This window comes from Rutidosis leptorrhynchoides, chromosome 7 (assembly GCF_046630445.1).
Source record: "Rutidosis leptorrhynchoides isolate AG116_Rl617_1_P2 chromosome 7, CSIRO_AGI_Rlap_v1, whole genome shotgun sequence".
Taxonomy (NCBI): Eukaryota; Viridiplantae; Streptophyta; class Magnoliopsida; order Asterales; family Asteraceae; genus Rutidosis; species Rutidosis leptorrhynchoides.
This window is the reverse complement of record NC_092339.1, coordinates 330693808-330765896: the sequence shown is the minus strand read 5'-3', so window position 1 is coordinate 330765896 and position 72089 is coordinate 330693808. Positions and strand designations below refer to the sequence as shown.

The 72089-nt window shown below is 32.5% G+C and overlaps 4 protein-coding genes and 1 long non-coding RNA gene across 5 annotated transcripts; 4 read left to right on the top strand and 1 right to left on the bottom strand.

Moving 5' to 3' along the window:
• The first annotated feature begins 6274 nt into the window (after positions 1-6274).
• LOC139857192 (uncharacterized) lies at positions 6275-6881 on the top strand. The gene is made up of 4 exons (XR_011762383.1): positions 6275-6321; positions 6426-6455; positions 6537-6595; positions 6713-6881. It is a non-coding gene; the product is annotated as an uncharacterized lncRNA (long non-coding RNA).
• A 3001-nt stretch (positions 6882-9882) lies between these two features.
• On the top strand, positions 9883-12894 carry LOC139860300 (uncharacterized). Its single transcript, XM_071849065.1, has 2 exons — positions 9883-9950; positions 11575-12894. Exon 2 carries the CDS (start codon positions 11602-11604, stop codon positions 12892-12894), a length of 1293 nt encoding a protein of 430 aa, XP_071705166.1. The 5' UTR covers positions 9883-9950; positions 11575-11601.
• A 17117-nt stretch (positions 12895-30011) lies between these two features.
• Positions 30012-33418, bottom strand: LOC139858675 (uncharacterized). The gene is made up of 10 exons (XM_071847511.1): positions 33339-33418; positions 32941-33080; positions 31497-31766; positions 31276-31372; positions 31042-31172; positions 30855-30939; positions 30616-30760; positions 30354-30529; positions 30128-30255; positions 30012-30047 (listed from the first exon to the last, which is right to left on the bottom strand). Exons 3-9 carry the CDS (start codon positions 31732-31734, stop codon positions 30183-30185), a joined length of 945 nt encoding a protein of 314 aa, XP_071703612.1. The 5' UTR covers positions 31735-31766; positions 32941-33080; positions 33339-33418; the 3' UTR covers positions 30012-30047; positions 30128-30182.
• Positions 33419-34930: 1512 nt separating this feature from the next.
• LOC139857045 (probable acyl-CoA dehydrogenase IBR3) lies at positions 34931-41325 on the top strand. Its single transcript, XM_071845754.1, has 16 exons — positions 34931-35221; positions 35731-35865; positions 35967-36107; positions 36624-36755; positions 36864-37049; positions 37159-37236; positions 37321-37443; positions 37569-37667; positions 37746-38093; positions 38396-38590; positions 38845-38987; positions 39140-39224; positions 39312-39521; positions 39838-39990; positions 40084-40188; positions 40854-41325. The coding sequence occupies exons 1-16, from the start codon at positions 35087-35089 to the stop codon at positions 41043-41045; spliced, it is 2460 nt and encodes an 819-aa protein (XP_071701855.1). The 5' UTR covers positions 34931-35086; the 3' UTR covers positions 41046-41325.
• A 931-nt stretch (positions 41326-42256) lies between these two features.
• LOC139858109 (pectinesterase-like) lies at positions 42257-44714 on the top strand. Its single transcript, XM_071846963.1, has 2 exons — positions 42257-43375; positions 43777-44714. The coding sequence occupies exons 1-2, from the start codon at positions 42391-42393 to the stop codon at positions 44472-44474; spliced, it is 1683 nt and encodes a 560-aa protein (XP_071703064.1). The 5' UTR covers positions 42257-42390; the 3' UTR covers positions 44475-44714.
• Positions 44715-72089: the final 27375 nt, after the last annotated feature.

Sequence of the window (72089 nt, the reverse complement as noted above, 5' to 3'; positions counted from 1 at the left end):
TAGGAATCATCAGATGTTATAAAACCTGGAATTTATATATTCATTTATGAAATACCTTTTCAAACGAATGCAATGTTACAAAATGTATCACATAGAGGTCAAATACCTCGCAATGAAATCAATGAATGACGTGTTCGTCCATATGGATTTGGAGCGATCATCACAGCCTGGTTCTGCGAGAGCTTATCAAATATTGTGCCCCAACAATACCCTTCGAAGCGACCCCACTTCTCTCTCACATAGATGATTCACCACAGCGTGGCTACTGATTAACCACGCATGGTTATTTCAGTTGAATCATTAAAAGCCTAGGCTTATCCTCTTACTTGTCACTTTTAGGAATGGACTAAGAAGTCTACTCTTAATTAGTAAACTCCCTTTAAAAGGTGTAGGGGTTGCTAGTTTAGTAATTAACTCCCCCACAGTGACTTCGCCAGTTCATACAAGTAGGTTGTCCTATTGAACTCAGATCTTGGGATCTCCAGTCAACTGAGTTAGGTTTTTCTTCATATAAACTTAGCCTTTCATGGGCTCCAGTCACATTCCCACGCACGACTCATATACTAACTCTCTGCTTAAGCCTTTTGTCAGCGGATTCGCAACATTATCCTTTGACTGTACATAGTCAATAATGATAATTTCTCTAGAGATTAGTTGTCGTACTTTATTATGTCCACGTCAATCTTACCATTACACATTGTAATATGAGCTCTACCAATCACCGATTGGCTATTACAACGTATACATATGGCCGACACTGGCTTAGGCCATCTTGGTATATTCTCAACGAATTGACGTAGCCATTCTCCTTTTCACCAGCTTTATCTAAAGTGATGAATTCTGATTCCATCATGGATCTAGCAATAACCGCTTGTTTAACCGATTTCCACGATATAGCAGCACCTTTAAGTGTGAATACATACGTACTTGTTGCTCTGGAATCATCTTATCAGATATCCAATTTGCCTCATAGTGTCCCTCGATCACTGAAGGATATCTGTCACTGAATTAACCTAATCATACAACTCTAATGAGATGTAGTTGGATTACTCTTGTATATACTTAGCTTGCTTACAGCATATGCTAAGTCGGATCTAGTACAACTCATTAGATACATTAGAACGCGTTATCGTGAACCTTGTTCTTGATAGAAAATGCAAGACACCCCCACATTTACAAGCTATTGTGTTCATTTTACACAACTAACTAGGGTTACTGCTTATTCTTTTAAAACTTTCCCCACATGTCTTGCAACTTGATATCATAATCATATATATCTAATATGAATTTAATCAATCAAGCGTTCAAATGCTCACACATAAGATTTGCATCTTTTGTGATCCATCTTTTAGCACATTTGAGCAATTCTTAGTCATATTCTAGGTTTGACCTAGAGACGTCGAATTTAGAAAACTTAATAAAGTTCTCGCACTCAAATTATATTTTCACATATGAATTCTGATTAGGTAATTCAAATCTTAAGATAATGATGAAATAATAAAGATTGACATCTTTATATAATAATTATCTTCAATATCATAATTCACATAATATGCGAATAATTCACATCATCAATGATGTTCACAATATACCAAATCCTTCTATTACTGAATGAAATCGATTTTGTCTTTAAATATATTCAACACAATGAAATATTATTTGTTAATTGATCTCTGCAGATGATCATCATTAACAAGTCCAAGTCTAGTACTCCATAGACTTTATGTCCAAAGCATTAGAATAAAAGACGAATCATTCATATTCTCCATAGCTTTTCTCACAAGAAATGTCATACCATATCTCTTGTATCATGACAAAATGGACTTCACATACATAAACACCGTCTTAAATATACATTTTAAAAGGGTCTCAAATATTATGTACATCTTTTATACATTCAATTTTAGTTCCTCTATAAGCATAATGTGTATGCCATTTATCGAGAAAGTTTCTTTAATCATACTAGTTCCTATTGAACTAGCTCATTAGGTGTCTCATCTAGAACACGTTCTCGTCTATCCTGGATGAACTTTCACTTTCATTTGTAATGTATGAAAATACATTTTAAAGAATGAAGCGTTTCTCGATTCTATTATCGAACCTTTGTGTATAACCAAAATCTTGTATTCATGCACAAGGAAGCGATATGCACTACTATGTTTAGCACATCCGATAAATATGCAGTCAATAGTCTTTGATCCTATCTTTTGTGCCTTAGTTAGGGAACAACTACCTTTGCTAGGCACCCTCACACTTTGAGGTACTCATAGGATGGTTTTCTTTTTCACCATAACTCATATGGGGTTTCATCCCTTTTCTTTTGGGGTATCTTATCTAAAAAATAGTTTGCCGATAGGATGACATCCCTCCACATTGACTGGCTTACAACAGAACTCACTAAACATGGCATTCACCATTTCTTTCAAGATTCTATTCTTTCATTCAATAGTCTCATTCGATTGAGGTGAGTAAGGTGCAATGAATTTATATCTAATGCTATTATGTGAACAAAATTCAGCAAAATGAGCGACATATTCACCACCTTTATCACTACGAACAACCTTGATTTTTCGTTTAAGTTGGTTCTCAACTTCGTTTTTATAAGCAATAAAGCTCGTTAATTGCTTCATCTTTACTTTGCAACAACTAAACATGACAATAATTCATGCTATCATCGATAAACGTAATGAAGTACTTGTTACTATTCCTCGTTGGAATGGATTTCAAATCACACACATCGGTGTGGACCATATCAACGGGTTAGGTTATTCATTCAACCGAAGATGATCTCGTTAATTTGACTTTAACGCAAATTTCATATTTATAGGGCACAACCATTTTAAATATACATTCCTTCTTGGTCAACATCACCTTTTGAACATACTTTCCATTTTATTTTAAAAAGTCAAGCTTGTTCAACAAACATCCGAACACCAGATTCCTTACGAATCTCAGGAACATACAACATATTATTCAATGTGAGTTCCTATTCAGAAGTCAATTTTTCCAGGATCATCACTCTGGAATATAAACAGTTTTAGCAAAACAGAAAATTTCGGTCAGCAAATACCACGTGAACTAAATTAATTTGGGTTTTCTACCCAAATAAAAGTTTCATTTTGTCGTGAACAAACTGAGTTAAACCAAAATGTTTCAACTCAAATAGGTTAAACCAATTAGGTTTCAACCAAATAGGTAAAATGAGCAGGTTCAACCTAAACAAGTAAACCAAACAGGTTTAAACTCAAATGGGTAACCAAACAGGTATCACCTTAAAACCGTTTCAACACAAACGGGTAAACTGAACAGGTTTCAACCCTACAGTTAAACCAAGCAGGTTTAAACACAAACATGTAAACCAAACATGTTAAAACCAAAAGATTTATACTAAACGATTAAACTAAATCGTTTCAACAAAACCGGTTAAACCAAACATGTTTAAGCCCAATTGTTAATCAAACAAGTTTAAATCCGGATTAATAACAGTCTAAAACTGTCCGAATACCGTCCTGAAGACAGTCTATAACCAATGTCGAATACTGTCTGGAAACAGATCGAAATACATTTCGAAATTAGTCCGGAAACAGTCCGAAGACTGTTCAAATACATGTTATAGAACGATCAACTTGCGCAACCTGAACCGCGCTCATAATTTGAGCATCATGATTCACAAGGTTCAGCCAAGAACCTCGCAAAGTTCAGTCAAGAACCTCGCAAAATTCAGTCAAGAACCTCGCAAGGTTCAACGTGGTCAGCTAAAAGAACATCTTTTACTGCCAACGTTTTAAAGTCCACACCAGTGAACGTTTCAGGTCTTTCTCAGCATGAGAAAGAGCCACGTTAGAAAGCGATGAAAATTTACCGAAACCAAGTTGACCTCGAAATATAAATATAAATTATTATTATAATCTATTATATATTCCGATTCACATCTCATCGAATTACTTAGCGCATAATAAATGTTCTTATAGAGTAACATATTAACACCTAGATAATTTGATCAATCACAAATTATTTTAATCCACAACTTAAGTTAACATGTAGTCTTCTCCGAATTTATATAGGTTATTGCAACACAAATATGAAGTTTTTGTAAACATACCCAAGTGCACATAGTATAATGATCAGTAGCAAAGATGTATTATAATAATCTATATAATCAATAATCAATCATCTTAGATGTTCAACCGAACACCAACTAATAAAATATTAGCAAAACCTTATTGATTACACACATGAGTTATATAGATTAAATAAAATCAAGATCATAATGGCACTTTAAAATAATGTAATATAATTAATAATTATAATACATATATGAGTGGGGTCCCATATAAGTGGAGCAGATAACCAACTACACCAATAAACACCACAATGTATTAAGTTCATGATATTGTACATGCACTATATCATTTATATTCATTTTAATAAAACCATTCACAACCAACCCAAACTGTAATCATAATGGTCATGGATGTATATATTTAATGTCCACTCATGGAAACATCAACAAATTGTCATAATCAACCCTTCAAGCTGAATAGTTTTTTTGTTTTTTTTTTTTTTTTTTTTTTTTTTTTGGCCTCAACTACTCCAATGATCAACTACTACTCCAATGATCAAGTGCCCTTTTTCTTTGTTTATTTATATTAAATTAAATCATAAAACATATAGGATCAATGAAGGCATGCAGTTTATCAAGTTCTAGATTTAGCAAACCTCACTATCAATAAACGGCATCAATATTATATGTAAATATGCAATCATAGATCCACTCATCCACACGTTTCATTAGTGTTATATTCTAAAAACCATAACACTAAATCAATAATTAATTAGATTAATTATGCAACTTAACTACTACACAAACATCAACATCAGTAGGTTTATATTAATTTGTTCAACAAATTATTATCCAATTATTATTGATAATATAAAACACATAACAATAGCAAACAAATTCACATGCACATAGTTAAAAGCAGATAATTAATTTACTTTCACTAATACAAGATATATAATAAATTAATAGGCATGTGCCCATCATGATCATCGGTTAGTTAAAGAAGTGAATTAAACGTGAAGCAAGTAAAGTAGATCACCATCAGAAAATATAAATCATATTACAGCTCAACGATGTAATATTAAGCGTGCAAAACAACTATGTGATATTAAGTATCAGATAATACTTTATACGCAAATTCTTAATACAGTTTTATCAAATCGTTTTATAAAAGATCCATCTAATAGTCCGAATCAAAACAACAAACATCTCAGTTTCGTAGTCAGGAAACAAGGATTTGTTTAAGTTTGTAGTAAAATTTGCATATACGAAACTGAAACATATAGATTACACAAACATAATATTCATATAACGATCATGTAATCATAACAAGAGCGAAAAGATAGAACGATCTAACCGATATTAGGTTGAACCGGGCTTGTGTTTGACACAATTCCCTTAAACAAATTCGACGTCTGTTCCCAGGGTACACCGGTCCGAAGCAGCGTACTGTCGGACTTGAACTTGCCTGAAAATTCGTCGGACGAAAAGACCGAGTTGAATCAAGAAAGAAAGCTTCAAAACAAGATTATTGCAAGCTTTGTGTGTTACTTTGGTTATGTATTTGTTGTGTGTATTATGCAATGAACCAAGCCACCATTTTATAGCACAACAACTCCCATTAACTTATAATATGAGTCATCAAAATATATTTAAATGACTAATGGCTCGTAATTGATGACTTTTAACAATGCAGTTATGTTAAGAACATATGGCAAAAGTTGACCACCTTGTCACTTGCAATTTGCACCAAATAACCAAATTTGAGATCCGATATCTCATTCACCTTTAATCCGTTTTGGGCACACTTTAGTTCGTCGTAAAGCCCTCGCTAGTGGCTACAAAACTCATTTTTTATCATCATTAATGTTGACTACTCATCATATATTAATTGGTGTCCAATGTTGGTGAAAACACACTTTTTACCAATTTTTCCAACAGCTTGGACACATGTAGCGTTGGGTATCCATCTACTTATTGGATACATTTGGTTTCGATAGTATCAAACCACTCTTAGCCTTATCTCCGATTATTAGACCTCAAAATTGTAACTTAGGTATGTTTTCTCTCTTATTCTTCTTGTTTTTGATTATAATCGGTTTTAATTGTTGGTGCCATGGAATGGTTTTTGAATTTTGATTTGGGTTTTCTTAACAGCGAGAACAGCATGACGTTTTAGTTAAAATCTAATTAACCATATGATGCGTTGTGGCTCTCAATGTTGTTTATGGTTTTTCAGGTTTAGATCACTGATTTTGGTAAGATGTTATATTAAACTTTGTGCTTTTGATTTGATTATAATCTAATCATCTAATTAACCATCTGACGCATCGTGGCTCTCACTGTTGTTTATGGTTTTCAGGTTTAGATCCGGTTTACATCACTAAATTTGGTAAGATGTAACATTAAACTTTTTTAAGGTTTCTATGTTTGTTTCTATCACTAATATGGCTTTTATTTATAACTGGAGTAGCAGTGCGGTTACTAATAGCAACCATGATGAATCGGTTTATTTGAAGTATAAGATCCAAGGTTTGTTGGTTTCGGTTACTTTCTAATATAGTTGTTTCATTCATTACAACCGCCAAGTGAAAAGAGTGCATGTCTGTAAAAGGTTATCTTTACTACTACTGATGAGTTTAATTACAGGGATATTATACAAACAATGTTTCATAGCCGATGAAGAAGCAAGCGATAAAAAATGTGCTTGGGTACTTTTTGAAGCTGAGTCTTGGAACTGGGTACTTTTTGAAGCCGTCAATGTATATTAATTTGACCGACCTATTTCGAGTCAGATTGCCAATATTAACTTTAAAATAACAAGCTTAGCTCAGCTACTTGTAAAGTTATCAAAGTCATTGATGATATACTTCTTTTGAATATATTTGTTGGATTATTGAATTAATTACTTGGTGCCCATCTATGTCAGACACCCCATTTGAACATGCCGATCTAGGTGTTCATGACTTTATTTTACATCAAGATATTGGTTTATGTTATGTGTTTTGAGACATCTTAATGTTTACTGATGATACCTATTGTTTACTGATGATACCTATTTACTGCCAGCGGATTACAAGTATGAGCAAGCCTGGAACTCTTTAGCTGGTGAGGTAAATTGCCGATTGACTATTACTCTTGGGACAAACTACGAGTTGGTCCGTCTAATGTTATGCGGTTAAGTCTTCAAGTTCTATAGTGAGAATATACTATGTTAGAGAGAGAGAGAGAGTGTTCTCAGTCAGAAGTCCACGTGTCTCAAAAGTGATGACCTAGGTGGCTTATTTATATGTATGAGTGCTCCGGAATGTTTGGAGACACGTGCCACGCTACCATTCTTTGCACTTTATGCTGACGTGGCATGTGTGCATCTCATGTGTTCTTTTTAGGGTTTGAGCATAAACAGCACCCTTCAAGGTTACACAAAACACTGGGCGGCTTGAATTGTTATTATATGTTTTTTGCCGGAGAATGCTGGACATATTTATCCATAAATGTCTTCAATGTCGCTTTTCATGTCTTTTAAGCATCTCTTTCATCATGTAAAGACTTTTATGCGTGCAAACCATAGAGTGTACCATTAAGTCCCCCAGTTTGATGTTTATATTTTAGTAAACCATAGGGCACACCATTAAGTTCTCTAGTCCGATGTTTATATTTTTGTAAAAAATATAATCATTAAACTATACAAAAATATTATGCTTTTTTATGTTCTTGAGAAAATAACACTCGCTGTATTTTTTTTTTTTTTTTTTTGTCATATGATAAGAATTGTAATTGTAATTGTAATCATATCTATTGGCGGTTGATTAAACTATTTAAAACGTTTCTTTTTTGAAATAAACCATTTTAAGTTTCAAACTTAATTTTGTAAATTTCTTTTGTTTATCTAGGCCTTACATGTTTCCTTATCTGAGGCCCTTTGTATATTTTAACCGACTTATAAATACCTCTTATACCTTTACCATCCCACTTTTGAAAGTTCTTCATTTCATCACTTTTACACATACTCGTCTTTTCGTTGCTTCGAAACGTCTTACAAAGTTTTACTTATCTTCACTGCGCTTAAGGTTAGTGTTCTCTCTTCTTCCATTTTTACAATTTCTTCAGTAACAATGAGGATTATTGATATGTTTAAAGCTTGTGATCTCCAAAAGATCACAATTTCTGAGAGGCCAAAAATTGCTGAAGAAATTCAAGCAGCAAATGTGAGTATTGCGACTAAAGAAGCAATTGAAAAGACTTCAGAACAGAGCACAATATCTCTACCGGTCCTACTCCTGAAATCAGCGTTGTGGATACACCGCCATCCGGCAAGCTGCCAGAGAAAATTAAGAAGAAAGGCGACAATTGTCTTGCCAAGAAATCTCCTACTACCAAATCTGCCGAGCGTAGCAAAAGTACATATCCTATTCGCTATTTTCAATTATAGTTTTGGTTTTATAATTATATAATTTATTTTAGTAGTGGTGATGTCCGATTCTGATGATTCTAAAGATGATGACAATGATGATGATGAGAATTGATCCCCTTCCCCCTTTCACATTTCTTCTGATGCTCCCCCTTCAACTTCAACAAATTCTCCAATTCCTCCTCTTTCATATACTTGGGACTCCCCGTGGGTGGATATTTGAATAAGGCGGCTAGTTGGGAACCGGTGTTAAAAAAATTCGAGACAAGACTTTCGGATTGGAAAGCGCGTTGGGTGTCATTTGGTGGAATATTGACTCTTATCAAGTCGGTGTTGAATAGTCTTCCGTTGTACTACTTGTTGCTCTTCCGTGCTCCGCCATGTGTGATAAAAAATTTGAGTGTGAGGCGTAATTTCTTTTGGGGCGGGTCGGGTAAAAAATCTAAAATCCCATCGGTAAAATGAGAGGAAATACTTCTTCCTTTTGGGGACGGGGGGCTAAATTTGGGGTTACTTAAAAGCAAAAATCTTGCTTTGATCGGCAAGTGGTGGTGGAGATTTAAAACCGAACCCACTTCCTTGTGGGTCAAAGTTGTTTCGAGTCTGTATGGAGTCAATGGTGGTCTTACCGATACTAACCATGCGCGTGTTGGAACATACACTTCTGTTTGGTCGAATATTGCGGTTCTAGAAAATGATGCAACAGTTTCGGTGAAGGATCATGTCACTTGGAATGGTTCAAAAAACATTGGTGTTTGGAGTTGGGTTCGCAACCCGTCGGTCGTACCTTAGGTGAACTTGATCAACTAAACAGCATGCTTGAAGTGTTTCCTTTCAAACGTGATGTTCCGGATGGGTGGCGCTGGTCCGCAAGCTAAGTGGTTTCTTTACAACAAGCAGCTTAACGGATGTGTTAAACGAGAAGCTACTAAAGGTTGGTACAAACTCCTTCGAGACGTTAAGGAATAGCTTGGTGCCTAAGAAAGTGGAGATATTCATTTGGAGAGCTAGAAAGAGGAGGATCCCGGTTTTGACGGAACTTGACAAGAGGGGTGTTGACTTGCATTCGGTTCGGTGTCCGTTATGTGATGGAAGTATCGAAACCATTGATCACACATTGTTACTTTGCCCTCAAACGTACGACATATGGTGTAAAGTGTTTGATTGGTGGGAGCGTAGTGGAATTACATGTGTTAGTTTGAATGATCTTGCAAATGATAATTGGACTCAAGCTTCTTCGGATTTCGGTAAAACTATTTGGCAAGCATTAATTTGGTCGTGTTATTATCTCATTTGGAAGAAACGGAACCAAAAGGTTTTCAAAGGTAAATGTTGGATGTGCAGGTCGCCTTAAATGAGATCCAAGTGTGTAGCTTCGAATGGATCACAAAGAGATGCAAATCGAAGACACTTGATTGGCATTCTTGGATCCATCACCCACAAATATTTCTCGTATAGTTGTGAGATTGATCATAGGTAAGTTGCGATGCAACCTTTGCATCGTATCAAGTTTATAGTCTGAATGTAATTATAGTCATTTGTGGTGGTATCTATCTCATTTCATGGTTTAATAAAAGGTTTGCTTTTCGAAGAAAAAAATTAATTTATGGAGTTGAACTTATATCATTATTTATATATAGTTAAGGGTAAAATAGATAATTGAGTATACATGGATCGAAACCTTAGTGTTTTCTTTTGGAGTTCATAAAATAAAAACCCGATCTAAGGCTGTGTTTTCCAGGTTTTTTTTTTTTTTTTGTAAAGAAAGGGGAAGAAAGGAATGGATAAGTCACTATTTAATGATTCTTGAGTTTTTTTATCAATGGAAATGGAAAGGAGTAGAAAGGGGATGGTTAGGAGGGAAATTAAAGTAGCTTTTTATATAGGGCACTATCTGCCCAATTTTGAGCTGATTAGGGCCAAATCACCTCTATATACTGAACCAAATGAACAAGAATTTGAGGCGATCAACCAGAGGTATCATCAAAATGTGCAAGCTTGATAAATTATTAGTTATCCACTCTATTACGGTGGAAATCAAGTCTCGTACCTACATTATTTAAATTGAATTATTATAATGTATAACAATCATATTATTACTTGTGAGATTAACGTCTTCATGTTGATTTTGATTGGTTTAATCTAGGATTTTATATAATATGTTCAATTTTTGTATAAATATGTCTTAATAAAATAAAATATATTTTGATTATTTTTCCTTTGTTTTTAATCATTGTTTTACTATCATTTCAACTTAACTCAAGAATGCATATATGTAATTTTATATTCATTTCCTTTCCGTCATTCTTCTCTCCTTCACTCTCAAAAACACAGCATAAAAAAAGAAGCAATACATCGAATGGAATATAATAGAGACGTTCCGCTTATTCAATGACGATCATTCCAATCAAATAATGGTCACCATGTTAAGATACACTGAGTTTTTTTTGGAAGTTGATGTTTGTTTTTGTTCGTTTAACGGATTATATGCTGAATAATTGTTCTTTAATATTGTTAATTCAATACTTTCCATGTTTTAGTTGCGAATTGTTGATGATTTTGTAAATTAGGGTTTATGCATTTTGGGGTAAATTGTTGTTAGGGATGAAATTGACATGTTACTTGTGCTAGATAGGCTTCTTATTGATGGTTTAATTGGTAGGCATGAGTTTGAAGTTGATTGCGTATGAAACTAACGAATTTTTACTTCCTATGTGTAAGTTGATTCGTGAGTTGTTGAGCCTTTTGATTCCAACACTAATTACCTCTTACATTGCACTAGAAAATTTGGTTTTAACTTGTTATGAGGTGTTATGTGTGTATTTTGGTCATCAGTTTGCATAGTATATCTGTAATTCTGCACTAACAGATGATATAATAAATATCTGAAGTTGATTTTTTTTCCATTGTTTAACTAATGTAAATTTATATTTGTATGACTAATATTGCTAATGTATAAATGTGATGTTAAATGTTAAATTTATATTTAAATACTGATACTGCTGAGTTTGCTTCTTTTTTTTTTTTTTTTTTTTTTTTTTGAAGTTTAAATATAGTATAGAATTTTTTCTTATTTTTTATTTTGTTGATTGACTGACAGATCCTCATAACAGCGAAAAGCAAGAGTATGATGATTCCGGAAGAATCTTCTTCTTCTTCTTCGATCCTCTCTGAGTCAAAGTTGGGGTTTGACTCCGCCAAATCACTACCACCTGAGTGTCCTCTGCATTGGAGAGTGGACATTGATTTATTGATGAGCGCTGGGTTATACGATAAAGTAGATAACATATTGAAACAACAATACTACTTACAACCAAATGCAAATGGAGATGGTACTGATAATGAATTTGATGAATGGATGAATTTGGTTTTTTCGGATGCGCCTGTTTCTCATGAACTTTGTCACGAGTTCCATTCGAGCTTTAAATTAAAAGAAAATCTGGAAGACATGAATGATAAGGAGTTCATGACATTTAAATTGGGTGGTAGACCCCACCAAATGTCTTTGGAGGATTTTACAATGTGCTTAACGATATACTACCCGGAAGACCTGCGTGAGCAGCACGTTAGAGATTACATAATGTCAGGTACTCGGGTTTCTGATGCGATTAATGATGGTTTTGATGCAATTAATGTTTGGAAAAAGTTTAGTTCCTCCTCCTCTTGGTCCCACCATAATGGTGATGTTGATTTTATGTCTATAGATATGGATGATGATGATGATGTTGAGTTCCGTTTGATCCACATGTTATTGGCTCGTTGTATTTTCCATCGGACGAAGGACTTGGACAAGGTCTACTTGTCTGACCTATGGTACATGGAACAAATACGGTCTAAAACTCAGGTCAACATTCCTTATTGTGTGGCCTACTATTTGAAACATTTTGCCGTCACCACTGGGGGAGACGGTCAAAGAATTATTTGTGGGGGGCATTTTGTATCCCTAATAGCCCGTCACTTGGGCTTGTTCGAATACGATGTTCAAACTGTTGGTAACGATAAGCTATATTGTGGCTTGATTACTTGTGGACAGTATCGCAAGGCAAAGATTATTTCTGTGTCTGTGTTTGGCAAAAACGTTACCCGTTTTACTCCAGGTATAGATGAACTTCCTGATGATGATGATAATGATGTTCATTATGATGATATTTCTGAAGTAGAAGAAGAAAACCCGGTATCTAGGAAGAAGAAGAAGAAGAAGAAGAATTATGGGGGGATATGTAAAATTTTAATGGCTAGGATTGTGGATCACGAGGAAGTTGAAGTGACAAAGAAAATTATTGAGGACTATGTCCAAAAGAACCAGCTTTCTAAGAATCAATTAGCTGAAATTGATGAACATTTTGCTCAAATTGAGTCTCAACTGCATAGTGTCCGTTCGACGATTCGAGATTTGGCCGGAACATCACTCGCAACTTGATGGGACTCCACAAGACTCCTTTACATGATATCTACCGATTTATCCGATCACCATTATTCATGTCTCTAGTTTTGATTTTCAATGGTTATTTATGTAAGACTTGCATCGGTTATGTCACTATGGATGAACAATAGGATGTTGAGGTACATACTGATAGTGGCAAGATTGTTGCATAATAGGAGGAGACTTTTCTTTCTCGCCTAATAAACGTTCATTCGTTGTGTTGAACGCTTCGAGACCAACCTTTGCAAAAAGTTTTTGGGGTGCCAGTTTTAGTGTTCTAATACTAGATTTAGTTTATTCTTGGCTGTTGATGTACGATACTTTTGAGAAACAGAACATTTATATAAGGATATTGTTGAGAAAAGCGACACCGAATTATAGCAAACCGCTAGTAATAATTGAAATAACGACAATAATAGGACACCGAGATTTAACATGGAAAACCCCAATAGGGTAAAAACCACGGGCAAGGAAAGAAATGTTTCACTAATATGAATAATAGGAATTACACTTCTCTCTAATTAAAAGGATAAACATTAATCTTTATATCTCTTGTAATTAGGAGATTACTCACAAACTCTCTATTTAAACTATTAGAATACAAGGAAGAAAGAAAGAATATGGTACGAGTAAACATGCATGAGTGCTGCCATATTTATAGTACTACAAATGTGGTTGGTGAAGTATGAAAACAAGAAAGTCTTCCATGGTAGGCAACTACCATCCACCAACCATTTACTTTTCCATTTCAACAATCTCCCACTTGAAGATTCGATTGAAGCTCAATTAAACTTCACACGATAATCCTTCCTTGCCAATGATATTGCTTACGTTTCTGCTAGGCCGCATGAGGAACGGCACCAAATAAACTTGTCACGGTTGATTGACTTTGTTAGAAAATCAGCCACATTATTATCAGTATGAATTTTCTGCACATCCACGGTTCCTTCTTCCACTTTCTCACGAACGAAGTGATACTGAACTCGTATATGCTTTGTTTTTGAATGAAATGTTGGATTCCTTGCAAGATGCAAGGCACTCTGGTTGTCACAAAATAGAGTGATATACTTTTGTTTGTGCCCGAGTTCCTCCAACAACATTTTCAACCATACTGCCTCTTTAGTAGCTTGAGTAGCTGCTACATATTATGCCTCTGTTGTTGACGTCGCCACAACTGACTGCAGTTTTGAAACCCAGCTTACTATTCCACCACAAAGTGTGAAAACATATGCAGTGGTAGATTTACTTTTATCGATATCACCTGTATAATCTGAATCAACATACCCTTTGACAATAAATTTCGGTTCCCCATAACATAATGCAACATCTAAGGTTCCCTTGATGTATTTAAGGATCCTCTTTACCGCATTCCAATGCTCTTTACCAGGATTCGCCATGTACCGACTAACTACTCCCACTGCATGTGCAATGTCTGATCTTGTACATATCATTGCGAACACTAAACTTCCCACTGCTGATGCATACGGTACTCGAGACATCTCCTGTGACAACCCGGAAATTTCCAACCAAATTTAAACTTTAATCTTTATATGTTTCCGACACGATAAGCAATATTTGTTAAGTTAAATTTCAAGAATTTTAAACTATGTTCATACATTCATTCAACCTCGACCAAGTTCCAACGATTCACGAACCATTAAACGAATATGATTATATATGTATATGTGTATATATATTATAACTTGAAACGTAAACAAAATATTAGATTAAATACTTTATATGATTGTATCTGTTTCAAAATGTTTATCAATGGAATTAGAAGATAAGATCAAATGATTGAATTATCAGATATATTGAATTATGATTACAAGTCTCTGTTGAAAGGCCCACGTTGATTTGAGAAATCTTTCCATTTTAACAATATTCGGAAAATGGTAAAGTGATTTATAAATAAGAACAAATTGTCAATCATTGAGAACTAGACAAAGGATAGTGGAAGATTGAATCTCATAAAGACTCGATTGATCTATTTAGTTTCAAACGTACAAAAACGTTTTCAGTTTAAAAAGAACTTTATTATTAAAACGTATATAACTTTTATAAATATCTAGAACCACTTTTGACAACTCATTACTTAACTAGTATGATAAAGATAACGATATTTATATTTTATTTTATTAAATATATATAACGATTTAAATTAATATTATATATATTTATACGCATATTATACGTACATAGTTTTATACTTTTACTATACTTAAACTTTACCTTTACTTTATTTTTACTTTACTTTAACTTTAATAATTCACTTTAATAATTCATACTTTAATAATTCACTTTAATAATTCATACTTTAATAATTCACTTTAATAATTCATACTTTAATAATTCACTTTAATAATTCATACTTTAATAATTCACTTTAATAATTCATACTTTAATAATTCACTTTAATAATTCAAAAATCTATTATAAATAGAATTCAATAGGTTTCATTATTTCATAGAAACTTGAAAATATTTTTCTCTAAACTCTCTCAATCGATTTACATATATATATTTACTCCGTATTATTTCAAGATATTATTAGTATACATAAAATATTACGACGGAGTGCTGTCCGAGTGATTTCGAAATTGTTTTTCGAGTAGGATAGGATTAAGGAAATTATGGGTTATAGCTATGGAGGTGATTGAGTATGGTTCATGGGTATGCTCGTGAGGTCAATATAGTGTTTATCATTTTGCGTCTACGTACATTTCCTGCAATATTGAATCTCAATATTGATACGTGAGTACTCATAATTTAACTTTTACATACTAATAGTGTATCCCTGACTAGTGCTCGAGTATTTAGGATTATGCATGCTTGTACTTTTGATATTGCCCTTAGACAGGTTAGGTTGAATCTTGAATTAGTTACACTTGCGATTGAGATAAAGTATAAGATATACATGTCCTTGGAAAGCTAGCGAAAAATTAAGAACTTTTCCTTTAGATATCGAATGGTTTCGATGAACGGATTAGAAGTTATAATCAATTGAATTTTTGATATTTTTAAAAAATGATTATTATTATCGTCGTTTTTATCGTCGTTCTAGTTTTATCTTATTATTATCATTATTATTATCTTTATCGATAAAAGGGATTTATCATTAAAAATTGTTATTTTTTTATTACTATCGTTATTATCGTTAAAGTTATAATTAGTATTATTATTATTATTATTATTATCCAATTATTATTATTATTATTATTATTATTATTATTATTATTATTGGTATTATTATTATTATTATCATTATTAATATATATATCATTATTTAAAAATGGTTATTGTTATTGTTATTATTATTATTACTATATTATCATTAAGATAATTATTAATATTATCGTTAATAATGTTATAGTAACTATCATTATTAATATTTGTGTAATTAAAATAAATATTTGTAACACCTAATTATTTTGATTACTATTATTATCATTATTATGAACACGATATAAAAGACGATTAAAAGCTATTAAACGAAACGATTAGGAAATAATGGGTAAGAGTATCATGATGAAATTAAAATATTATAAGATATTGATTTAGATAAAATTATCGTTCTTATTATTTTTATCATTACTATTATTATTAAAAGTATCGTTAGTATTAAAACTATCATTTTAACAAAAATTATCATTTTAATAGAAATGTCATTGTTACTATAAAATATCATTATTATTATTATTTTAAATAAAATTATTATTTTAAAGATAATATTAAAAATTATCGTAAATATTAAAGTTATCATAATTAGAATCATCGTTTTATCATAATGTCATCTTAGTAATTATAAATATTGATATTTTTATAATAATAATTATTATTACAAAATAATACAACTTTTACTTACTATCATTATAGATATTATTTTATCAAATAAATATGTGATACAAACATATTTTACTACGTGTAATAACTTACTATAATAATACCTATCATATTATCTTTATGATATTAAATGAACCCTATAAATTTTATTACTTAATATATATAAAAGTATATTTTATTATATAAATTTAATATAAAATTTTATTTATTAATAAATAAATTTTATTATTTACTCTAATAAATCTTTTAAAAATATTTAAAAATATAAAACGACGATATTTAAACTATATATTAATCATGTATAGATTTTTGGAAATTATTTTGAGTCAAATTTACTTTTGTTGACTTTTGCATATTAGTCTCGAGCATTAGGATTGTGGTACACTATGACTTGACCTAATTTGTTAGACAAATATTGACCAACACATAAATATATATAATTAATTTAGGTTCGTGAATCTGAGGCCAACCTTGCACTTGTTCAATGACGTTATATGTATTTTTACTACGAAATACAGTATGGTGAGTTTCATTTGCCTTTTTACCCTTTATATTTTTGGGCTGAGAATACATGCAAATGCTTTATTAACTGTTTTACAATATTTATATGCGTGAGTTTCATTTACCTTTTTACCCTTTATATTTTTGGGACTGAGAATACATGCGCTTTTATAAATGTTTGACGAAATAGACACAAGTAATTGAAACTACATTCTATGGTTGAATTATCGAAATCGAATATGCCCTTTTTTATTAAAGTCTGGTAATCTAAGAATTAGGGAACAGACACCCTAATTGACGCGAATCCTAAAGATAGATCTATTGGGCCTAACAAACCCCATCCAAAGTACCGGATGCTTTAGTACTTCGAAATTTATATCATGTCCGAAGGAGGATCCCGGAATGATAGGGGATATTCTTATATGTATCTAGTTAATGTCGGTTACCAGGTATTCACCATATGAATGATTATTTTTGTCTCTATGCATGGGACGTATATTTATGAGAACTGGAAATGAAATTCTTGTGGTCTATTAAAATGATGGAAATAAATGATTATGATAAACTAATGAACTCACCAACCTTTTGGTTGACACTTTAAAGCATGTTTATTCTCAGGTGTTAAAGAAATCTTCTGCTGTGCATTTGCTCATTTTAAAGATATTACTTGGAGTCTTTCATAGCATATTTCGAAGAACGTTGCATTCGAGTCATTGAGTTCATCAAAGATTATTATTAAATCAATTTATAGTTGGATAGTGGATATTATGAAATGGTATGCATACCTGTCAATTTTCGATGTAAAGAAAGATTGTCTTTTAAAAACGAATGCAATGTTTGTAAAATGTATCATATAGAGGTCAAATACCTCGCAATGTAATCAACTATTGTGAATCGTTTATAATGTATATGAACGGGTCCTTTCAGTTGGTATCAGAGCGGTGGTCTTAGCGAACCAGGTCTGCATTAGTGTGTCTAACTGATAAGTCGTTAGGATGCATTAGTGAGTCTGGACTTCGACCGTGTCTACATGTCAAAAGTTTTGCTTATCATTTCTAGTCGGAAATCATCTGCTTATCATCCTTAGAAAATTACTTGCTTATGATTATTAGTCTAAACACGTCTTGCTACATTAATTGCATGAGTAGTGTATAGACAAAATTCATATCTTAGCGTATCTGCTAAATCATATCTTATCGTATCTGTAACTTTAAACTTTGTCTGACATATTCCGTAAATTTATCCGTAATCTACGAAATTTTTTGCTCTATATATATAGATATTCTATGTAATTAGAATACCATCTGTTAGCCAAAATCATTTCATATCGAAAAAAAATCCTTTATCCAATCGTACGAAATGGAATTCGTCATCAGTTCAAGTCACTCAGATTCCGAAATGGAATCCCATTCAAGCTCCGAAAGCAGTGTGACCGGAATAGATCAACCAATCAGTCATCACCTATTCTGGATGAATTGGGGATGGGTTCGTAGCCTCCTCAATCATTGGAGATAAGAAGAAGGTGATCCCTTCCATCCACCACATTGCCCTCTTGACGAAGAACCTGAAGCACTTACCCGCGAACCTGTCCGAAACACTATTTTCTCGCTCATTTCCAGAGTATCTCGTCACAATTATATATTACATCAAATTTTAGATTTTATTTATCCGCTCGTCCGAACCGACAATCACCCCGGTGTAATAGAAGAAGTCAACGAGCTTCGCGCTCAGGTAGTGGCTTTGGAGAATATGGTGCAGAGATTACAAACACCAGCAGCAGCATCAGCAGCATAACCAGTACCACCATCATCAACGCCAACAGTACCATTACCACCTCCAACCACAACCGCGTCGTAAACCTCAACTTCACAATCTGTCCCACGAGCATCAACGTCATACGCACCATAGATACCAAGGACTACCAACAACAATAACTGACGAAGTATTAATTCATAACTTCATTGGAGAAACATTCCGCGGCGATTATGTAATCTCTAAAGTCTTAGAGATTATCTCATCTAGCCCTAACCATAAATCAGTTAAGCGAACCAAAATGATAGAAGGAAGAGTAGAAACCCTGACAAAAATGGTGTGTGATTAACAAGCTAAACTTGCTTTACCAACAGCATCAACAGTACCGTCAGCGTTACCAGCATCGTCAGTACAGTCAACATCCGAATCAACAACACCGATAATATCACAAACTCCGTCAGTTCAAGAATCACTGTGGACATCATTACGAATCAATAACGTGTATATTGTATCAACGAGTTATGAAGAATTAACTCATTCCCTCTGAAGAAATTATATGTATATTATATATATATATATATATATATATATATATATATATATATATATATATATATATATATATATATATATATATATATATATATATATATATATTGAAATAAATCTTTCCGTGCTAAGCTATTGTGTGTGAATCTTAACTACTCAGTTAATTCATATTACAAATATGCAATAATGTACGTCCTTCGGCTGCAACTTAACCAGCGTTAACTACAATCTCTGTCGCAATTCAACAAATTCCAATTCATAATAAATCAAGTATATATTTGATTTTACACTTTCATCACCGATGTACCCGAAACTTTTCAGATAACATCATTCGTACTTTGCGAAATTCACAAGAATTCCACGAACCGAACATCATACATCAACAAATAACGAAGTATTGATTCATAATTTCAATGTCATTAAAGAAATACTGCGTAAAAGTTATGTACTTTTTAAAGCCTTTAGGGATTATTCAATTCTAGTTTCAACCGTAAATCAAATGAGTTTAATTTAACATTAACTCATTATATCTATGTTACATCTGAAGAAAATATACATATATATATTTTCATAAAGACTGTAATAAAATTCTTTTGTACAAAATATTAATTGTGAATTTTTTTTAACGGGTAGGTAATACCCGAGAGATATATAAATTCACAATTAATATGTTACATTCTTCGAATCTGATTCAGCAAATCATCCATTATACTCCCTACTTTCACAACAATACACATTCTTTTCAAAACAACCATACTCATTCAAAATTTAATTACATATTCTGATTTTGAAATCTCAAAATTCAACTTGAGATATGACCAAAATCATCACTCTTAAATCCTTACATCTTTCACAAGCTATATTTTGACTTCAGAACTGTGTTAGAACATCAAATGTATGTTAACGATTACAATCTGTGTTCAAACCCTTCGAAAATTTCTGAAGACACTTCGAATGATGAGCAATCGAGATGATGATCCAACCACATGTTACCCACAGTTATGTACCCGAAAAACTCTTGAAACCAAAGTAAAAGTTTAAACAACGTATCCGCGTCAGATTCTTTGGCATTTATTAGCAAAAATAACTTTGCGAATCCTATTCAAAGTAGCCAGTTTTGTCACAGCTCCAGCAAGTCAACTTCGACTTTTCAGTCAGACTAACCTTATTATAACCTTGAGATATACACCATCGTTATCAGGGAACCTTTTACATTCCACCACATTATTAGCAGATGTACCAACAACTTCATTACCCTTTGACTTTAGCCTCTCCAAAAAGTCATTATAATTATTCATTGAAACCCCATCATTTACTCATTCGCATCTTGTAATGAGAATTGCCATACGAATCATTGGGAATTAGCAATCAGTATTTTGAAATCTCGCAGGATGTCTACGCCAACAGTTATATGTGTATATATAACGTCTATCTTCTGGACTTAATTTAAATGTGAAGTTTCTGAAAAACACTCCGAACTACGAATTGGTTCTCCGAAAATGGAAAAAAAAATGCTGATGAAGCAGCAAAAACTATAAACGACTTTAAACGGTAAAAGCTAGATGATAATGATGAAGTGTGCTGGCATAGCGCAGAAAAAGAGAAGTTTTGGAACTGGAAAACGGATTGAGCAAAGTAGAAAGGAGGCTGTGGACAAATTACAAAGACTGGACCTGACTTCAAAGGATCCAAATGATTCAGTACCTGCTGAAGTCATTAACGAATACCTTGCTCCTGACTCTAAACCTCTGCGGACAATATTCTTCATCATCCTCTGATATTAGAAATTCTAAAATATCATCATATCTTTCATTATAAATATCCTCCATATTTCTGAAGATATTTTCTTAATTTTTCTTATTTGAAATCATTTACCTCTTCGCGCTATCTGTATTACATCATAAAAGAAACTATTTTAGTTTCTAAATTCTGAAACATTCAAGTTTAAAATAGGAATATTTTGAAGTAGTGTTGGGAACTGAAGCATGAATTAGTATAATATAATGACACTTGATCAACGTGATTATATTACAGTAAGTTATGCTGAGTTTCTAAATGGAACGTGATGATTTACAGATCATAACATCATCACGTGCCATGTTATAAGACTCTTGTATTCTATTTAACCTCTAAAATATCAAGAAAATATTTCTTGATGATTCGGCCTTTTCCAAGGTATTCTAGTAATTTGACAAGTCAAGATCGTGCCATCACAATTTCCTTCCTAGAACATTAACAATGTTCATTCCGAAATTCATATATGTGAATTCTGGACCATTACAAGCGGTGCTTAATCGCAAGAAGAAGAAACAAAAGGACCAAACTCCGAAATAGAAATTGGGGTATAAATTGCAGCAAATAAAAGAGAGCATTAACTGTGAATGATAATGATTATAGAAGACAGGAGCAGAGACTTTGAAATATAAGGGAACATATAAATCCCAATGACAAACCAAAAATTATAAACCATATATATCGATGCATATAGCAATATAAAGACACGGGAGAACTAGAAACATTATAAACCCAAGAGTATAGTAGAAGTAAATAGATTCTTCCGGCGGTAGATGAAAAAGAAGAATGACCGATATGAAAGTTAGAAGTATATCGAGAATCAGAATTGGATGGAGCATATTGATGAATACTTTAAAATATGAGTTGAGGGGGAAAGAATAGAAGGTGATGAAACATGACTAGGAACTTAGAAATCAACAGATTTAACTCACACAATGGCGGAATAAGTGAATCAAACCCTCTAGTGAATAGGTTAAGTTTTTTTGATTAATTTAGTCAAACCACAACTAAATCAAGTGTGATTAGATCAACACCTAGAGCTATTATTCACCACCTGGGTGATTTGGACTGAGAGAGAATCGGAGGAGCTCACTAGATCTGAGTGTGTGTAACAAATGAGAGGCTTAACTTAAAATGAAGAACATAAGACTTTATATACCCCTGCTGTTGACTCACCCATACGATTCATTCATCACACGTACGAGTTGGCTTCATCAGCTGTACGAGTGATCACTCACTCGTGTCTTCTCATTTAGGTTGTAATTGTGACTTAGCTCAGCATCAACCGTGCGTATGAGCCTGTCAGCCGTACTAGTGAGGCTTCACTCGTACGTCTGACTAAGTCTAACATAGTCAAACATCTAAATCTCGTTCCTGCAGTTCCTGTAACCACATACAAACACGGATAGTATAATAACGAGCAATCATGGTGGCCTGTAAACTGTTGTACCTGCAATGGACGTGGGTAGATGTCTAGGGACTTGCATAAAATGCATCAACAGAAGGTGTGAGTTGTAAGGAAACGAAGGAGGTGAATTTATAAGAAAATCTTCGACAGAACAATTAAAATGGACGATCGCATTTAAAGCGGATCCTAATTCCCTTGATTACCAGAGAGTCAAATCTTATTAAGAAGATTTTCTTCAAATCCCTTGAAATCTGAGAATCAATCATATCTACGTCAAATGATAAGATGAATCTACACTTACTCATTTCACTCTTCTATGTTAGCTTCATTCGTACTCTTCATATAAATGGATTGTTTATCCAAATTATTCGCTGATAATAAAACTCTAATTTTCAGCCCGTATGCATCAAGAAAACATACTTATTATCATTCACGACCTTTCCACTCAAATTTCGGGACGAAATTTCTTTAACGGGTAGGTACTGTGACAACCCGGAAATTTCCAACCAAATTTAAACTTTAATCTTTATATGTTTCCGACACGATAAGCAATATTTGTTAAGTTAAATTTCAAGAATTTTAAACTATGTTCATACATTCATTCAACCTCGACCAAGTTCCAACGATTCACGAACCATTAAACGAATATGATTATATATGTATATGTGTATATATATTATAACTTGAAACGTAAACAAAATATTAGATTAAATACTTTATATGATTGTATCTGTTTCAAAATGTTTATCAATGGAATTAGAAGATAAGATCAAATGATTGAATTATCAGATATATTGAATTATGATTACAAGTCTCTGTTGAAAGGCCCACGTTGATTTGAGAAATCTTTCCATTTTAACAATATTCGGAAAATGGTAAAGTGATTTATAAATAAGAACAAATTGTCAATCATTGAGAACTAGACAAAGGATAGTGGAAGATTGAATCTCATAAAGACTCGATTGATCTATTTAGTTTCAAACGTACAAAAACGTTTTCAGTTTAAAAAGAACTTTATTATTAAAACGTATATAACTTTTATAAATATCTAGAACCACTTTTGACAACTCATTACTTAACTAGTATGATAAAGATAACGATATTTATATTTTATTTTATTAAATATATATAACGATTTAAATTAATATTATATATATTTATACGCATATTATACGTACATAGTTTTATACTTTTACTATACTTAAACTTTACCTTTACTTTATTTTTACTTTACTTTAACTTTAATAATTCACTTTAATAATTCATACTTTAATAATTCACTTTAATAATTCATACTTTAATAATTCACTTTAATAATTCATACTTTAATAATTCACTTTAATAATTCATACTTTAATAATTCACTTTAATAATTCAAAAATCTATTATAAATAGAATTCAATAGGTTTCATTATTTCATAGAAACTTGAAAATATTTTTCTCTAAACTCTCTCAATCGATTTACATATATATATTTACTCCGTATTATTTCAAGATATTATTAGTATACATAAAATATTACGACGGAGTGCTGTCCGAGTGATTTCGAAATTGTTTTTCGAGTAGGATAGGATTAAGGAAATTATGGGTTATAGCTATGGAGGTGATTGAGTATGGTTCATGGGTATGCTCGTGAGGTCAATATAGTGTTTATCATTTCCGTTGCGTCTACGTACCTTTCCTGCAATATTGAATCTCAATATTGATACGTGAGTACTCATAATTTAACTTTTACATACTAATAGTGTATCCCTGACTAGTGCTCGAGTATTTAGGATTATGCATGCTTGTACTTTTGATATTGCCCTTAGACAGGTTAGGTTGAATCTTGAATTAGTTACACTTGCGATTGAGATAAGGTATAAGATATGCATGTCCTTGGAAAGCTAGCAAAAAATTAAGAACTTTTCCTTTAGATATCGAATGGTTTTGATGAACGGATTAGAAGTTATAATCAATTGAATTTTTGATATTTTTAAAAAATGATTATTATTATCGTCGTTTTTATCGTCGTTCTAGTTTTATCTTATTATTATCATTATTATTATCTTTATCAATAAAAGAGATTTATCATTAAAAATTGTTATTTTTTTTATTACTATCGTTATTATCGTTAAAGTTATAATTAGTATTATTATTATTATCCAATTATTATTATTATTATTATTATTATTATTATTATTATTATTATTGGTATTATTATTATTATTATCATTATTAATATATATATCATTATTTAAAAATGGTTATTGTTATTGTTATTATTATTATTACTATATTATCATTAAGATAATTATTAGTATTATCGTTAATAATGTTATAGTAACTATCATTATTAATATTTGTGTAATTAAAATAAATATTTGTAACACCTAATTATTTTGATTACTATTATTATCATTATTATGAACACGATATAAAAGACGATTAAAAGCTATTAAATGAAACGATTAGGAAATAATGGGTAAGAGTATCATGATGAAATTAAAATATTATAAGATATTGATTTAGATAAAATTATCGTTCTTATTATTTTTATCATTACTATTATTATTAAAAGTATCGTTAGTATTAAAACTATCATTTTAACAAAAATTATCATTTTAATAGAAATGTCATTGTTACTATAAAATATCATTATTATTATTATTTTAAATAAAATTATTATTTTAAAGATAATATTAAAAATTATCGTAAATATTAAAGTTATCATAATTAGAATCATCGTTTTATCATAATGTCATCTTAGTAATTATAAATATTGATATTTTTATAATAATAATTATTATTACAAAATAATACAACTTTTACTTACTATCATTATAGATATTATTTAATCAAATAAATATGTGATACAAACATATTTTACTACGTGTAATAACTTACTATAATAATACCTATCATATTATCTTTATGATATTAAATGAAACCTATAAATTTTATTACTTAATATATATAAAAGTATATTTTATTATATAAATTTAATATAAAATTTTATTTATTAATAAATAAATTTTATTATTTACTCTAATAAATCTTTTAAAAATATTTAAAAATATAAAACGACGATATTTAAACTATATATTAATCATGTATAGATTTTTGGAAATTATTTTGAGTCAAATTTACTTTTGTTGACTTTTGCATATTAGTCTCGAGCATTAGGATTGTGGTACACTATGACTTGACCTAATTTGTTAGACAAATATTGACCAACACATAAATATATATAATTAATTTAGGTTCGTGAATCTGAGGCCAACCTTGCACTTGCTCAATGACGTTATATGTATTTTTACTACAAAATACAGTATGGTGAGTTTCATTTGCCTTTTTAGCCTTTATATTTTTGGGCTGAGAATACATGCAAATGCTTTATTAACTGTTTTACAATATTTATATGCGTGAGTTTCATTTACCTTTTTACCCTTTATATTTTTGGGACTGAGAATACATGCGCTTTTATAAATGTTTGACGAAATAGACACAAGTAATTGAAACTACATTCTATGGTTGAATTATCGAAATCGAATATGCCCCTTTTTATTAAAGTCTGGTAATCTAAGAATTAGGGAACAGACACCCTAATTGACGCGAATCCTAAAGATAGATCTATTGGGCCTAACAAACCCCATCCAAAGTACCGGATGCTTTAGTACTTCGAAATTTATATCATGTCCGAAGGAGGATCCCGGAATGATAGGGGATATTCTTATATGTATCTAGTTAATGTCAGTTACCAGATGTTCAGCATATGAATGATTATTTTTGTCTCTATGCATGGGACGTATATTTATGAGAACTGGAAATGAAATTCTTGTGGTCTATTAAAATGATGGAAATAAATGATTATGATAAACTAATGAACTCACCAACCTTTTGGTTGACACTTTAAAGCATGTTTATTCTCAGGTGTTAAAGAAATCTTCTGCTGTGCATTTGCTCATTTTAAAGATATTACTTGGAGTCTTTCATAGCATATTTCGAAGAACGTTGCATTCGAGTCATTGAGTTCATCAAAGATTATTATTAAATCAATTTATAGTTGGATAGTGGATATTATGAAATGGTATGCATACCTGTCAATTTTCGATGTAAAGAAAGATTGTCTTTTAAAAACGAATGCAATGTTTGTAAAATGTATCATATAGAGGTCAAATACCTCGCAATGTAATCAACTATTGTGAATCGTTTATAATGTATATGAACGGGTCCTTTCATCTCCTTCCTCTCGTATTCACTGCTAGGACACATAACGGAGGATAACTTGTGATTAGTAGGAAGTGGGGTTGAGATTGGCCTACTATCCTGCATATTGAAACGCTCCAAGATTTTCCTCAAATAGTTCTTTTGAGAAAGCCAAATCTTCCTATTATCTCTGTCTCGGTGAATTTGCATCCCTAGAATCTTGTTTGCGGCACCCAAGTCTTTCATTTCAAACTCCCTAGCCAATTGAGCCTTCAGCTTATTAATACGATATTTGTTTGCGTAGTGAACTTCGGAAGACTATAAATCCTAAACCGTATATCGGATTTAGGCGAGTCTTAAAAGAAAAGTCATCTACACAAACTGAACTATCTGGAAATCAACTTTTCAGAAGCTCCAGGAGTATGATCAGACCCTGAAAAACAGATTCAAGTGCTCCGGTGGGTTTCTTGGTGTTTGATGCTTATCACGGTTCTCATCCTTGATGCGTATAAGACTCAAGTGTACAACTCCTTGATGTTTTAGCATCATTTTGTCCAAGTTTTAACCATCAACACACAATGTCTAGACTAAGAAAAGAAGTACAACTCATTTAAGAGTTTGAGCAAGATGATGAACCAAAGTTACATCAAGTTCTTAGTTTCGACATAAGTACAAGTTCTATTAAGCTATAAACTTTGATTCAAACTAAACAAGCAAGACCTTAAGTTATAGAACTTAGATCTTAGCTAAATATTGAAGACCTTAGACTAGAAAGTCTAGATCTTGTGTTCTAGGTGAAACCCTAAGTTATAGAAACTTAGACTTTCAACTTTTACAAAATCTTAAGTTATAAAACTTAGATTCTTACAACATAGAATGAATATAAGCTAGTGAGCTTTTGTTTTAACAAGTTGGATGACCATAAATTACATAACTTAGATCAAACAAAATAATAATGAAACCCTAAGCTAGAAAGCTTGAATTTCTTAATCAATACTTATGAGACTTCAAGCTAGAAAGCTTGTATCTTTGTTTAATGAAATCACAAGTTACAAAAGTGAAGTAAAACAAATTAAAGAAGATCATAAGTTAATAAACTTGATCTTTTAACAAACTTTTTATAGAAACCTCAAGCTACAGAGCTTGGATTCCTAATGTTCTTGAAGATCTTTAAAGCAAAAAGCTAAATCTATAAATTACATAAAGATCATAAACATAAGTTTTGATATTTTAACAAAAATAAAGAGATCTTAAGCTATGAGCTTAGATCTAACAAAGGTAATGAAGATTCAAATATAAAAAGCTTGAATCCTTCATGTTCTTGAAGATTTTCAATCAAGGTTTGAATCTACAAGATATAACAAGATCAAAAAGCTAAAAAGCTTGATCTCTTGATGATGATGATGATTTCATAAATAAGAAAGAAAAAGGAAGAAAGAAATTCAAGAAACTTACAAGTTCTTAAGCTTTTAGTGTGAGAAAACTAGAGAGAAAACTAGAGAGATGTGTGTGTGTGTGTTTTGAGAAATGAAATGAAAGTTTAAAAAAAATGAAGGTGATGATGGTGGATCATATGGCCGATGGTTTGAGGAGGCATGGGGGGACCATTTGGCTTGGCATGGGTGGTGGTACAAGATGATGTGTGCATGTTGGGATCCCATGTAGCATGGTGTAAGTAATGGTACATAAGCATGCATAATTTTTGTCTTAATACTTAATGGGTTTTGTTTTTAGTTAAATGGGCTAACCAACCCATTAATTAGTCCACTAAACTAGTCCATTAACTTGAGTAGGGTGGGCCTTTGATAAACTAAGTCCATTAAGGTGATAAGTCCATTAAGACTAATTAGTGTGCATTAGTAAAACACTAAGCGTAATTAAGCAACCGTCAAGCTAAGTAATTGTCATTAAGAAATAACAATTCGGATTAAGTAGTCATAACACTCCAATTATGACAAAAGTTTAACGTGTGCTAAGTACGTATCTCATTCTAAACGACAAGTGACACTAACGGTCATAAAAGCATTCGAGGATCAAGTTAAGTGATTAAGCACTTAATAACACATTGTAAGGTATTAACGAAAGTAATTAACATGGGTAATGATTCCAGAATGTTATCTAGCTCAGTACGCACATATACGCAATTTCGTGAAAGTATAAAAGCATAAATATAAGTCGAAAAAGTCGATCGTTACATATACTTTTCATTTTTTACAAAATAACATAAGACTTTTTTCCATTTTACAAATCAACCAGAAATTTTTTTTACACTTTTTACAAATCATTCACAAAACTTTTCCCTTATCACTTACAAAACTTTTCACTTATTATTTACAAAACTTTTCAAACTTTTTATATTGCGATGATCATATGTTATTGGTGAAGCTAGCTTGTTCTGTATTGTGGATATTTAGCATTATACATTGTAATTGTATGCTATTTAGATTGCTAGCTTGTATACGGTATTTGTGTAAGTATTTGCAAGTAAGTGAATTATATATGTATACGTATAATTATTGCATTCACTAAGCGTAAGCTTACCCTGTCGTTGTTTACCTTTTTATAGGTACCGTTTGATTTGGCGAAGTTATCTAATGGCTAGACTAGATGCTTTAGTGTTGCTTGGTAAATCCCCGAGATTATGCTCTTGATATCGGGTTGGGTTATTGTGTCTTAACCCGTTTAGTTGTGTAAATGGGTCATAGTTACCCACTTGTTGTGTAACGGGTTAAAGTATGTCGAATTAAACATTTGGAACTTTGTCACATGTTAAACATGGATTTTGTCGTGTAATAACGTGTTAAACAGCTTTGATTTTATTCAGGACCAAATAGGGCGAAGCAGTTTAGGTTGAATATGTGTTGAAAGTGTGATGAACGCCCAAATGTTCTACCGTTAAAAAAATGTATGTCGCTTTTAGTATACCGGATTTGGGGTGTTACAATGACAGACTGCAGAGAAAGAACTGTAGGAACTGTAGGATCCTCGGTTACTTTATCAATGGTGTAAGCATCATAATCATTTTCATGATTAAAATTGGAGACACGCACTTTGAACACATACTCCTTCAACAAAAGTATCCCAATGTCATCAGGTACGACCGTTGGATCAGCCACCTAATATCACAATTTAGCCATATTATGTAGTGTGACTTTCTAACATATATGATGTAAAATTCATTCCTAAAAAAGCATACACTTTGCATCTTTGTGGACAGCCATACAATACTCTTCTTTAACATTTTAGAAAGTTCAAAGTTGTGATGCAAACACCACAAATGTTGCAGAACCAGACTTATCTGCTACATGAATTGTAATCCTTAACCTATTAAAGTATAAATAAAAAAGTAACAAATACCGTTCATTAGTAATTTTGTATGTCATTATGGGTACCTATAAGTCTTACATGCATGATGCACTTACTTATGAAACACATCAGTAGAAAGTTCACTACAGGTTGAGTAATAATGTACCCATTCTCCACCTAGACCCATAACCTTATTCCTGAGCTTTTCATGACAATTTTTACAGGCATAGGTAAACCATTCCATCTCTAAAATTATTTTTTTAACTTCAGCTTTAGTGACACAACTGCCATCCTGTATTTCATAATATGAGAAAATTTGTTTCATAATTTGAGCTTATAAGACAAAATAAGATTTTGTAACTATAGCAGGGAATGTACCTCACTTAGGAACCTTATCCCATCAACATGTAGAATAGGAACACCCTTAACCTTATATTCATTCAGGACAGTCTTCCTATCAGTTCCAAAATCTTTGTTGGCAAACTTAGGCACACTCCTTACATCTTCATCATTTTGATTCAATCTGATTCATTAAAAGTTTTGCACCATATTAGTTTTTTGATAAAGCATGTATCCATTGAAATAATGTTAGACATAACTGATTTATTTAACATTACTTTGAGATGAATTCTTTTATCGGGCCAATTGACTCGTCCGTAAAAATACGGCACCCAAAGAGCTGGTTTGATACTTGAGGTGCACCTGTTGTAATCAAGACAGGTAAATTTGTTTTACATAACCGTGTTTACATAGTTTTAATCTGCACAATTATTCAATTCAGTTATACTCAATTAGTATTCATACCGACAAATTTTCTCAGTTTTCCATTATGTATCATGATGACTCGAGGTGTTTCATCATTCAAATGTGCTCTTACATAAGCGGCCAACTGATCCGCATGATCTCCCCAGACTGTGCACTTGACCTGCTTACCACTGTTAAATAATGGAACACGTTAAAAAATATGTCTAAAATCAAATAATCCATACTTTACTAATCTGATTTTAGTTATGTATAAATGTTAATATGTGTAGTCACCTAACATCACGCATGATAAACTCTATTGATTTTTGCTCTACATCCTCTTCAACCTTCTCTTTCTTATTCTGTACTGAATGAATTTGCCCAACCACATCTGCATTGTCAAACATATGATTAACATATTATGGATTATCTATTAGCTAATAATTTCATATATGCTAATGTGATCCAATGACATAATATAAACTTTTATAGCAAAACATATGTAAAATACATACCAATAGGCTTTGTTTGAGGGAATGATTGTGCTAGCAGATCATCATAAGTCACAGGATTAAAGCCAAAAGTTAGTGGAGTAAATTCTTCTGCAATGGTTGCCCTGGTCAACCTTCCAAAAATAACCTTAAAGTCGTGATCAACCAACCTGTATGAACCTTTGTAGGGCTGCACCCCAAAATTTTCAATCCTCAAGTACTTTCCTTCAAGCACAATTTGACTGAATGTGTTGTCATACATGTGCTTTTTGACCGTTCAACAATTTTGTTACCCTAAAAATCATTATTTCATAATGAACACGAAATTAGTTAATACTCAATATAAATATGTGATCTGTGTAAATATATGACCAAAAATTGTCAAAATAATTCTTACGTATATTTACCTCTTGATCAATCAAAATCATGTCATGTGAAGCTATCACCTTAGGATTGTTGAAGTAGGACTGTGTCCACTTAACAAACACTTTCACACAGATTACAGATCTCCCTGAATGAGTGATATCCAATTCATTCAAAGGAGTGAACACTTCTTGTTGTCCTATCATTTTTTTTTCTTATATTTTTTGAATGTAGGGAAAGGTTGAAATGGTGAGCGTGTTTTGGAATGGTGCAACATTGATGTGTATTTATAGTGAGATTGTGTAACAAAAGATGATATTTTTATGGTAAAGATTGATTGGGTATTTTAATTTTTAAATCATCTTTATCTGTAGTATCAATCCTTTTTTTATAGGCGAGTTAAGTTTTGTTTTTTTTTTAAATATCTTTTTTCGTGTTTAATTTTGTATTCTACCTAAGTATGGAATTTAGAAATTTTGCAATCTTTTACATATACAGTATAATCAATTATCATTATCATTATATTCATCCTAATATACACCATATATATTACTAACTACAGCTGGCTATGAATTTTTAGAAGCTATGATGTACTACAATTTTTAGAAACTATGATGTACTACAATTTAGAAACTATGACTTTGAAAACAGAGTTTGAATTGATTTTATCACAACATAGTAATGTATATATATTTTTTCAAATATTTTTAATTAATAACATACTTAGGTCAACTATAGTGTATAGTGAGTAACTTACAGGAAACTATTGCAATATGCAGACACAATAATGTAGATATATTTTTTCACATGTTATACTTTTGCTATATTATAATATGCCAACTTAACTATCATAACTTATCATTGTAGATATATTTTTCACAACATATTAATCTAGATATATTTTCAACATGCCCAGTCTACTATCACAACATATTAATGTAGATGTATTTGTCAAATATTTTTCATTATATCCAACTTAGGTCAAATATAGCGTGCATTGACCTGTAAGTAAAGACACATAGACACATGAAGAATACTGAAAACTATAGTAGAAATAATATAAGGATGACAAGTGTTCTGCATTGTAATGTGTTTGATGACTTACATATTACAGATTCGGCCATCATGTACTTTTCCAATAAAGAATTTGATGAGCTTTTGTTTTTCAATTTATGTTACAAAACTTCATTGACATGTCTTTTCTCAGCTCATTTTTTTCAGACAATGTTGATAATCTTCAATGACCTGCAAAACCCAAATTCGATCAGGTGGCGACACTATGACTTTCACAATGAATAACCCTAATTTTGATAGAAAATGAAGAACCCTATGTTGATAGAACACCAAATATTTACAATTATAACTATTTGCAGCATCAATTGTCGAACCTTTGAATGATTTCCAAAAACCAGCTGAATTCGAGTGTAGATTAAAAAAAATGGAACCCTATTTTTACAGTACACGACTTATAATTGTAAATATTTGCAACATAAATTCTCGTACCTTGATTGAATTGCGAAAAGCCTTTGAATTAGATGTTTCAATCTCAATTGTCGAACCTTGAATGATTTCCAAAAACCAACTGAATTCGAGTGTAGATTAAAAAAAAATGGAACCCTATTTTTACAGTACACGACTTATAATTGTAAATATTTGCTAACATAAATTCTTGTACCTGCCAATGAAGCATTGCTTCAACGGCATCCCTTTCACCTTGAGTATTGGAGCTGAGGGTTAGGTCATAGGTTCGAGCCTCGCTCTGCCCATCCTATTAATTAATCTGCCTGATATATGGATATCCAGATTGACCTCAGGGGGTTTTCTCCCGGATCCATTCAGGATTCAAACCAAGTCCGCCTGCCCCTCGGGATGGTTAAAGGATCGGTTTCCTGTAATGCGATTCGGGTTTTCTCCCGAACGCGCGTGTGTGTGCAAATGATGAGTGTCGTTGAAATAAATGATACACTAATGCAATCTTGCCGTTAAAAAAAAAACATAAATTCTTGTACTTTGATTGAATTGCAAATAGCCTTTGAATTAGATGTTTCAATCTCTGATAGGAATATAAATCGGCTGGAATTGATTTTGCTGAATAGGTTAATTGTGGATGAACGGAGGGTTTGGAATTTTGTTATATTGTATACGTTAGATGGGAGGGTATTGTGGTCACTCAACAAATGAATTTGAGGAGAGAGACAAATGTTGAGTGATCACTTGATCCAATGGTTGATTTTGAAAGTTGTTGTTTGATCTAATGGTCATTTCTTTTCTATTTGAATTTTTTTGAAAAATATTAGCTAAATAGGACTTTGTTATTATATATAATGTAGATGTAGATGTAGATGTAGATGTAGATGTAGATGTAGATGTGGGTCACGCTAGTCACTTACATAAATAGATAAGATTAAAAAAGTAAAGTTCATTAATACCTATAATATTATACGTAAGATAAAAAAGATGTGTAAAGTAACTACAAGAAAAAATACAATGTAATAATCATATTTTTAAATTGTATATTTTTTTTAATGGAAGACAATTAATATAAAATGGAGAGAGTAGTTAGTAAAAATAATTGTTGTTAGTTTTAGATAAATTCTAACAAAAATCATACAAGTCATAAGATTTATTTGACAAAATAAGAAGAGCTTATTAGAGATAAATTTACTCCCTCCGTCCCAGATTAATTGTCCCCAGACAAAAAACACACAGTTTTAGGAAATCCCACTAACTTTATTTCTCCACCAATGAAATATCTTCTCTCTCCATATCCACCAATGAAATATCTCCTTTCCTTTCTATTTATGGAAGTAGACAATTAATTTGGGACATCCCAAAATGAAATACTGGACAATAATTTAGGGACGGAGGGAGTATTAATTAATATTAATATATCCTTTATTATATTAGCTTATATTTTATATATAAAACCTTTTAAGTCATTTGACAAATATAAGTTTCAACTTTAGCTATTTATCAAACACTTATAAAACACATATAAAACACAATGACCTCTCGCTTCAAAATAACCTCAACTCCAGTTTCAAACTCAGCTCCAGACACACACACCCCAAAAACAAAAAAATTATTTACTTCGTAAAATTTATACTAAAAGGCGTCAGTATATACACAGCATATTTCTTTTAACTAAATTTCTTTTACTTTGATAGTTTGATACTAACAAAGCAAATTCAATTGTTGATTTATAGACGCACTGACTGCTTATAATTTCATCTAGAAATTAAAATAAAGGAATGGCTCAACATACTGCTGAGCTTGTTGTAAAAGTTAATTCATCACATGAATTTGACTACGATGCCTTATTTCGTTATTGTTCCATTCATGTTGCAGGTTTCCCTATTTCATCTTCTCAATTTTCAATTTCTCAGGTATAGAAAAGATACAGCTAATTTGATTTGTATTTGTTTGTTTTTTCTTTTTATTATTATGAATTAACTTGTAGGAAAAGTAATTTATTTTGATTTGTAAACTTTAGGGTTCTGTATTTGTCTCTATATGTGTTTATAATCCAGTAAGTTTGTGAATTGTAAATTTTAGGGTTCTGTATTGATCTTCAATTTAGCTATCAAAGTTGTTATGAGTCTATGACACTGAACTACTACTTATTAGTAGGATCAGATATGAATGCTTAAAATGTTAAAAAAACAAAAAGAAATAAACTTTTAATGATTCTACTGTTTAGACGCATCATCTTCGTGCATCCCGAAAAGTTGTGCACCATCAGCGAATGATCGTGCAGTAACTTTTCGCTATATACGTGAATATAGTTACACATCGATACCATAAGCTACTTTCGTTTTCGGATTTTCGCTTTCAATGTAAATTTTGAAGTATAACTTTTGGAGTACTTAGATATCTACTGTTTATTGTTGATCAGTTTGGACATGGTCAATCGAACCCAACATATCTTATAGAGATCCAGTCAGGTCCTGTAGTTAAAAGGTACGTTTTGAGAAAGAAGCCCCCTGGTAAACTTCTTCAATCTGCTCATGCCGTTGAGAGAGAATTTCAGGTACTATATTACATTATGACTACATTAATCACTTGTGAGCATTTAATCTTACACAGTATATGATTAATCTCGAAATTTATGTTGTGGTTTAAATGTCGTAGGTGCTTCATGCGTTGGGTACTCATACACTTGTTCCTGTTCCAAAAGTGTATTGTTTGTGTACCGATTCAAGTGTCATTGGAACTCCATTCTACATTATGGAGTTTTTGGAGGGACGAATTTTTTTAGACCCCATGCTACCTGTATGTTCACTCCAGTAGTTCCCTTATTTTTTAACTTGTGGGTGCATTATGTTTAATTATATGCAAGGTTGCAAAAGGTACGAGACGGACACGATTTGGTCAGGATCTTGAAAGTCGAGTCGCTCGATACGGCTGTTGGCCAACGTCGACTTCTAAATTTGAATATAAATATTTCCAACATTAATAATTTATACATAAATATTTAAAAAAATAAATGATTTACAAATAAGATGATATGGTCTTCGTTTAAATAATGTATAGGTTTTTTTATATGTTTTCCATACTTATTGTTTATATATTGATTTATCTTTGTGGGATACAATGTAAGTCGGTGTTTTTCCCGGATAATTTTTAAATGGGCTTTGGATTTTCGTTATTACCAGAACAAGGCCAGACATAAAGTCCACTTTTGACCGACGTTGTCCGACTTTGAAGCGACTTTTCTCGACTTTTGACCCGACTTTTGACCGTTGCCCAACTTATGCATAAAATTTGTGTGTATTTATTTCATATAAGGGTGTAGCACCCAGTAGGAGGAGGGCTTTATATCAAGCAACTGCAAAAGCTTTGGCTTCTATTCATTCTGCTGATGTTGACATAATCGGTCTGGGAAACTATGGTCGACGCAACGACTATTGTAAGCGGCAGGTACGTCACTTTAAGTCATCAAGTGTTAACCTTTATTTGCTTTTCTTCCTTTATTTGCTTTTCTGTAATTGATCCATGTATCATAAACGTAAATATGAAATATGTCAGGTTGAAAGGTGGGCAAATCAATACGTTGCTTCTACTGGTGAAGGAAAGTCTGAACGAAACCCGAAAATGTTAAAATTGATTGATTGGTTGCGTCAGAATATTCCTCCGGAAGATTCTTCCGGAAGCACATCAGGTTTAGTGCATGGTGATTTTCGGATCGATAATCTAGTTTTTCATCCTGTTGAGGTACTTCTTTGCTGCTTATAATCATTCTTTTTTTTATATATAACTTTTTCTCGTGTATTGACTGTTAATATTTCGATCGTTTGTTTAAATTTGTAAATTGTAAATGCAGGATCGAGTGATTGGAATTCTTGATTGGGAGCTATCCACTCTTGGAAATCAGATGTGTGATGTTGCACACAATTGTCTGGTAAACTATTATTATTGTTTCGCCTTATATATTTTACTAAACATATATTTGCAGTAAATATAAATTTCTGGTTTTTTTATGCAGATGTATATTGGAGATATTTCACAGGATAATAAAGTGAAACATAATAACGGTTTTGAAATTACTGATACTCCAGAAGGTATTCCTTTGTTAGAAGAGTATCTGACCGACTATTGCTCAGCTGCTGTAAGATCATTGCAGATAGTATTAATATTAATATTAATATTAATATTAATTACTAATTATAATATAATAATTTGCATTATATTATTCACGAGTTTATTAATTAACGTTACTTGTATGCATTTTAGGGAAAACCATGGCCTGTCTCCGGATGGAAATTTTATGTTGCATTTTCTCTTTTCAAGGGTGCATCGATCTTAGCTGGTGTCCACAGTAGATATATTATGGTATTTTCTATCAAGTTTTATATTCTAGTCTTTTAAAATGACTCATGTAAGTTTTTTTTTTTTTTTTTGTGAATTTAGGGTAATGCATCGGGTGGAAAGCGTGCTGAAGATGCAGCGGAAAAAGCCAACGATCTTATACAAATTGCCTGGTCTTATATTCAAAGGGAAGCTGTTCTGTCACAAAACTCCAAATACAAAAAGGGTAAGATAAATGAAGATTTTGAAGAGGGAGGGAGATTTGTTCCCAACAAAAAGGTTAAGGAGCTACGAGAAAAACTAATTAAATTCATGGAGGAACGTATATATCCGATGGAACCCGAGTTCAGTAAGCTTGCTCAATCTTCGATGCGATGGACGATTCACCCGCAAGAGGAAAAGTTGAAGGAGATTGCAAAGCAAGAAGGCCTATGGAACCTTTTCATACCCGTAATACGTGTTTCCCTGCTGTATATACTGTATGCAAGGCAGTGTTGCACTTGGTCAAAGTCGGTCAAATTAGGTTAAACTCAGCCAAAACTCGGGATTACCTGCTAAAATGGGTCAAAATTCGGGATTATACCGAAAATCGGTCAAATTTCAGACAAAATCAGTAAAAGTCAAACTTGGTCAACTTCCGAGTACTCCCCGAGTAGTGATTTTTGCAACTTCGATGCAATGGTATCTATGTGATGAACTGAAATTTTCTATGTTAAAATCTAATTCGTTGTTTTATTACTTGATATATGCAGGTTGATAGTGCTGCAAGGGCAAGAGAAGTACTTTTTGAAGGGAGAGATGATAATGCTATTGGAATGGGATATCCTAACCAATTGGGTGCTGGACTTTCGAATCTTGAATACGGATACCTTTGTGAGATCATGGGTCGTTCTTTATGGGTCCCACAGGTGTTCAATTGTGGTGCACCTGATACCGGAAATATGGAGGTAAAATGTCAAACCCTAAATAAAAGAATGATTGTAAATTGTATGATTTTCCTGAATAACATTTTATCATAAATGAAGAACCTATATATGATGATAAGAAGGTAACAAAATGGGCTGAGTGAATTAGTAACAGTTTCTGTTACTAATTGATTTAACGTGATGTATAAACTGTATTTTGACTGAAATGTATAGAATATGTCTTCTGCAACGTGCAATAAAGCTCGTATCTTTGTGTTATTATCCAATTATTTTAGGTATTATTGCGCTATGGCAACAACGAACAACTTCAAGAATGGCTTATTCCATTGCTTGATGGAACGATTCGATCCGGATTCGCAATGACCGAACCTCAAGTTGCCTCTTCTGATGCAACTAACATAGAGTGTTCTATAAAAAGGTATATTCTCCAGAAACAACGGTTACTGTAATTATAATATCATAAGATGTTTCTCATACTTTACAAAATATTAACAGCATTAACAATTAATCAGACACAGTAATTAACAGTATTTAGCTTACATGTTTATAAACTGTAAATTCCATGAACAGAGAAGGTGATACGTATGTTATGAACGGAAAGAAGTGGTGGACAAGTGGAGCCATGGATCCAAGATGTAAACTCCTTATACTTATGGTTAGTTATAATTGTTGTTTGACTTTGTAAAGTCAAATATGGTACCTTCAAGGACTTGACTCATTTTGGCCACATGATAAAATCCAGGGAAAAACCGACTTTAATGCACCGACTCATAAGCAACAATCTATGATTCTGGTGAATATAAATACTCCCGGTGTGACGGTTCTTCGACATCTGCCAGTATTCGGGTTTGACGATGCACCTCATGGGCACGCTGAGGTGTCATTCGAGAATGTTCGTGTTCCCGCCAAAAATATCCTTTTGGGCGAGGGACGTGGATTCGAGATTGCGCAGGTAATTGTAACAGTATAACCAAAGGCCAATTATATCTTTTCACTCACTATTTTGATTGATCCACTCATCATGTACAACTATTTATGCACATAGTACAAGTAGTTATTGTCTGATATTAGTGGATTGGGCAACCAACGGCCAAATATATTTTCACTCACTATTTTGATAGATCCAGTCATCGTGTACAACTATTTATGTACATAGTACAAGTAGTTATTGTCAGATATTAGTGGATTTATTAAAAAAGTGAGTGGAAATATCATGAGCCATGACCAAATGGTTTATATCATTTATAAACGGGTCTTTGTAATTACAGGGTAGGTTGGGTCCTGGGAGGTTGCATCACTGCATGAGATTAATAGGTGCTGCAGAACGTGCGATGCAGTTAATGGTTCATAGGGCACTTCAAAGAAGAACGTTTGGGAAATTAATCGCGCAGCATGGATCGTTTGTTACTGACGTGGCAAAGGTAATAACTGGAATAAGGTTTTTTGTTTTTTTTATTCCTGTTGCTATATTGTCGCTTGCTCCTACGTTACAATTTAAAAACCTTTCAATGCAGTGTCGAATAGAACTAGAGAGTACAAGACTTTTAGTTCTTGAAGCTGCAGACCAACTTGATCGACATGGAAACAAGAAAGCACGCGGGGCCCTTGCGATGGCCAAGGTAACATGTTGTCCTCTAGCATTTGGTATTTTAGATAATGAGAAATTACATTTTTTTTCTAGGTAAGCATATTAGTTGGTAAATTCGTTTGGTTAATAATTGTTTTTGTCGTGTCAAGGTTGGAAAATTTGCGAGATAACGACGAGTCGGTCGGGTCGAGTCGGGGTTGAGTCGGAGACTAGTTGAACGTTGACTAACGTTGACTTTTGGTAAGATATAAATATTTCACAGGTAAGTATTTTAAACATATTTATATGGCACAAAATATGAGTATAAAAAATATTAAAAATTTGACCTAACCATTACCCACCTTGACTTTGACCCACCTTGACTTTGACTGACTCAGACTGGCTTTGACTAACTTTGTCCCAACTTTTTAGCTTTGACCATCTTATTAGACGTTTTTGAGCGAAATGAGCCAACTAGTCAGCCGTGACGGCCGCCATGTACAACTTTATGTTGTGCAAGTATTGGGATACACTGAATTTTTTTTAATTTTTTTTATTTTTTTATTTTTTTTATTTTTTTTTGTCTTGGTAGTAAATATACACAGGGTACTCAATTAGTTAATGTTATAAGTTTACGGAGTACATGGTATATAAATTTCTAAAAGCTAACTGCTTTGGCGTTTCATATGTGATTCATGTTTATATAATATGGAACAGGTAGCAGCTCCAAATATGGCCTTACGAGTGCTCGACACAGCAATACAAGTGCATGGTGCAGCTGGCGTATCAGGAGACACGGTTTTGTCCCATCTTTGGGCTGGGGCTAGAACTCTTAGAATTGCTGATGGGCCAGATGAAGTTCATTTGGGGACAATTGCTAAATTAGAATTAAGGAGAGCTAAACTTTGAAGTTTCAAGAATCGTTCAACAATAAATTGAAGAACAAAGATGTCGAGGTAAACGATTAATCCAATGAAACTTAGTTATGATTTGCTGATGAAGAGTTCAACTATTGTGCATGAGAGATATATACCCAATAAATGATTTTGTAACATAAAAGTTGTTATTACTACTTGTTAATTGTACTCATAAAACTTGTTATAGTTAAATGCTGTATAAATATTTTAATATAATCAGTAACAGAAACAGATATGGTCTGCATTCAGTTTCCAAGGTTTGTATATTTCGCAGTTTTAATTTTTATGGTAAAGATAATAATAATAATCACTAACAAATTATAAGTCTTGTCCTAGATGATTGTTAGGGGGTTATAAGTTACTTTTAGTCACTTGTTAGTATTATATGAAATTGGTTTAGGATCTACTTTTTTATGATTGAAAGTGACAAAATGGGTATGGCAAAACTACTCAAAATTTGTAGTTCTAAATTTGCATTTGTGTATGTGCAATCATCTTGTGACCGTATATAATCATATGCATCTTCAATTTTTCTAAATTTAGTGCACTGGTTTAATAAAATCTGATTATGATTTAACTAATAAGATTTGTCTATATCCCCAAACAAAACTTTTAAGTTTCATATAATGATTGTATACTTTCAGAGGAGGTGTCTTTGAGCATAGGCAAGATAGGCAATTGCTAGGGTCCAAAAATTTTGAGGGCCCAAAATTTTGAATATGTAAATATTTTTCTCAATATATTTAATTAAATCAAATAAAAAATTGCCAATTAAAGTTAAAATACCTTATTTTTAATATTTAAATACAATGTAAGTAAATAAATTGATAAATGGGAGTATTATTTTTTTATGCGTAGTCAAAAATTTTAACGTATATGTGTGTTATTAATCTAACATTATGTGGGCTCATTTTTATTTTCGTCTAGGGCCTTTAAATTGTTAGACAGCACTGTATACTTTATACTTATTACTGTACATATATAGATATATAAAGATATAGATATATTAAAGTCAACGTTAATGTTACAAATATCTATACAAATATTAATGCCAACTATAGTAAGATTTGAATAATCCAGTGATAATATCCACCTTGTAAATATCTAACCCATTGATTCTAAACCTCAGATTGTCATAACAGAATACTTAACAAGATTCAACCTTTTGATAACTAAGATACATAAAAATTTTGTTACATGACCTAAACCAATACGCAAATAGGGTTCCAAAGGACACTATAGCTCATAGATAGATTCCATTATTTCTTGTATATTTTTCATTTCTTTGGTATATTAATATTTAGGTACGTATATAGTAGATTTTGAATATAACAAAAATGGACGATGTGAAGAAAAAGTTCACCATGATCGGACTCGGTGTCGTCTTATTAGCCGCAATAGTGATGGGTGCTGTCATTGTTATGAAAGTATTCACCGGTTCAAATGAGCCCGCACACGATGAGTCAATCTCCACAACCAATAAGGCCGTCGACTCGTTATGCCAACACACCGATTACCAAAAATCATGTCATAAAAGTCTTGCCAACGCAAACGACACAAGCGACCCTAAAGAGCTCGTGAAACTAGTTTTTAATTCGGCGATAAAAGAGGTTCAAATGGCTATGGATAATTCGACGACCTTGAAAGAATTGGCTAAGGACCCTAGAGCTTCAATGGCATTAGATCAATGTAAAGAGGTTCTTAATAAATCCATTGATGATCTTAATAGATCTTTCAAAAAGCTTGATAATTTTGATGCTGCAAAGATGGAGGAATATGTTGATGATCTTAAGACTTGGTTAAGTGGTTCGTTAACGTATCAAGAAACGTGTCGTGAGGGGTTCAAGAACACGAGTGGTGAAGCGGGTGAGAAGATGAAGCAGTTATTGAATTTGGGTTGGAAACTCACAAGTAACGGGCTCGCGATGGTTAATGTTGTTGGTGAGTTACTTGGAGAGGTTCAGTTAACCGGGACCAATCGGAGGTTGTTAGACAAGGGTCCAAACGATGATGCGTGGTGGGTGAAAGATGAGAGGCGAGTATTACTCAATGTTGATCCAAAAAAGTTGAAGCCTAATGCAGTTGTGGCTAAAGATGGTTCGGGAAAGTTTAAGACCATTATGGATGCGGTTAGGAGCGTGCCCGCAAAGAATGCTCAACCCTTTGTTATACTAATCAAACAAGGTATATACAAGGAATCCGTTGACGTACCCCGAAGGGTTGATAATGTCATTTTTATTGGTGAAGGTCCAACCAAAACTAGAATCACCGGAAACATAGGTTACAACGATGGAATCACTACATACAAGACCGCCACCGTTGGTAAGTTTGTTTCGCGCGCCTACTGCACGAAAAATAAAATGGTCAAATAAACGTTAGCGCAGTCAACCCCAAGGGTTGGTAGCAGCGTGGATCCAGGAATTTATACGACGGGTGCAAGATGTTAGAAATTAAAAAAAAAAAAAAAAAAAAAAAAAAAAAAACAAGTGGGGGCAAAATGTCAACTTTTAACATATAAATACACTAAACGTCGAACTTTAAGACATAAATACACCGAAAAAATTTTGGGTCGTCGGGGGCGGCCGACCCCGTTGACCCTTAATAGGTCCGCCCCTGGTTGGTTGTCTAGTGGTTGAATGCTTGAGAATTTCTACCGACACTCAGTTTTTTTAAAAAGAATTGTCACTTTTTTGGGTCTAATTTTTGTTGTTGAACTGAAATAGCGGTAAACGGAGATAATTTCATGGCGAAGGACATAGGTTTTGAGAACACCGCGGGACCACAAAAGCATCAAGCGGTCGCGCTTCGTGTATCTAGTGACATGGCGATTTTTCACAACTGTGCAATGGACGGATACCAAGACACCCTTTACGCCCACTCATACCGTCAGTTTTACCGCCAATGCACCATCACGGGAACCATAGATTTCATCTTTGGTGACGCAGCAGCCGTTTTCCAAGACTGCAAGATGATTGTCCGGAAGCCTCTAGACAATCAAGCTTGCATGGTGACGGCCCAAGGACGAAAGGACCGCAACTCAAAGGGTATTTTAGTCCTCGACGGCTGCAAAATCTTAGCTGAGCCAGCCTACATGGCTACCAACCCATTGCCAAAATCTTACCTCGGTCGCCCATGGAAAGAATACTCGAGAACCATTATTATGCAGTCGTTTATCGATAAACACATTGCACCCGAAGGGTGGTCCCCTTGGGCCGGAACATTTGGGCTCGACACGTGTTACTATGGTGAGCTTAATAATAAAGGGCCTGGTGCTAATACAGCCCAAAGGGTAAAATGGAAAGGTATTAAAAAAATAAGTCCTCAAGAGGCTAGTAAATACACACCAGGGAAATATATGCTAGGAGATTTATGGATTAAGGCAACTGGTGTCCCTTATGAACCTGACATGATGAAAGTCTAATTTTGTTACTAATTTTTTTTGGGTAAAAAATGGAAATTGCATCCTTTAATTGCTGATATCATCATCGTTCTGACACAACATGTACGGTATAGTCTTCGACAACAGAAGCAACAACGGTGAGTTAAAATCAGAGTCTGATCTAGTTCGATAGAGTCGATGTTGAGTTTATTGGTTGGTTTACTAGTTACTTTAAGTTAGTGTTATTTGGTATTGGTGTTTCACAGTACTTTTACTATTATGAATCAGTATTAGTATCAGTTGTGGTTTTTGTCTCCTTGATTCATGGCCGTGTTTTTAGTTTGAGTTTAAAGTCCATATATAAATCTAGTTATCTGGTTATTTGATACTAATTTTTTAGTTCATTTGATAACTATACTGGATACTGGATTTGTATGTAACCTTTTGTTTGGTTAAACTTTTGAAAAGTTTGGGACAGAGTAATCTTTACTAATTTTATGTTCAAAATTACTTTAGATTTTGCCCCCCAAAAAAGAGGTTCATCAACTTTTTTGAACGTAAAGTTGTTTATGGATTACCAATATATAACTAGAGAAGTGTAACAATCATCCGTATTTTTTTCGACTTGAGCAATTATCCTATGTAACTTGATTATGTAACTTGATTAGAGGCGCATGTGTTTGGTACATCTAATTATAAGGTATCACACTTATTTTATGCGAATGATGCTTTGTTATTATCTGAGTGGGATGAGGAATATATTAGAAATATTATGCGCATTCTTAATTTTTTTTTACATAGCCTCGGTCTTATAATAAACTAGAAATAGGAGGTGCGCGCTTCGCTGCGCTCTGCGATTTTTTACAACTGGATGTTGATATGCAAATATTACGATGCTCCTCGTGTTGCGGAGGAATATTCTAAAATGTTTCATAAAACTAAGATTGAGCGAGAATAAGAAAAAACTTGCCAAGAAAAAGGATAAAACGGGCCAAAATGACTTGAACCCATGCCATTTCTCTTACCAACTCTTGAACTTACCAATTGGTGTAGCAATCCACTCGTTATTATAAGTTGGGTTTATTTATTTATTTATATATAGATGTTTTCCTTTTAAAAAAACAACTCCGTTTCGAATATAGTTAGTTGCGTTTTGTGCATAATAATTTCGAGTTGAACGGTGATAACGGATAAACCTAACTCGCGACGAAAAAATAGATAAATATCGTTGAAATATTGAGTGAGTTGTATTTAATAATTATTAAATTAAATTAGAAAATTACATTATTATAGTCCCCAAATTAGATTGCAATTATAGCTTTTGCCCCTAAGTATTTACAAGTATTACGTTTAAATTATCACTCAATTGAATTTTTTCTTCCTTGAATTGGATGAAACGACATGTATATCAAAACATAAAATTACAATTCAAACCTTTTACCAAATTGAAAATTTGTTGAAATTAAACATATTAAAAAAAGTATCCATATTTTGTTATATAGAATGTAAGATAAATAGAATATATAGTACCTCACATGCAAGGCAGGTGTTGAAATTAAATTTCACATCAAGTACGAAATTACGAATATGCCCTTGGGCTAGAGTACAAAGCGAAACATGGTCGGGCTATTACAGTATATATATTCTGTACATATATTAAAATAATAAGAAATACTCCAACAAATTTGAAGCTCCCACGTGGGCAATCATTGACTTCAAAAACGACATTCAAAAAAAAAATTCACCATGAAACGGCATTCGAAGCCTTTGGCTGATATATATATGGATAATGTTGCCAAATCTCATGTATATGGCATTAGTGTGTCTAATTTGGAGATAGATTCTATTGCATCACGGGTGGGTTGTAATCGTGGGTGCATGCCGTTTACGTATCTTGGATTGCTAATGGGGGTTAACATGAACTTGATTTCTAGTTGGTCACCTTTGATCAAAAAATTTCGTTCTAGATTGTCTAATTGGAAATAAAACATGCTTTCTATTGGAGGACGTACTACGCTTATTAAATTGGTTCTTGAAAGTTTAGGAATTTATTACCTTTCGCTTTTCAAATGTCCTGAAGTAGTTTTAAAAGAATTGGAGCATATACGAAGTTCAATTTTTGGGGTAATTAATGAAGGTAAAAAGAAGATTGATTGGGTGAAATGAAAAAATGTGTTGGCAAGTTTTGATAATGGTGGTTTGGGGATTGAAAGTCTTAAGGCTTTTAATCTTGCTCTTATGTTTAAATGGTTGTGGAGGTTTTATTCGAATCCTAAAGGTATATGGTCGGATGTTATAACCGCAATTCACGGTAGTACAGGTGGTTTGAAGGGTGGTAATTTGGGTAGATTGGGTATTTGGCGAAGCATGGTTACTTCATATATGTCTGCGCAGAATTCTGGTTTGATTCTAATGCATCCGATTAGATTTAAGATTGGGAGAGGAGATAAAATCAAATTTTGGAAGGATATTTGGATTGGAGACGAGCCTCCGTGCATTCGATTTAATCGATTGTTCCATCTTGATGTTAATCAGGATTGTCTCGTTATGGATAGAAGGGAAAATAATGGCTGGAAATGTCATTGGAAGCGTGAGTTTATTGGTCCCAGTAATGAAGCTGCTTTGTCTCGGATGATGTAACTTATATCGGGTATTGAGATCACGTCTGATGTTGATAGTTGTAAAACCTATGTACGAAATGTGCATTTTGTAAATAAAATAAAAAGCTGGCGGCTTCTGTTTCAGCATGGGGCCGCGGCGCGGCCCTTTAGGGTGCGGCGCGGCTAGCGTCTGGTGGTGATTCTTTTGTTTAGTTAAATTGAAGAGAGGCATTTTAGTACTTTCACATGGTGGACGACTTTAAGGCCCCAAGATCAGTTGGTGGGTGTCATTACTCCCTTTTAATCTACCTTATCTCTTCCAATTCAAGTTTAGAGATAGAGAGAGAGAGAGAGAGAGAGAGAGAGAGAGAGATTTCTAGTGTGAGAAAGCTTAAATCAAGGAAGAAGAAGTTTGTTTCGGGTTTAAGCGCGAGTATTAAAGTTGTTCATCTAGTCACTAACTACGTTTTGATTGTGGTGGTAAGTCCTAATCTTGATTTCCTTACATTAAATTAGTTTAAAGGTTAGGGTTTGGGCCAGTGATGAACTTAAAACCCATTTGTTGGTGATTTGGGGGATTTTGGGTGTGACTGGGTCATGAGAACCCAAAAATGACTAACCTAGGGTTTTAAATGTGATAATTAGTGTTTACGGGTCTTAAATGGTTGTAAATCACTAGCACACACTGTTGATTTTGTAAATGGGTGTTATTTGGGTTAAGGGTGATCCAAATGGGTGTGTTAACTTCGAAATGGGTCAAATGAGTTTTGAATGACCAAATGGTGTGTAGTTGGGTGAATTAATGCCATGGTCACTAGTTTTAGTGATTATGGGTAAGTTAGGCCTATGATGGGCGTTATGAGGGTAATGGGTGAACTTTTGCACAAAGTGGTCTATTTGGGCTGGTTGAGAGTCCCATTTAGATAAGTGTTGATTTTATATTAATATTATAGGTGATTTCGTTGACGGTTGAAGAGTTGTTGGCTTACCTTCGTTTTGGATACAAGGTGAGTGGAATAATTATACGTGTATGTATATAATGTATTTATTTGTGTGGTGTAAAATGTGGGCTAGTCGCGGTGTTAAGGCATCACATTTACATGACGAGTGGTTTAGTTGCGGTGTTAAGACACCACTCCGAAATTAATGACATGTGGGTTAGTCGCAGTGCTAAGACACTACATTGTTGTGAAGGGTGGGTTAGTAGCGGTGTCTTACACTACCCAGGGGTTAGTGATACGCGGTGCTAAGTACACTAATGGATGTTGTGAACACCGATGGTCATTCGCGAGTACCATTCCCTTGTACGATTGGTTAACCATGGTTGTGTGAATTTTATATTAGCATATTAAATCGTGAACTATATGCTAATGGTAATGCTAGCTTGTTGTGATTTGTGGATATTTTAGTGTGCGCATAATGTTTGCATGGTTGTTGAATTGCTAGCTTTTATGCGGTAATGTGTAAGTGATTGCAAGTAAGTAGGTTATATATGTATATGTATAATTATTGCATTTACTAGTCGTTATGCTTACCCTCTCGTTGTTTACATTTTTAGGCTCCGGCGTGGATAAAGGCAATGGTATTTTCTTGGACTAGCGGGCTCCTTAATGTTTATGCTAGTGTATTGCTTTTGAAGTTCGACCTAGGTTTGGGTAGTTTAACCCCAAACACCATGCTCGGATTTTTGTTTGGTATTTAAACTTGTGGGTCGAAACTCATATTTTGAATTGTAATAGGCAAATGATGCCTGGTGGTCATCTACTCGAATGGGAGTCTTAAAACTTGTAAACTTAATTTAGTTATGTGGCGGGAGCCTTTTTGATTTGATGTTTGTCGTTTAACTCATTTTATCAGGACTTGTATAAATCTTTAAAGTCGGAATCAGCATGTGACGACCCGAAAATTTCCGACCAAATTTAATGTAGTGACCCGAACTTTTTCATGTTTTTATATATTAAATGAAATTGATATCTACATGATTAAATGTTTCCAACATGTTAAGCAATCAAACTTGTTAAGACTTGATTAATTGAAATAGGTTTCATATAGACAATTGACCACCCAAGTTGACCGGCGATTCACGAACCTTAAAACTTGTAAAAACTATATGATGACATATATATGGATATATATATATAGTTAACATGATATTATGATAAGTAAACATATCATTAAGTATATTAACAATGAACTACATATGTAAAAACAAGACTACTAACTTAATGATTTTGAAACGAGACATATATGTAACGATTATCGTTGTAACGACATTTAATGTATATATATCATATTAAGATATATTAATACATCATGATATCATGATAATGTAATAATTTAACATCTCATTTGATTTAATAAACAATGGGTTAACAACATTTAACAAGATCGTTAACCTAAAGGTTTCAAAACAACACTTGCATGTAACGACTAACGATGACTTAACGACTCAGTTAAAATGTATATACATGTAGTGTTTTAATATGTATTCATACACTTTTGAAAGACTTAAAGACACTTATCAAAATACTTCTACTTAACAAAAATGCTTACAATTACATCCTCGTTCAGTTTCATCAACAATTCTACTCGTATGCACCTGTATTCGTACTCGTACAATACACAGCTTTTAGATGTATGTACTATTGGTATATACACTCCAATGATCAGCTCTTAGTAGCCCTAGTGAGTCACCTAACACATGTGGGAACCATCATTTGGCAACTAGCATGAAATATCTCATAAAATTACAAAAATATGAGTAATCATTCATGACTTATTTACATGCAAACAAAATTACACATCCTTTATATCTAATCCATATACCAACGACCAAAAACACCTACAAACACTTTCATTCTTCAATTTTCTTCATCTAATTAATCTCTCTCAAGTTCTATCTTCAAGTTCTAAGTGTTCTTCATAAATTCTACAAGTTCTAGTTTCATAAAATCAAGAATACTTCCAAGTTTGCTAGCTTACTTCCAATCTTGTAGAGTGATCATCCAGCTTCAATAAATATTTCTTATTTATAGTAAGATATCTTTCTAATACAAGGTAAGATATCTTTCTAATACAAGGTAATACTCATATTCAAACTTTGATTCAATTTCTATAACTATAACAATCTTATTTCGAGTGGAAATCTTACTTGAACTTGTTTTCGTGTCATGATTATGCTTCAAGAACTTTCAAGCCATCCAAGGATCCTTTAAAGCTAGATCCATTTTTCTCATTTCCAGTCGCTTTATCCAGAAAACTTGAGGTAGTAATGATGTTCATAACATCATTCGATTCATACATATAAAGCTATCTTATTCGAAAGTTTAAACTTGTAATCACTAGAACATAGTTTAGTTAATTCTAAATTGTTCGCAAACAAAAGTTAATCCTTCTAACTTGACTTTTAAAACCAACTAAACACATGTTCTATATCTATATGATATGCTAACTTAATGATTTAAAACTTGGAAACACGAAGAACACTGTAAAACCGGACATACGCCGTCGTAGTAACACCGCGGGCTGTTTTGGGTTAGTTAATTAAAAACTATGATAAACTTTGAATTAAAAGTTGTTCTTCAGGGAAAATGATTTTTCTTATAAACATGAAACTATATCCAAAAATCATTGTTAAACTCAAAGTGGAAGTATGTTTTCTAAAATGGTCATCTAGACGTCGTTCTTTCGACTGAAATGACTACCTTTACAAAAATGACTTGTAACTTATATTTCCAACTATAAACCTATACTTTTTCTGTTTGGATTCATAAAATAGAGTTCAATATAAAACCATAGCAATTTGATTCACTCAAAACGGATTTAAAATGAAGAAGTTATGGGTAAAACAAGATTGGATAACTTTTCTTGTTGTAGCAACGTGAAAATTGGTAACAAATCTATATTAATCATATCCTAGCTAAATTATATTGTATTATATATGTATTCTAATATATTATGTAATCTTGGGATACCATAGACACGTATGCAAATGTTTTGACATATCATATCGATCCATGTGTATATATTATTTGGAACAACCATAGACACTCTATATGCAGTAATGTGGGAGTTAGCTATACAGGGTTGAGGTTGATTCCAAAAATATATATACTTTGAGTTGTGATCTAGCCTGAGACGTGTATACACTGGGTCGTGGATTGATTCAAGATAATATATATCAATTTTTTTCTGTACATCTAACGTTGGACAACTAGTTGTAGGTTACTAACGAGGACAGCTGACTTAATAAACTTAAAACATCAAAATGTATTAAAAGTGTTGTAAATATATTTTGAATATACTTTGATATATATGTACATATTTGTTATAGGTTCGTGAATCGACCAGTGGCCAAGTCTTACTTCCCGACGAAGTAAAAATCTGTGAAAGTGAGTTATAGTCCCACTTTTAAAATCTAATATTTTTGGAATGAGAATACATGCAGGTTTTATAAATGATTTACAAAATAGACACAAGTACGTGAAACTACATTCTATGGTTGAATTAACGAAATCGAATATGCCCCTTTTTATTAAGTCTTGTAATCTAAGAATTAGGGAACAGACACCCTAATTGACGCGAATCCTAAAGATAGATCTATTGGGCCTAACAAACCCCATCCAAAGTACCGGATGCTTTAGTACTTCGAAATTTATATCATAACCGAAGGGTGTCCCGGAATGATGGGGATATTCTTATATATGCATCTTGTTAATGTCGGTTACCAGGTGTTCACCATATGAATGATTTTTATCTCTATGTATGGGATGCGTGTTGAAATTTGAAATCTTGTGGTCTATTGTTACGATTTGATATATATATATATATATATATATATATATATATATATATATATATATATATATATATATATATATATATATATATATATATATATATATATATATATATATATATATATATATATATATATATATATAGGTTAAACCTATAACTCACCAACATTTTTGTTGACGTTTAAAGCATGTTTATTCTCAGGTGAATACTAAGAGCTTCCGCTATTGCATACTAAAATAAGGACAAGATTTGGAGTACATGTTTGTATGATATTGTGTAAAAACTGCATTCAAGAAACATATGTCGATGTAATATATTTCTATTGTAAACCATTATGTAATGGTCGTGTGTAAACAGTATATTTTAGATTATCATTATTTGATAATCTACGTAATGCTTTTGAAACCTTTATTGATAAAATAAAGGTTATGTTTGTTTTAAAAATGAATGCAGTCTTTGAAAAACGTCTCATATAGAGGTCAAAACCTCGCAACGAAATCAATTAATATGGAACGTTTATAATCAATATGAACGAGACATTTCATTTAAACTTAAACTTTATATGTTTCCGACACGATAAGCAAAGTCTGTAATATTGAGTCTCAAAAGTTTTGGAATTATATTCATGTAATGCTCGACGATTCACGAACATTTATGTGCATATAGATATGTATATATAATATATAGTTATATTAATTGAAAACGTTAACAAAGTATTAGATGTATAATATATTGCGTAAACATATTGTTTCTATATATGTTTAATATATTTATCGACGGAATTAAAAGATAATCTCAAATGATTGAATTATCATATACATTGTGATATGATTAGGGGTCTCGGTTGTGAGGTCCACGTTGATTTGAGAAATCGTTACTTCTTAACAATATACGGAATAAATGGTAAAGTGATCTGCAAGTAGGAATAAAATGTCAAATAACGAAAGCTAGACAAAAGTTAGTGGAGAATTGAATTTCAGAATATTCGATTGATCTATTTTCCAAACGTGCGGAAACGCTTTTCGATTCAATAGAATTTGATTATTAAAATGTTTGTTTAAATAATATAATTTGAATATATACAATAGGATATTAATTATTAGAATTAAATACATAAATAACTAGCAACGTGTATTTAAAACGTGTTTATGAATATTGAAATCATATATGATTTCAAATTAGTTAAGTAAACGATAGTAATATTGGTTATTTGATTCGATTAATATTTAGATATGTTTTTTTTTTAAATAAATGATAGCACATAAATGAATGATAACAAATTAAGTTTTAAAGTGTAAACGTTACGTGTTATAATATTTTCTAAACGATTTTAAATAAACTTTGAAATATAATTAGTTTTGAAAAACTAAATATTATGTTATTAAATATTTCAATTACATACGATATGTACAAGTTTATATTTTTAAATGAAAATATATATATTTTACAATGTGACAAAATATAATATTAATTTAGTTATAAAACGTATTGAGTTAAAAGAATACTATTATATATATATATATATATATATATATATATATATATATATTAATAACGAGACGATGATTTAAAGAAGCAAATGACCAAAACACTCAAATGTACAAGTTATACTTCTATAATATAATTTATTGATGATTTAAATCTATATTTTGACAAAGGTACGAGTCACGAAACGTAGAATGCAAATTAATAAAGCGTACGAGGTAACGTTCGAAAAACCGAAACCATGACATAAGTCGAACGTAAACATACGAGTCATCAGAACTAATGTTACAAGTCAACTGTGCACGTAAATATAATATAATATATAATTAATTATATAAATTAAATATATATATTATTATATAATAAAAACCGTCGGCATAATGAAAACAAAACGAAGTTTGTGCGTAACAGCTGGCCATGCGATCGCATGTCATTTACCCACAAAGCCCATACGATCGCATGGGGTGGGATTTCAGCAAACATCTATAAATTCGACCGAGTTCGTTTCAGTTTACACACACACACATACAACCTTACTCCCTCTGTATTATTAATATTATTTATATTATTATTATTATTAATATTTTTATTAAATATTATTAAGATTATTATTATAAATCTTAATCTTATTATTAAGTACTATACATAAAATATTACGACGATGTCACGAGCGAGTTATTTCAAAACGGGTTTTTCGAGCGGGATAGGGCTAAGGAAATTATGGGTTATAGCTATGGAGGTTATGGGTATTATTCGGGGGTATTGCTCGTGAGTCAAACCTAGTGTTTATCATCTCCATCGTGTCTACGTACTTTCCTGCAATATTGAATCACAATATTGATACGTGAGCATTCATATCTTATCTTTTATATATTAATAGTGTATCCCTGACTAGTGCTCAAGTATATATGTTAATGCATGCTTGTATGCTTAATTTTGTCGTTAAATAGTTTATGATAAATCACGAATTTGATACATATGCTACTAAAATAAGGTATATGATATGCATGTCGTTGGAAAGCTGGCGAAAAATTAATAACTTTTCATTTAGAAATCGTGTAGTTTCGATGAACGAATTAAAAGATATGGTCAACTGAATTATCATTTATTTTTATATTATTATTAAAATAATTATTATTATTACTATCGTCGTTATTATTAGTAGCTAATTATTATTATTACTATTATCATTTTCGTTATTAATATAAGTATTATCATTAAAAATTGTTATTGTTATTATTATTACTATCGTTATTATTATTATTATTATTATTATTATTATTATTATTATTATTATTATTATTATTATTATTATTATTATTATTATTATTAATATTATCATTAGTATTATTATAATTATTATTATTAGTATCATTATCATTAAACTAATATTAGTATCATCTAATTATTATGATTATTAATATTATCATTATTATGAATGTGATATAAAAGAGGACTAAAAGCTATTAAACAAATCGATTAGGAAATAATGAGTATAAGTATCATGATGAAATTAAAATATTGTAAGATATTTATTTAGATAAAAATATCATTTTTATTATTTTTATCATTTTTATTATTGTCATTAATATTAAAACTATCATTTTTATTAAAATTATCATTTTTAATAAGAATATCATTGTTATTATAAAATATAATTATTATTATCATTTTAGTATTATTATTATTATTATTATTATTATTATTAAAAATTATCATTTTGAATAGAATTATTATTATTATATAAAATATTATTATTATTTCAGTTTATATTAAGAAGTATCATTATTATTAAAATTATCATGATTAGAATTATCATTTTATTATAATAAATATCATCATCATTATTATTAGTAGTAGAATAATAATAATAATTATTATTATTACAAAATAATACAACTTTTACTTATTATTATTATTATTAATATTATTTTATCAAATAAATATGTGATACAAAGATATTTTTACCACATGTAATATAATTACTTTAATAATACATACCACTATATTTTAAGTGAACTTTATAAATTTTATTACTTGAGATATATAAAAGTATATTTTATCATATATAAGTTTTAATATAAATTTTTATTTATTAATAAATGATTTGTATTATTTACTCTAATAAAAGCTGATAAATATATTTAAATATATAAAACGACTATATTTAAGTTATATAATAAACATGTATAAGCTTTGGAAGTCATTTTGGGTCAAGTTGACTTTTGTTTACTTTTGCATGTCGGTCTCGAGCATTAGGATTGTGATACACTACGACTTGACCTAAATTGTTAGACAGATATTGACCAACATATAAATATATATACTTAATATAGGTTCGTGAATCCGAGGCCAACTATAACGACCCTCATTTTTCTATTTTATATTTCTTCCAATATTAAATGCCCAAACAATATAATTAAAACTTAATGATTAAACTTTAATCAACAATTGATAAGTATTAAGAGTTGTAAAACATATTAATTAACTTTGTGCAATAATTGACAAGTTAATAAAAGATAAAAATAAAAGCTTATTAACTTCCGTGAACAAAATGTAATAACTCAAAAAATTAAAACTTTTAAACATGTAAACTTGAACTTATAAGGAACCATTTTAACCAAACCAAACTACAAGGTCAAAAATGAAAAAGTTCCACTTCCTTTAACCTAACCCTAGCCGTGAATGGGAGGGGGTAAAATTACCCATTTACCCTCCAAAAACTCAGCCATAATCACCACCATAAACCTAAACCTAATCTTGACTTTGTCCCTAAGTTTTCCTAAACTACCCCTAGACCTATAACCTTTCTAACTCAAGTATAAAAGGAGGTGTTTAGGTGACCATTTTCATCATCTCATTCATTTACAATTACCTCACAATCACCTCTCTTCTCTCTAATATTTTCGGCTACCACCTCCTCCCTACAACCACTAAAAACCGCCACCTTCACCACCACACCACCTCCAATCGGCAACCTCCAAAAACACCACCACCACCTACGGTTTTCACCCAAAACCGAAACCACCCAAACACCATCTTGTTATCTTGGTTGATTGCTTCTAGTTTTCGGGTTAATCTTCAAGCGTGTTCTTCGTGTTCATCAAGATCTTCAAAGTGTTCTTGATTTATCGAGTGCTTTGATCTTCATCTTCAAGAGTTTTTCTTTTTGTTAATCTTCATCATCCATCATCAAGGTATAACCCTAGATCCAAATCTTTTAAATTCTATCTTTTGATTCATGTTTATATTCATAATCATATTCATTCTTGATCTTAATATTCATATTGTTCATGTAAAAAAAAATATAAACAAGATGCATATACATATACACGATCATAAAAAAAAAGAGAAAGTGAATTAGATCTAAACTTTAATTAAGTTGGTTAATTACATGTAATGATCTCGTTAAACTTATATAAACATAAATATACATATACATATGCGGAAAAAAAATATATGATATATACATATATACGTAAAAAATAAAAATAAAAATAAAACACATATATATACATTCTATATATATATATATATATATATATATATATATATATATATATATATATATATATATATATATATACATATACATATAATATATAATATATATATTAATTAAAACCCTAATTAACCAAACCCTAAACCTAATACTACTTAAATACTATTTAAAACATTTAATACTACTAAAACCTAATCATTAACTAATTATTAAAACCTAACTACTCTAATTAATTAAAACCCTAATTTAAACCTACCTAATTAATACTACTTACTACTAAACCCTAATACTACTACATATACTACATACTGCTACCTAACACTTATACACTTATACTACTACTAACACTTATAATGTACTACTTATATTATAATACTTATATTATAAGATTATAACATAAGCTTACAATAGTCATTCACAATAATGTGAAATTACTCGAACGTCAACGCTACTTGCGGCCTAGGTTGGTCCTTGTTATTTGAAGGGAATAGCTTGTGGTTCACGAATGCCAAAATGGTCAAGTAACCTGGGTCCCGATAACAACAGACTTTCAGATTGACTCGTCAGTGGCATGGATGTTTGGGTATGGTGCACAGTATCAAACCCGACTATAGTGATCATACACTCACTAAGTGAACAACACCTAGTCACTTACACACTTAATAAGTGGTGGACTTATTAAGAACAACTCACTAGTGTTCAACACTAACTTACTAAACATGGAAATTTACTAAAAATGGAAACTTACTAAGAATGAGAACTTAGAAAAATGAACTACACTTAAACACTTGCATACTTAAACTTGGGCAAGCATTTAATTACTCTTAAATGTCATTAGGTTGACTTTCTGCTCTCTCTTCTTATCCGAGGAATAACAAACTCTTCTCCTACTTACTAAGGTGAACTTCATAGCTCCACTTACTATTGCGCAATTTATTTAAACTTACGGGGGTGAGACACATGCTTCTTTAATATTTACAACTTAGACACAAGTACCAACTATTAAATTGTGTTATACCTGGCTATATCCTGCAAGTCCCCACTGTGATATTTTTAATTGCTTTTACATAACGCATTCTTAATTATTGGGGGTAGGCCTATCGGGAGTAACGTCCCCGATACATTTGACCAAGTCATTGTATTACTTAATAATGATTCAAGCCGACAAGGATAATACAACTTGTCACGGGGCAAACTTTGAAACTGTTTAATATCACAAACTTGGCACTAACTTTTAGCTCCCTGCGAGATCTACTCTTATAAATAAAAATCTTGTGGTCTAAACAACGGTCAACTATTTTGTTAAACCTATGAACTTCACTCAACCTTTTTTGTTGACACTTTAGCATGTTTTGTCTCAGGTTATGATTGATCAGCTTACTCTTATCTATGTGATGCTACTTGGGCTCTAGGACTTGAAGAAAGAGTCACATTTATTATTTATGCATTTATGAACATTTACATTCTTGTAATTTAAATTCTTGTAACGAGATTCTATTTTCCACTGTGTACTCAATAAAGTTTGTTTTTATCATATAGTGTCGTTCTCATTATATAATATGTTGGTATTTTTGATATTAATGTCACATTCACCCAGGCCCTAACTGGGGGTGTGATACCAACCCTGCACTTGTTCAGTGCCGTCATTTGTATTATTGCTACGAAATATAGTATTGTGAGTTCATTTGATCCCTTTTTATTAAATGCTTTTGCATTATATATTTTTGGGACTGAGAATACATGAAATGCTTTTATAAATGTTTGACAAGATAGACACAAGTAAAACATTCCTCTAATGAATTAGTTAGACGTTATAATTGCCACTAATTGACGTGAATATTTCCCCTGATTATTATAGCTTGGTAACCTAAGAATTAGTTTGGACGTTATAATTGCCTACTAATCGACGCGAATCCTAAAGGTAGCTACCGAGTTTAACACCCTCACCCAGAATGTTCACTAGACAGTAGAGCTAGTGGGCGTGGTGTTTAGTACTTCGAGGTTTATATATTTTTACAGACGAGAGGTTCTGTTTTGAGAATATTATTTATGCGCATTAAATGTTAAGGTCGGTTACAAAGCAAATGTTATATATAGAGAGAATGATATTATACACAGGTTATGTGTATGTTATTTTTACATGAGATATTTGTTCGATTATTAAAAATTGCGAGGCAACCTACGGGAGAGAAAAGGATACGAACCTACTCTGCCAAGCATTATGAAAAATGGTTTCGTACACGAGATAGGTGTACTGTATTTAAATCTTGTGGTCTATCAAAATTACTGAATCTTATGATTTTACGATAAACTTATGAACTCACCAACCTTTTGGTTGACACTTTTAAGCATGTTTATTCTCAGGTATGAAAGAAACCTTCCGCTGTGCATTTGCTCATTTTAAAGATATTACTTGGAGTCATTCATGGCATATTTCAAAAGACGTTGCATTCGAGTCGTTGAGTTCAACAAGATTATTATTAAATCATTTATAGTTTGAATATATTATGAAATGGTATGCATGTCTGTCAACTTTCGATGTGATGAAAGTTTGTCTTTTAAAAACGAATGCAATGTTTGTAAAATGTATCATATAGAGGTCAAATACCTCGCAATGAAACCAATTATTATGTAATGTTTATAATATATATGAACGGGGCATTTCACAGCAAACCAGTGGAGCCGCGCCGCGGCCCTAAGGGGCGCGCCGCGGGATATAGTGTAATCTGTTAATGGCTATTGTTGAAGGTTGATGACTTTCAGCATATCATTCGAGCCGCGCCGCGACCAAAGAAGGCGCGCCGCGCCCTGTCCTTGACAGCACCATTTTCTTTATAAAAAAAAAATTTGTGTCGACTTTCGGGTTGGGTTGTTACATGTGGTATCAGAGCATGGTCTAAGAGATTTAGGTGACTTGAGATAGGTGCCTAGACTTATACTTTATTGTGTATGCGTTTTATGCGAGACTTGTAGGAGACGGGTCGGACCAGATTCGGTTAGTGCCTAGGTTTAGGTGAACTAACCTTGTAATTAATTATTTTGTATTGTGTTTGCAATCGTCAAGCGAGATAGACATTGTACTAGCAAGTTGATGCGACGTGCTCGCGTAACAATGACTAGATACCATTGTTACGGGTGCAAATCGTGTCAAACGAGCGATGTACGATGAATGTTGAGCAAGATGGGGTGGTGTGGTGTATTATATGTCGTTTTCGTTCATTTCGTTGTTTAACCTATTCCGTTTTATAGAATGAAGATGAGAAACGGACATGATACCGATAACGGGGGTACGAGTGAAGACTCCGACTTCACGGCCAAGGTTGAGGCCATCTTCAAAAGTCAAAAGACGAAATTTCTCGAAGATGTTAGAAAGGTCTTCCAAGAATCGGTTGATGAGCAAATAACTGAGTTAATCAATGAGCGAATGAATGCCGCGATCGAAGAGGCATTTGAAGCTAGAAACATCTATCCTCGTGGTGAAGGGATGATGGAAATGATGGGCATGGAAGGCAGGACTTCCATTACAAAAATTTCAAGGATGCTCAACCTCCTATGTTTAATGGGGTGAGGATCCGTTGAAAAGCACATGTTGGATCTCCAACATCGAGGGGGCTTTCCGTACCGCCGAATGTCCTCCCGAGAAGAAAACGAGATATGGTTCTAGCATGTTGCGTGAAGAGGCTAAGTTTTGGTGGGATGATAAAATTCAATTGTATGGTAAAGAGCAATGTATGAGCTTAACGTGGGAAGAGTTTAAAAATGAGTTCTTTGATGAATATCGAACTCAAGCCAACCTTAACAAAATCTGGGACGAGTTGTGCAATTTGCGACAAGGTTCGATGGACTTGGTTACTCTCAAGTCTACCTTCTTGTCAAAAACTAGTTTTTGTCTGGAGTATGTTGGTGATGACCGAATGTTGATGCTTGATTTCTATCGTACTTTAAGCGATGAGTTGAAGCACAAGATTAGTCGGGGAATGGCTAAGTCTTTTGAAGAGTTGTTTGAGTTGGCTCAGGGTTTTGAACCGGAGGTTCCAAAAAGAAGTGATTTCTCTTTCTCTAAGAGAAAATTTGAAGCTACTAGTCATTCTAACAAGAAAAGTAAGGGTGCGAGTGAGAGTGTCGGTAGCGTGAAGAAGAGTACTTTCGGAGGTTTTCCTTTTTCGTGCCACAATTGTGGGCAAAAGGGGCATATGGCTCTTGATTGCCCGAAACCATCTTCAACAACCAAACTCACTTGTTTCTATCGTCACAAAGAAGGGCACCGAAAGTCGGAGTGTCCCGATTTGTGTACCAATCAAGTTAAGAACCTAGAGAAAGCGGTGGGTACGGCTAGGGGGTGAAACTACTTGATGACCAATGATGAAGCCAAACAATCCAACAAAGTTGTCTAAGGTATTTTCATGGTTAACTCTAATCCGGCAGGGATACTTTTTGATAGTGGTGCTAATTTGTCGTTTGTGTCTCCAAGATTTGTGCCTAAACTTAATAAACCGCTAGCTAAGTTAAGTCATTCGGTAGAAGTCAAAATAGCGGATGGTAAGACGGTGCTAGGGGCTGATGTTTGCAAAGATTGTAGTGTTGTGTTTGGTACCGAAACGTTTAAAATTGATCTTATCCCGATGACTTTGGGTGAGTTTGATATTGTTGTGGGTATGGATTGGCTCGATCGTTATAGAGCCGATATTGCATGCCACGAAAAGTTCATTCGTGTAAAGACCCCAAGTGGGAGAGAGTTAATTATTCATGGCGATAAGTGAAGGAGACTAGCACCACGAGACTAGCACCACTAAGCACTTATGCACGTGCGCGACGTTTCCTTAATAGTAGTGGCATGGTTTTTCTTGCCCATGTAGTTGATACTCGTGAAGAGCAACCATCCATTCGTGAAATTCCGGTGGTTAGTGAATTCGAAGATGTTTTTTCGAATGAGTTACTGGGTGTTCCGGCAGAAAGACAAGTTGAATTTTGCATTGAGTTGGTTCCGGGGGCTACCCCCATTTATAAGACTCCTTATCATTTATTGTTTAGCACCAATGGAAATGCAAGAGTTATTGAACCAAACCCAAGAGTTGCTTGAAAAGGGTTTCATTCGACCGAGTGCCTAGCCATGGGGTGCTCCGGTTTTATTCGTGAAGAAGAAGGATGGTAATATGCGGATGTGCATTGATTACCGAGAGTTAAACAAAGTGACAATCAAGAATCGTTATCCATTGCCTCGGATTGACGATTTGTTCAACCAACTCCAAGAAGCGACGTATTTTTCTAAGATTGACTTACGGTCCGACTATCACCAAGTGCGGGTCCGTGAGGAAGATATCGAGAAGACGGCTTTTCGAACTCGTTACAAGGATTTTGAGTTTGTAGTTATGCCTTTTGGTCTCACGAATGCACCGGCGGCATTCATGGATCTTATGAACCGAGTGTGCCAACCTATGTTGGACAAGTCGGTAATTGTGTTCATTGACGACATACTTGTCTATTCTAAGAGTACGAAGGAACATGAACACCATTTGCGTGAAGTGTTGAGACGTTGCAAAAGGAGAAGTTGTATGCAAAATTCTCCAAGTGTGAATTTTGGCTAAGGGAAGTGCAATTCCTTAGCCATATTGTGAATAAAGAAGGTATTCAAGTAGATCCGGGAAGATAGATACGGTGAAGAGTTGGGGGCAACCGACTATACCTACGGAAATTCTAAGTTTTCTTGGATTGGCTGGTTATTATCGTCGGTTTATCCAAGACTTTTCTAAGATTGCTTCTCCGTTAACAAAGTTGACAAGGAAGAACATGAGATTTAGTTGGGAAAATGAGCAAGAAATTGCTTTCCAATTGTTGAAGGAGAAGTTGTGTCAAGCTCCGGCTTTGGTGTTGCCGGAAGGTGTAGAAGATATGACGGTTTATTGTGATGCCTCGTTAAATGGGCTCGGGTGTGTTCTAATGCAAAGAGGTAAAGTCATCGCGTATGCCTCTCGACAATTGAAAGAACACGAAAAGAGATACCCGACTCATGATCTTGAATTGGCGGCGGTGGTTCATGCGTTGAAGATTTGACGCCACTACTTGTATGGTTTCAAGTGTACGATTTATTCGGATCACAAGAGTTTGAAACACCTCTTTAACCAACGAGATTTGAATTATCGTCAACATAGATGGATGGATGTGGTAAAGAATTATGATTGTGAGATACTTTACCATCCGGGTAAGGCGAATATGGTCACGGATGCGTTGAGTCGAAAGAGTCAACACCCAGCGGTACAAATGGGATCGTTACGCATGATTATTACTAACTATTTTCTTGTAAAGCTTGGTGAGATTCAAATTGAAGCTTTTGTTAATAACAAGCATGAAGAACGAATCATGAGGCAAACGGAGTCTATCACCTTAGGCTCGCATGGTTTATTGTCCTTTTAAGTAAGAGTGTGGGTTCCTAAAATGGGAGATTACCGACAAGTGCTACTTGATGAAGAACATAAGTCAAAGTATTCCATTCATCCGGGTGCGACAAAGATGTATCTTGATTTAAAGAAAGAGTATTGGTGGCCCGACATGAAACGTGATGTTGTTAAGTATGTTGAACAATGCGTTACGTGTTTTCAAGTTAAGGCTGAACACCAAAAGCCGTATGGTATGTTACAACCATTAGAAATCTCGAAATGGAAATGGGAGCACATTACCATGGATTTCATTACAAAGTTACCGAAGGCGGCGAGAACCCAATTTGATACGATTTGGGTGATAGTTGATCGGTTGATGAAAAGCGCACTGTTTCTGAAATGTCCCGTTCTTATTGATTAAAAACGTTCCATATTAATTGATTTCATTGCGAGGTTTTGACCTCTATATGAGACATTTTTCAAAGACTGCATTCATTTTAAAACAAACCATAACCTTTATTTCATCAATAAAGGTTTAAAAAGCTTTATGTAGATTATTAAATAATGATAATCTAAAATATACTGTTTACACACGACCATTACATAATGGTTTACAATACAAATATGTTACAACGAAATAAGTTTCTTGAATGCAGTTTTTACATAATATCATACAAGCATGGACTCCAAATCTCGTCCTTATTTAAGTATGCGACAGTGGAAGCTCTTAATAATCACCTGAGAATAAACATGCTTAAAACGTCAACAAAAATGTTGGTGAGTTATAGGTTTAACCTATATATTATCAAATCATAATAATAGACCACAAGATTTCATATTTCAATACACATCCCATACATAGAGATAAAAATTATTCATATGGTGAACACCTGGTAATCGACATTAACAAGATGCATATATAAGAATATCCCCATCATTCCGGGACACCCTTCGGATATGATATAAATTTCGAAGTACTAAAGCATCCGGTACTTTGGATGGGGTTTGTTAGGCCCAATAGATCTATCTTTAGGATTCGCGTCAATTAAGGTGTCTGTTCCCTAATTCTTAGATTACCAGACTTAATAAAAAGGGGCATATTCGATTTCGATAATTCAACCATAGAATGTAGTTTCACGTACTTGTGTCTATTTTGTAAATCATTTATAAAACCTGCATGTATTCTCATCCCAAAAATATTAGATTTTAAAAGTGGGACTATAACTCACTTTCACAGATTTTTTTACTTCGTCGGGAAGTAAGACTTGGCCACTGGTCGATTCACGAACCTATAACAAATATGTACATATATATCAAAGTATGTTCAAAATATATTTACAACACTTTTAATACATTTTTGATGTTTTAAGTTTATTAAGTTAGCTGTCCTCGTTAGTAACCTACAACTAGTTGTCCACAGTTAGATGTACAGAAATAAATCGATATATATATTATCTTGAATCAATCCACGACCCAGTGTATACATATCTCAGTATTGATCACAACTCAAACTATATATATTTTGGAATCAACCTCAACCCTGTATAGCTAACTCCAACATTCACATATAGAGTGTCTATGGTTGTTCCGAAATATATATAGATGTGTCGACATGATAGGTCGAAACATTGTATACGTGTCTATGGTATCTCAAGATTACATAATATACAATACAAGTTGATTAAGTTATGGTTGGAATAGATTTGTTACCAATTTTCACGTAGCTAAAATGAGAAAAATTATCCAATCTTGTTTTACCCATAACTTCTTCATTTTAAATCCGTTTTGAGTGAATCAAATTGCTATGGTTTCATATTGAACTCTAATTTAAGAATCTAAACAGAAAATTATAGGTTTATAGTCAGAAAATTAAGTTACATGTCAATTACTAAAGAGGTAGTCATTTCTGTCGAAAAACGACATCTTGATGACCATTTTGGAAAACATACTTTCACTTTGAGTTTAACAATGATTTTTGGATATAGTTTCATGTTCATAAGAAAAATAATTTTCCCATAAGAACAACTTTTAAATCAAAGTTTATCATAGTTTTTAATTAACTAACCCAAAACAGCCCGCGGTGTTACTACGACGGTGTATGTCCAGTTTTACGGTGTTCTTCGTGTTTCCAGATTTTAAATCATTAAGTTAGCATATCATATAGATATAGAACATGTGTTTAGTTGATTTTAAAAGTCATGTTAGAAGGATTAACTTTTGTTTGTGAACAAGTTTAGAATTAACTAAACTATGTTCTAGTGATTACAAGTTTAAACCTTCGAATAAGATAACTTTATATGTATGAATCGAATGATGTTATGAACATCATTACTACCTCAAGTTTTGTGGATAAACCTACTGGAAAAGAGACAAATGGATCTAGCTTTAAAGGATCTTGGATGGCTTGAAAGTTCTTGAAGTAGAATCATGACACGAAAACAAGTTCAAGTAAGATTTCCACTCGAAATAAGATTGTTATAGTTATAGAAATTGAATCAAAGTTTGAATATGAGTATTACCTTGTATTAGAAAGATATCTTACTGTAAATAAGAAAGATTTCTTGAGGTTGGATGATCACTCTACAAGATTGGAAGTAAGCTAGCAAACTTGGAAGTATTCTTGATTTTATGAAGCTAGAACTTGTAGAATTTATGAAGAACACTTAGAACTTGAAGATAGAACTTGAGAGAGATCAATTAGATGAATAAAATTGAAGAATGAAAGTGTTTGTAGGTGTTTTTGGTCATTGGTGTATGGATTAGATATAAAGGATATGTAATTTTGTTTTCATGTAAATAAGTCATGAATGATTACTCATATTTTTGTAATTTTATGAGATATTTCATGCTAGTTGCCAAATGATGGTTCCCACATGTGTTAGGTTACTCACATGGGCTGCTAAGAGCTGATAATTGGAGTGTATATACCAATAGTACATACATCTTAAAGCTGTGTATTGTACGAGTACGAATACGGTTGCATACGAGTAGAATTGTTGATGAAACTGAACGAGGATGTAATTGTAAGCATTTTTGTTAAGTAGAAGTATTTTGATAATTGTCTTGAAGTCTTTCAAAAGTGTATGAATACATATTAAAACACTACATGTATATACATTTTAACTGAGTCGTTAAGTCATCGTTAGTCGTTACATGTAAGTGTTGTTTTGAAACCTTTAGGTTAACGATCTTGTTAAATGTTGTTAACCCAATGTTTATAATATCAAATGAGATTTTAAATTATTACATTATCATGATATTATGATGTATGAATATCTCTTAATATGATATATATATATATACATTAAATGTCGTTACAACGATAATCGTTACATATATGTCTCGTTTCAAAATCATTAAGTTAGTAGTCTTGTTTTTACATATGTAGTTCATTGTTAATATACTTAATGATATGTTTACTTATCATAATATCATGTTAACTATATATATATATATATATCCATATATATGTCATCATATAGTTTTTACAAGTTTTAACGTTCGTGAATCACCGGTCAACTTGGGTGGTCAATTGTCTATATGAAACCTATTTCAATTAATCAAGTCTTAACAAGTTTGATTGCTTAACATGTTGGAAACACTTAATCATGTAAATAACAATTTCATTTAATATATATATAAACATGGAAAAGTTCGGGTCACTACAGTACCTACCCGTTAAATAAATTTCGTCCCGAAATTTTAAGCAGTTGGAGGTGTTGACGTATCTTCTGGAAATAAATGCGGGTATTTCTTCTTCCTCTGATCTTCTCGTTCCTAGGTGAACTCGGGTCCTCTACAAGCATTCCATCGAACCTTAACAATTGGTATCTTGTTTTGCTTAAGTCTTTTAACCTCACGATCCATTATTTCGACGGGTTCTTCGATGAATTGAAGTTTTTCGTTGATTTGAATTTCATCTAATGGAATAGTGAGATCTTCTTTAGTGAAACATTTCTTCAAATTCGAGACGTGGAAAGTGTTATGTACAGCCGCGATTTGTTGAGGTAACTCAAGTCGGTAAGCTACTGGTCCGACACGATCAATAATCTTGAATGGTCCAATATACCTTGGATTTAATTTCCCTCGTTTACCAAATCGAACAACGCCTTTCCAAGGTGCAACTTTAAGCATGACCATCTCTCCAATTTCAAATTATATATCTTTTCTTTTAATGTCAGCGTAGCTCTTTTGTCGACTTTGGGCGGTTTTCAACCGTTGTTGAATTTGGATGATCTTCTTGGTAGTTTCTTATATTATCTCCGGACCCGTAATCTGTCTATCCCCCACTTCACTCCAACAAATCGGAGACCTGCACTTTCTACCATAAAGTGCTTCAAACGGCGCCATCTCTGAAATGTCCCGTTCTTATTGATTAAAAACGTTCCATATTAATTGATTTCGTTGCGAGGTTTTGACCTCTATATGAGACGTTTTTCAAAGACTGCATTCATTTTTAAAACAAACCATAACCTTTATTTCATAAATAAAGGTTTAAAAAGCTTTACGTAGATTATCAAATAATGATAATCTAAAATATCCTGTTTACACACGACCATTACATAATGGTTTACAATACAAATATGTTACATCGAAATCAGTTTCTTGAATGCAGTTTTTACACAATATCATACAAACATGGACTCCAAATCTTGTCCTTATTTTAGTATGCAACAGCGGAAGCTCTTAGTATTCACCTGAGAATAAACATGCTTTAAACGTCAACAAAAATGTTGGTGAGTTATAGGTTTAACCTATATATATCAAATCGTAACAATAGACCACAAGATTTCATATTTCAATACACATCCCATACATAGAGATAAAAATCATTCATATGGTGAACACCTGGTAACCGACATTAACAAGATGCATATATATAAGAATATCCCCATCATTCCAGGACAGCCTTCAGATATGATATAAATTTCGAAGTACTAAAGCATCCGGTACTTTGGATGGGGTTTGTTAGGCCCAATAGATCTATCTTTAGGATTCGCGTCAATTAGGGTGTCTGTTCCCTAATTCTTAGATTACCAGACTTAATAAAAAGGGGCATATTCGATTTCGATAATTCAACCATAGAATGTAGTTTCACGTACTTGTGTCTATTTTGTAAATCATTTATAAAACCTGCATGTATTCTCATCCCAAAAATATTAGATTTTAAAAGTGGGACTATAACTCACTTTCACAGATTTTTACTTCATCGGGAAGTAAGACTTGGCCACTGGTTGATTCACGAACCTATAACAATATATACATATATATCAAAGTATGTTTAAAATATATTTACAACACTTTTAATATATTTTGATGTTTTAAGTTTATTAAGTCAGTTGTCCTCGTTAGTAACCTACAACTAGTTGTCCACAGTTAGATGTACAGAAATAAATCGATAAATATTATCTTGAATCAATCCACGACCCAGTGTATACGTATCTCAGTATTGATCACAACTCAAACTATATATATTTTGGAATCAACCTCAACCCTGTATAGCTAACTCCAACATTCACATATAGAGTGTCTATGGTTGTTCCGAAATATATATAGATGTGTCGACATGATAGGTTGAAACATTGTATACGTGTCTATGGTATCTCAAGATTACATAATATACAATACAAGTTGATTAAGTTATGGTTGGAATAGATTTGTTACCAATTTTCACGTAGCTAAAATGAGAAAAATTATCCAATCTTGTTTTACCCATAACTTCTTCATTTTAAATCCGTTTTGAGTGAATCAAATTGCTATGGTTTCATATTGAACTCTATTTTATGAATATAAAGAGAAAAGTATAGGTTTATAGTCAGAAAAATAAGTTACAAGTCGTTTTTGTAAAGGTAGTCATTTCAGTCGAAAGAACGACGTCTAGATGACCATTTTAGAAAACATACTTCCACTTTGAGTTTAACCATAATTTTTGGATATAGTTTCATGTTCATAATAAAAATCATTTTCTCAGAATAACAACTTTTAAATCAAAGTTTATCATAATTTTTAATTAACTAACCCAAAACAGCCCGCGGTGTCACTACGACGGCGTAAATCCGGTTTTACGGTGTTTTCGTGTTTTCAGGTTTTAAATCATTAAGTTAGCATATCATATAGATATAAAAAATGTGTGTAGTTAATTTTAAAAGTCAAGTTAGAAGGATTAACTTTTGTTTGCGAACAAGTTTAGAATTAACTAAATTATGTTCTAGTGATTACGAGTTTAAACCTTCGAATAAGATAGTTTTATATATATGAATCGAATGATGTTATGAACATCATTACTACCTAAAGTTTAGTAGGTAAACCTACTGGAAGTGACAAGAAATGATCTAGCTTCAAAGGATCTTGAATGGCTTGAAAGTTCTTGAAGTAGGATCATGACACAAAAACAAGTTCAAGTAAGATTTTTACTCGAATTAAGATAGTTTATAGTTATAGAAATTGAATCAAAGTTTGAATATGAATATTACCTTGAATAATAAAGATAACCTAATGTATATAACAAAGGTTTCTTGATCTTAGATGATTACTTGGAATGGATTAGAAAGCTTGGAAGTAAATTAGTAAACTTGAAGGGATTTTTGAAGTGTTCTTGAAGTGTTCTTCCTATGATGATTATAGCTTGATTCTTGAAGTGATTTTTGATGAAGATGATGATTAACTACTGGAAAAATACGTTCATAATAGTGTGTGTGTGTTGAGAGAGAATTAGAAAGAAAATTGGAAGTGAAATGGAGTGAATGATGAGTGGTAATTGGTGAGTGGTGAGTGGGGTTAAAAGTAGTTCTAGTTAGTTGACTAGCTCATGGTAGAAGTTAAAATTGATTAGTCATACATGACATAATCAAGAGTGTAATCCCATGCTAGTTCCTATTGGTATATACTCATAGTAAGTACGTTTTGAAGCTGTGTATAATACGGGTAAGAATACGACTAGAATTCTTGATGAAAGAAAAGAATGGAAAAGTAACTGTAACCATTTTCGTTAAGTATGAGTGTTTTGATATATGTCTTGAAGTCTTCCAAAAGTATTTTAATACATCTAAATACACTACATGTATATACATTTTAACTGAGTCGTTAAGTCATCGTTAGTCGTTACATGTAAGTGTTGTTTTGAAACCTTTAAGTTAACGATCTCAATTTATGTTGTTAACCCATTGTTTATTATATCTAATGAGATGTTAAATTATTATATTATCATGATATTATGATATATTAATATATCTTAATATGATATATATACATTTAAATGTCGTTACAACGATAATCGTTACATATATGTCTCGTTTCGAAATCCTTAAGTTAGTAGTCTTGTTTATATGTATATAACTCATTGTTAATATACTTATGGAGATACTTACTTATCATAATCTCATGTTAACCATATGTATATCCATATCTATATCGTCATGTCATTTTTACAAGTTTTAACATTCGTGAATCGCCGGTCAACTTGGGTGGTCAATTGTCTATATGAAACATATTTCAATTAATCAAGTCTTAACAAGTTTGATTGCTTAACATGTTGGAAACATTTAATCATGTAAATATCAATCTCAATTAATATATATAAACATGGAAAAGTTCGGGTCACTACATGTCATAACCCGTCCTTAACCGTAAGAACGTGTTAGATAACGTATGATTTCATTGCGAGGTATTGACCTCTATATGCGACATTTTTAAAAGAAAAACTGCATATATTATACATTACAAACCATGATTCTTATTTTTGATACAAGCTTTGGACGAAATAAAGATGATTATCGTTTAGCGATAATCTTCGACTTACAAACTTTACAAATGATGATAACAACACGATTTCTAGCATATTTTACAACACAAGTTCTTGGATATGCAGTTTTATTTTTGACACAAATATGCGTACGCAAGATCCTGCTCAAATTCAACATAATGCAGCGGAAGCTTCTAATTATCACCTGAGAATAAACATGTTTAAAACGTCAACATAAAGTTGGTGAGATATAGGTTTAGTGCCGGCAGCAATATATATATAGACCACAAGATTTCATATATAAACAGTTTAATAAAAATATTCTAAGTGGTTGAGCACTTGATAACCATACTTAACATTTAATCACGTCGCATATTCCCTTTATTATGAAATCTTACTACACCGTACCAAGTGTAGTCACGAAACGAAGTACTGTGCAACCGTTGAATACTGGTCGTCCAGTCCGGTTGGGGTTGTCAGGCCCGATAGATCTATCAACAGGATTCGCGTTTACAATACCGCTGTAAATAACAGTTACCAAGCTACAGGGAAGTATGCCAGTGGTACAACTCAACGTAGAATATATTTTTCAGTTACTTGTGTCCATATCGTAAAACATAAAATACATGTATTCTCATCCCGAAATATTTAGAGTTTAAAAGTGGGACTATATACTCACTTTCGTCTTGAAGATATATATATAATTTGACTTGGTCTCCGGTTGATATAACGAACCTATCCATATATAATATATCAATACCTTTTCTTTTTAAACAAACGTCACATATATATACTTGTTATACTTTTAATACTTTGAATAATTCCTTAGTCCGTAGTTAGCAGTTCGTTGTTAGTAATTCAATTTTAATGGTTCATTTTTAGATGTTTAATATACCCGCAATGAAATAAATAAAACCCCCAACGAAATAAATAAAACCCCATCGTATATGTATTGGTCGAGATTAATCTTGACCCATGGTACCGGTGTTGTCAAATGACGTGTTGCGTACATAAAGTACCGGTGTTGTCAAATGACGTGTTGCGTACAATCATGGGATCTTATGATTAATCTTCTCGTGTTGTTTACGGGTGATCCTGAACCATATAAAATTGAATTATAAGTACATATATATAAAATATCATGTTAACTTAAAA

What these genes read in the sequence shown, in the direction of transcription:
- LOC139860300 (XM_071849065.1), top strand. Translation starts at nt 11,602, where the DNA reads ATGATGATTCCGGAAGAATCTTCTTCTTCTTCTTCGATCCTCTCTGAG.
- LOC139858675 (XM_071847511.1), bottom strand. Translation starts at nt 31,734, where the DNA reads ATGTATGACAACACATTCAGTCAAATTGTGCTTGAAGGAAAGTACTTG. An exon ending in CCCTCAAACAAAGCCTATTG is followed by an intron (nt 31,373 to 31,496) that starts GTATGTATTTTA and finishes TTGACAATGCAG; the next exon opens with ATGTGGTTGGGCAAATTCAT. An exon ending in TCTACTGATGTGTTTCATAA is followed by an intron (nt 30,256 to 30,353) that starts GTAAGTGCATCA and finishes ATACTTTAATAG; the next exon opens with GTTAAGGATTACAATTCATG.
- LOC139857045 (XM_071845754.1), top strand. Translation starts at nt 35,087, where the DNA reads ATGGCTCAACATACTGCTGAGCTTGTTGTAAAAGTTAATTCATCACAT. An exon ending in TATGGAACCTTTTCATACCC is followed by an intron (nt 38,094 to 38,395) that starts GTAATACGTGTT and finishes TGATATATGCAG; the next exon opens with GTTGATAGTGCTGCAAGGGC. An exon ending in GGGCCCTTGCGATGGCCAAG is followed by an intron (nt 40,189 to 40,853) that starts GTAACATGTTGT and finishes AATATGGAACAG; the next exon opens with GTAGCAGCTCCAAATATGGC.
- LOC139858109 (XM_071846963.1), top strand. Translation starts at nt 42,391, where the DNA reads ATGGACGATGTGAAGAAAAAGTTCACCATGATCGGACTCGGTGTCGTC. An exon ending in ATACAAGACCGCCACCGTTG is followed by an intron (nt 43,376 to 43,776) that starts GTAAGTTTGTTT and finishes GAACTGAAATAG; the next exon opens with CGGTAAACGGAGATAATTTC.